Source organism: Lutra lutra, unplaced genomic scaffold (genome assembly GCF_902655055.1).
Source record: "Lutra lutra unplaced genomic scaffold, mLutLut1.2, whole genome shotgun sequence".
NCBI classification, from domain to species: domain Eukaryota; kingdom Metazoa; phylum Chordata; class Mammalia; order Carnivora; family Mustelidae; genus Lutra; species Lutra lutra.
Genome location: NW_025923851.1, coordinates 27,717 through 99,805, shown reverse-complemented (window position 1 = coordinate 99,805; position 72,089 = coordinate 27,717). Strand labels below are relative to the sequence as shown.

The following is a 72,089-nucleotide window of genomic DNA, read 5'->3' as shown; positions in this document are numbered from 1 at the left end:
AGAGTAGATACACAAAAGATTGGAAGCAAGTGAGGTATAGCACTAAAGGAAGTACACCCAAATCGAACACAACACACACACACACACACACACACACACACACACACACACACACAAAACACAAAAGAATCAAAATCTGAAACCAACAAAATGAAAGATTTAATTCCTTCTCTATCGATAATTAATTAAAGCATTCAGGACTAAATGTTCCTATCAGTAGAAACAGAGGGACTGGATGGATTAAAAATCATAATAAAAAAGGTTAAAAAAAAAAAAAAGAACAACGAAACTAGATCCAACAATATGTTGCCCATAAATGATTCACATCTAGTTTCCTGATACACATAGCTTGAAAGTGAATCAATGGCAAAAGATAGTTTATGCCAAGGGCAAGCAAAAGAGAGCAGAAGTGGTTGTGCCTATGTCTGATAGAGAGATTTTATTCTAAATCAATTACAAGATACATAGAATTGATAGAGTATCAATTCATCCAGAAGATACAAGAATTACAAACATAGGCACAACCAACTTGGAGTATCTAAATATTTGAAGCACATTAACAGAATTGAAGGGAAATATGGTCAACAAAAGAGAGGTATTGGTATTGGTATTGGTATTGGTATTGGTATTGGTATTGGTATTGGTAGGGGCTACTATATCCCACTTTCAACACAGGACAGATCATTCAAATGGAAAGGTGGTAAGAAATAGCAGAACACAAGGACAGTATAGACCGCCTGGGCTTAAGAGACACATGCATAAGATTGCATCTGTCAGCACCATAATAGAAGTTCTTCCCAAGTGCACACTTAAAATTCTCTATCATAGATCCTGTGCAGAACTACAAATCCACCTTAACTAATTTCAAAAGATTCAAATCCTATTTTGTATATTTATGACCACAATTTTATGAAAACAAACAAAAAATCATTTACAAAAGGAAAACCAAACAATATACTAATAGGTGGAAATCACAACACAGTACTGAACAAGCAATCAAGAAGCAATAAAGCTTAAGCAATAAACAAGAAATCAAAGCAAAATCAGGAAGAATCTTGAACAAAGGAAAATAAAGAAACTAATGGGATGCTACAAAAACATTTTTATGTGGGAAGAATATAGGGATAAGTGTGTATATTAAGAAAAATTAAAAAGACCTAAATAAAGCAACCTAATTTTGCACTGCAAGGAATTAGGAAAAAAATAAAACCACAATCTAAACCCAAATCTTGCTGATAAAATGAAATAATAAACATTATTGCAGAAATAAGTGAGATAAGAATAAAACAATAGAAAAATCAGTAAAACTCACTCCTAAGTTTTGAAAAGATAAACAAACTTGAGGAGCTTCTAGCTGCATAAATCAATGAGAAAAGCATACAGCTAAAATTATGAGAAAGGAGACATTACAACTGATAGAATGGATAAAAAGAGAACTAAAGACCCATTTAAACAATTATGCCAGCAAATCCGATAATGGAGAGAAAAGGATAAATTCCAAGAAACATACCACCTACCAAGTCTAGATCATGAAAAATACAAAACCCGAGCAATCTGGTAATGTCTAAAGAAGTTGAAGCTGTAAACAAACACCTCCCAACACACAAAAAGCCAGGACCAAATCATTAACCTGGTGAATATTCTAGACATTTAATGAAGGTAATGTCCATTCTTCTCATCTATTCAAGAAATGGAGGAGGAAGGAACACACTAATTTACAAGGCTGTAATGCCAAATTCAGATAAGAACATAATAGAAACACATTATAAACCATTGTAATAAACTGGTTAATAAAAATATAATTCTTTTCTATCTCTCTCTCTCCTTCTCTTCTTGTAAAAGGGCCTGTTTTCTTTTCTTTTATTTATTCTTTGTTATGTTCAGTCAGCCAGCATATCATCCATCATAAGTTGTTGGCATAGTATTCAATGATTCATTAGTTGCTTATAAGACTCAGTGCTCATCATGTCATATGCTGCACCTCCTCAATTACCAGTTACTCATCACCCCCATACCTCTCCCTTCTATAACCTTCAGCTTGTTTCCCAGAGTTGAGTCTCTCATGGTTTGTCTCCCTCTCTGACTTCTTCCCATTCATTTTTCCCTTCCTTCTACAAATGTCCATGTTATTTTTCATATTCCACATATGAGAGAAACCATATGATACTTGTCTTTTTCTGCTTGACTTATTTCACTTAGCATAATCCCCTCCAGTTCCGTCCATGTCAGTGCAAATGGAGGGGGTTCATACTTTCTGGTCGCTGAGGAATATTTCGTTTCACACATGGGCCACATCTTCTTTATCCATTAGTCTGTTGAAGGGCATCTCAGCTCTTTCCACAGTTTGGCTTGTGGACATTGCATCCCTTCAATATATGCAGTTTATTTTCCTCTGAATAAAGCTGATTAGTATACATGGCAAAATGAATTACCAAGGACATTTAGAATAAACTAATTGTGACAAAAAGTTCTGAACAGTGCCTTGCTTAAGGGTTAGTTATACTGCAGAATGTCACTGGCTTTTAAATCTGGACTTTACAACGGCATTTAAGGTAAAAAAAAAAAAGTAGAGTAAACCCCAATCCATTATGACTGGTATTTTCAAAGACTAGGAGATTAGGACACAAACAACACAATGCATCCACGTGCTAGCATCTTTCCCTTTGAAAGTAACTTTCCTTCCCTTATTCTCATACAGATCCCAAAAGGAAAAAAAGCTAGTAAAGGACTCTCACACACATATGATGAAAATCCTCACAGATAGCTAATTATGCCCAAGACCTCACTGTTTATTTAGATCTTTAAGAGTTGCAGTTGAGGAGGGCCTGGGTGGCTCAGTGTGTTAAAGCCTCTACCTTCAGCTCAGGTCATTTTCCCGGGGTCCTGGGATTGAGCCCCACATCAAGCTCTGTGCTCAGCAGGGAGTCTGCATCCCCCTCTCTGTCTGCCTGCCTCTCTGCCCACTCGTGATCTCTCTCTCTCTCTCTCTGTCAAATAAGTAAATAAAATCCTTTTTTTTTTAAGATACTGTTGAAATAGGAACAACTTCCTATTTCAGGGGAAAAGTTAACCTAAAGCACAATATACTGAACCTCATATTTCTTTTCTCTTTGTTTAGGAAGGGGTAGTGGAAAATAAACACAAAAGGACAACCTGAGTTCAAGATCAGGCTAACAGTGCTCTCTTTCTGTCATTACAAGGGTTTCTACCCAAAGCCCTAAGGAGGCAAATGTTAGCGAGAGAGGGACTGCTGCTTTGGTGAAGCTTGCTTCTGTGAAGTCACAAAGCTGTCATATCATGGCAACCACTCCTCCCACAACCAACCCTAATCTTGATTTTTGGGTGGAGTAGTCATGGGTTAGCCAATAGGATCACAAGCCCTCCAAAACTGCTTGAACTGCCTGGGTATTTCACCCAGACAATTTGCCAAGCATGTTGGTGTCACCGTCTCCATGGCCAAATTTGCAGTCTATGGTTGTGACTGTCATCACAAGCCCTCTGGATTCCTAAGAAGTACAAGAATACACAATTCCATCTTATGCACTAGAGGTCAGAAAAAAGTGAGGACTACATCTCGATCTAGACCAAAGATATCCACCCCATGGACCTGTATACGGTCCTCAATCCCAATCAGGTCACTTATAACCAGCAAAACTGCATTATTAGACTTTGGGGAAAACAACAACAACAACAACAACAACAACAACAACAACTGCAGGCTGAAGAAACTCACAGTTAACACTCACAACCATGCCAAAGACATGTCTGGAGCCTTAAACAGCAAAGACACGAGTTCCTCTACAATCTCCAGAAATTGTGCCGAAAAACCTCCCAATCTTCAAAACTGGCCAAGCACAAAAGGCAGACTCTACAGTGTAGAGCATTAGGCCATGACGGACCCATCTGTTTGGAGTCAAACAGTAGTAGTGTGGAGGACTTTGGAAGGGACGCACACCCAAAGTGAAGTCATACAAAAGGCTGTTGTACAGTTTCAAAAGACAACCTATATCTCCGAAAGGACCCATTGAAGTGGATTCAAATCTCTAAGAACCCTGAGCATTCCCACAAGGAGGCACAGGTTCCTCTGTGGAACTGAATCAAGAAGTTGCAGCACAAGCCTGTCTTAAGTCTTTAATTTCCATCCCCCAAATATTTTCATGCAAAGACTGATGGTGCAAAGTACGGAAAAAGGGCATGTTCTAATGGACCAGGAAGAGGACAATTGTGAGGACAAAGGACCATTGCAGTGGGAGGCACAGAGGATGCTACAGGTTGGTGATAAGTTTCAGGAAGAAGAGGAGAACGAACAGAGAGCTCAGAGCCAAGATCTGGCATTTCAGGATGGTGGGAGAGATCTTTACCTGAGTGCATTCCACGGGGACATAGGATGAAATTAAATAAACAATTCTCTAGCTCCATTAGGTCCTTGTAATCTTTTTAGATAGATGTGTATGTATATATTTGACAGAGAGAGAAAGAGAGAGTACAAGCAGTGGGAGAGCTGGGGAGGGAGAAGCAGACTTGCCAATGAGCAAGGACCCAATGCGGGACACAATCCCATGACCCTGGGATCATGCCCTGAGCTGAGGCAGCCATGTAACTGATGCAGCCACCCCAGTCCCCAATCTTTATAGTCTCAATGCCTCAGTGTTCTATACCACAACCTCTGCTCTGTCATTGCACAGAAATTCAGGTGAGACTGATTTTCAGTTTGGCAGGGGGAGGCTACTTGCTCTATAAGAACTTTTTTCACACTCAGCATAGCTTGTAGTCTTTTTTTCAGGGACTTAGCTATGTACAGATTATTTTCCCAAGCATTTTTTTTAAGATGATGAGAATATAAAACCACATAACCAGAGGGTCTTTTTTTTTTTTTTTTCCTTTTCTAGGAAACTTTCTAGTTGTATAAAGGGAAGAAAGAATAAACTCAGGGGTCTTATTTTGAATTACGAAAATCCTCTTCCTAAGTTTTTTCACCTGTACAAATTGGGCTGCATTACTTTCCTGACATTGAACTTCCTGCCTGGTCTACAGGTCTGACCTACCCAGATGCAATGGAGTATATCTAATGTCAGATACAATGCATATGTTTAGAGAAGGTAATATTCTGAGAGGGCTGGAAATACAGGAAGAATGTGGGAAACTGTGCATTGGAACTGGCTGATTGACCATGTAGGGTGGGGGACCTTTGTTGCAGGATCAGCAATTCCTATGGTAGTTCTGTTTGTCACAGGGAACAAGGATCATACAGACCCCACTTCATCTAGTTAGTTCTCAGTGAGCCTCTCCTCTTGTCACCTACACACATTGGGGAAGGCCTAGTCATGGTGAACTACTTGATCTGAAATCAGAGCCATTTTACTACCTTATTCCAGTGTCGCCATGAGATTGTTTTGCCTCTGTTGGCATACTGTCATTTCGTCCATTAATCATAGTAATCTATCCTCTAACTTATTGTATTATAACACCTGTCATAGGGGGGCCATTCTTTCACCTTCTGAGATCATATCCATTTTCCCCTAAGCAGTCAGCTATGTCTTATGAGTTCTTCGCATATGTTTTTAATATGTTTGTCTCAGGGAGACTACCATGACCATCTTTTGACCTGCTCTCAATCTCACTAAAGCAATAAAGAGGCATGCAAATACTTCACAAAAATCCCCAATAAATCCTTAAGAAAGGGACTGTAAGCCTCTAGATAACAGTTGGGCCAAACTCTAACAACTTGGGGGTGGGAATGTGGCTTGAAGGAAACTTCTCATGCTTGCAAGTAGGGAAGGAAGAGTGTACAGTCTTAAATCTGAACTCTCACTTATGGACGTGATATAGTTGTGGCAATATGTAATGACAGGAAGCAGAATAAGGAAAGCCTGTGGCTCTCCAGTTCAATGACAAGCCTGTCCAAGCCATGGTGTAGCCTGTTCCTGGAGAAGGAAGAGATACATTTGGGTCTTAAGATTTTATTTCAGTTTTTGCCAACGGCTGCTATTTCACTCACTTCCGTAGACAAGGAAAAAGCTCTATTGTCTCCAAATAGAGAGATCAAAGAAAATTGCAACATCCCAGAGACCCCAAAGAGAGACAGAGAGCTCCTTCTAGTGAACAAAAAAATGTGTTGTTCCAAAGGTAAATCGGCTCTCTACAGAAGAGTCTGGCTTTGCTTTGTTTCCTATACTCCACACATAAATGGAATCATAAAGTATCTATCTTCCTCTGACTGGCTTATTTTACTAAATAAATAGTGAAATTAAAATTAAGTGAATTAAATATGATGTGAATATTAAGTGAAATAAGTGAATAATAAGTGAAATAAGTATTTCATTTAATAAATAAATAGGCAACTAGGGGTTGTGCAAAATAGACAAGGGGGATTAAGAATTATAAACTTCCATTTGTAAGAGAAATAAGTCAAGGGATAAAAGGTATGGCACAGAGAATATAGTCAATATTATTGTAATTGCATTGTATGCTAACAAAGGGTGACTACATTTCTCAGGGTGAGCACTAAGTACAGTAAAGATTTGCCAAATCCCTATATTATATTTCTGGACCAATACAATCTTTTTATGTTAATCATGCTATAATAACAAAGAAAAAATAATTACAAAGCAGAAGATACCTTTCAACAATTGATTTAACCATCATTCCTTGCCAGTCATAGTTTAAGTGCTGGCAAACTCAGCACAGGTCTGGGTGGCCAGGTGCTCAGAACACAGGTGTGGTGATTAGGTATTTCTACTCATCTTTGTTCTACTCAAGTTCACGTATTCAGCCTATGGGAACCTTAAGACCAATGTTGAATCCCACCAAACTATCTGTGCCCCGGATGTATTTTGTTTCTCCTACAGAAATCTCTGATTTCTCCAATGAGTTCCAATAGCAAATTGGGATTTGCGTACCATTTCCATACCATTGGGATTGCAACAGGAAAGGTAACAGTGTGAAGGATGGAAAGATAAATTGAAATCCAAGTGACATTCCTCTCTAATTGTCTAATCTCAGGATCATTTTCTTTTTCCTTTTTTGCAAGGTTAAATTCGGGATTCTTCTCTTAGGAGGGATGGATACATTTCTCCATTTGAAAAATACAACTGTTAAGAGAATAAAAATTTCCAAAATATGAGGCTCTCTTTCCAACACGATTTTTGTTAATATCCTCCATTTACGTTAAAGGCAATCTTTGGCAATTATTATTATTATTTTTAATTTTTTATTATAAAATTTCTTCTCAGTGTTCCAGAATTTATTGTTTATGTACCACACCCAGTCTTCCATACAATACGTGTCCTCCATAATACCCACCACCAGGCTCACCCAACTTTCCACCCTGCAGCCCTCGAAAACCATCACATTGTTTTTCAGAGTCCATGGTCCCTCATGGTTCGTTTCCTCCTCCATTTTCCCCCAACTCCCATTTCCTCTCCACCTCTCCATGTCCTCCATGTTATTTCTTATGTTCTTATGTTCCACAAATAAGTGAAACCATATGATATTTGGCTCTCTCTACTTGACTTATATCACTCACCATAATATCTTCCAGTCCCATCCATGTTGATACAAAAGTTGAGTATTCATCCTTTCTGATGGAGGCATAATACCCCATAGTATATGGACCATATCCTCCTGATCCATTCATCTATTGAAGTGCTTCTTGGTTCATTCCACAGTTTGGGGGCTGCGGCCATTGCTGCTATGAACACTGGAGTACAGATGGCCCTTCTTTTCATTACATCTGTATCTTTGGGGTAAATACCCAGTAGCGCAATTGCAGGGTCACAGGGAAGCTCTATTTTTAATTTCTTAAGGAAATTGCCACACTGTTCTCCAAAGTGCCTGCACCAACTTGCATTCCCACCAACAGTGTAAGAGGGTTCCCCTTTCTCCACATCCTCTCCAACACATGTTGTTTCCTGTCTTGCTAATTTTGGTCATCCTAACTGGTGTAAGGTGGTATCTCAATGTGGTTTTAATTTGAATCTCCCTGATGGCTAATGATGACGTCTCCACATTTTCTGACATGATTATCTGTTTTGTGGGTGTTGAGATTGAGGAGATCGTTATAGATCCTGAATATCAGCCCTTTGTATTGGCATTCACGAATATTTCTCCCATTCCGTGGGTTGCCTCTTTGTTTTGTTGACTGCTTGCTTTGCTGCGTAGAAGCTTTTCATCATCATGAAGTCCTATAAATTCATCTTCGCTTTTGTTTCTTTTGCTTTTGGAGACATATCTTGAAAGAAGTTGCTGTGGCCGATGTCAAAGAGGTTACTGCCTATGTTCTCCTCTAGGATTCTAATGGATTTCTGCCTCACGTTGAGGTCTTTTATCCATTTTGAGTTTATCTTTGTCTATGGTGTAAGAGAATGGTCGAGTTTTATTCTTCTACATATAGCTGTTCAATTTTCCCAGCACTGTTAATTGAGGAGACAGTCTTTACACTGTATATTTTTATCCACTTTGTCAAAGATTATTTGACCATAGACTAGAGGGTCCATATCTGGGCCCTCTACTCTGTTCCACTGGTCTATGTGTCTGTTTTTATGGCAGTACCATGCTGTCTTGGTTATCACAGTTTTGTAGTAAAGCTTGAAATCAGGCACTGTGATGACCCCAGTTTTGTTTTTCTTTTTCTATATTTCCTTAGCAATTCAGGGTCCATATTCCATATAAATTCCATGCAAATTTTAGGATTGTTTGCTCCAACTCTTTGAAAAATGCAGGTGGAATATTGATCAGAATGGTATTGAAAGTATAGATTACTGTAGGCAGTACAACCATTTCAGCAATTTTCATACTTCTGATTCATGAGCATGGAATGGTCTTCTATCTTTTTTATTTTTTTAATTTTATTTTTTTTATTTCCAGCATAACAGTATTCATTGTTTTTGTACCACCCCCAGTGCTCCATGCAATCTGTGCCCTCTCTAATACCCACCACCTGGTTCCCCCAACCTCCCACCCGCTGCCCCTTCAAATCCCTCAGATTGTTTTTCAGAGTCCATAGTCTCTCATGGTTCACCTCCCCTTCCAATTCTCCTCAACTCCCTTCTCCTCTCCATGTCCCCTTGTCTTCCTTGCTATTTGTTATGCTCCACAAGTAAGTGAAACCATATGATAATTGACTCTCTCTGCTTGACTTATTCCACTCAGCATAATCTCTTCCAGTCCTGTCCATGTTGCTACAAAAGTTGGGTATTCATCCTTTCTGATGGAGGCATAATATTCCATAGTGTATATGGACCACATCTTCCTTATCCATTCATCTGTTGAAGGGTATCTTGGTTCTTTCTACGTTTGGCGACTGTGGCCTTTGCTGCTATAAACATTGGGGTACATTGGCCCTTCTTTTCACTACATCTGTATCTTTGGGGTAAATACTCAGTAGTGCAATGGCAGGGTCATAGGGAAGCTCTATTTTTATTTTCTTGAGGAATCTCCACACTGTTCTCCAAAGTGGCTGCAACAACTTGCATTCCCACCAACAGTGGAAGAGGGTTCCCCTTTCTCCACATCCCCTCCAACACATGTTGTTTCCTGTCTTGCTAATTTTGGCCATTCTAACTGGGGTAAGATGATATCTAAAAGTGGTTTTAATTTGAATCTCCCTGATGGCTAGTGATGATGAACATTTTTTCATGTGTCTGATAGCCATTTGTTTGTCTTCATTGGAGAAGTGTCTGTTCATATCTTCTGCCCAATTTTTGATATGATTATCTCTTTTGTGTGTGTTGAGTTTGAGGAGATCTTTATAGATCCTGGATATCAAACTTTTGTCTGTACCGTCATTTGCAAATATCTTCTCCCATTCCGTGGGTTGCCTCTTTGTTTTGTTGACTATTTCCTTTGCTGTGCAGAGGCTTTTGATCCTGATGAAGTTCCAAAAGTTCATCTTCACTTTTGTTTCCTTTGCCTTTGGAGACATATCTTGAAAGAAGCTGCTGTGGCTGAATTCGAAGAGGTTACTGCCTATGTTCTCCTCTAGGATTCTGATGGATTCCTGTCTCACGTCGAGGTCTTTTATCCATTTTGAATTTATCTTTGTGTACGGTGTAAGAGAATGTTTGAGTTTCATTCTTCTGCATATAGTTGTCCAGTTTTCCCAGCACCATTTATTGAAGAGACTGTCTTTTTTCCACTGTATATTTTTTCTTGTTTTGTCAAAGATTAATTGACCATAGAGTTGAGGGTCCATATCTGGGCTCTATACTCTGTTCCACTGGTCTATGTGTCTGTTTTTATGCCAGTACCATGCTGTCTTGGTGATCACAGCTTTGTAGTAAAGCTTGAAATCAGGTAACGTGATGCCCCCAGTTTTATTTTTGTTTCTCAACATTTCCTTAGCGATTCGGGGTTTCCTCTGATTCCATACATATTTTTGCATTATTTGCTCCAGCTCTTTGAAAAATACTGGTGGAATTTTGATCGGAATGGCATTAAAAGTATAGATTGCTCTAGACAGTATAGACATATTAGCAATGTTTATTCTTCTGATCCAAGAGCATGGGATGGTCTTCCATCTTTTTGTGTCTTCTTCAATTTCTTTCATGAGTGTTCTCTAGTTCCGTGAGTACATTTCTTTTACCTCTTGGTTAGTTTTATTCCAGCTATCTTATGGTCTTGGTGCTATAGTAAATGGAACTGTTTCTCTAATTTCCCTTTCTGTATTTTCATTGTTAGTGTATAAGAAAGCCACTTATTTCTGTATGTTGACTTTCTATCCTGCCTCATTGCTGAACTGCTGTATGAGTTCTAGTAGTTTTGGGGTGGAGTCTTGGGTTTTCCATATAAAGAATCATGTCATCTGCGAAGAGATAGGAGTTTGGGAGTTTGGCTTCTTCATTGCCAATTTGGATACCTTTTATTTCTCTTTGTTGTCTGATTGCTGTTGTTACGACTTCTAATAATATGTTGAGCAAGAATGGTGAGAGTGGGCATCCTTGTCATGTTTCTGATCTCAACGAGAAGGCTGCAAGCTTTTTCCCTTTGAGGATGATATTTGCTGTGGGTCTTTCATACATACATTTGATGAAGTTCAGGAATGTTCCCTCTATCCCTATACTTTGAAGCATTTTAATCAGAAATGGATGCTGGATTTTGTCAAATGCTTTTTCTGCATCAATTGAGAGGACCATGTGTTTCTTCTCTCTTCTCATGTTAATTTGTTCTATCACATTGATTGATTTGTGAATGTTGAACCATCCTTGTACCCAGGAATGAATCCCACCTGGTCATGGTGGATAATCTTTTTAATGTGCTGTTGGATCCTGTTTCCTAGGATCTTGTTGAGAATCTTAGCATCCATAGTCAACAGTGATATTGGTCTGAAATACTCCTTTTTGGTAGGGCCTTTGCCTGGTTTGGAGATCAGGGTAATTCTGGCTTCATAGAAAGAGTCTGGAAGTTTTCCTTCTACTTCAATTTTTTGAAACAGCTTCAGGAATTAGGTGCTATTTCTTCTTTGAAAGTTTGGTAGAATTCCCCAGGGAATCCATCAAGTCCTGGGCTCTTGTTTTTTGGGAGGTTTTTGATCACTGCTTCAATCTCGTTACTAGATATCGGTCTTTCAGGTTGTCAATTACTTCCTGGTTCAATTTTGGGAGTTTATAGTTTTCCAGGGATGCATCCATTTCATCTAGGTTGCTTAGCTTATTGGCATATACCTGTTGTTAATAATTTCTGATGATTGTTTCTACTTCCTTGGTGTTAGTTGTGATCTCTCCCTTTTCATTCATAATTTTATGAATTTGAGCTTTCTCTCTTTTCTTTTGGATTAGTGTGGCTAATGGTGTATTGATCTTATTGATTCTTTCAAAAAAACAGCTTCTAGTTTCATTGACACATTCTACTGTATCTCTGTTTTCCACCTCATTAACCTCGGCTCTAATCTTGATGATTTCCCTTCTTATGTGTGGAGTTGGTTTGATTTGCTGTTGATTCTCCAGTCCTTTAAGGTGTAGAGACTGCTGCTGTATTCGAGATTTTCCAATTTTTTTTGAGGGCGGCTTGGATGGTTATGTATTTCCCCCTTAGGAGCGCCTTTGCTGTATACATAGGTTTTGGAGAGAAGTGTCTTCATTCTCATTAGTTTCTGTGAATTGTTTCAGTTCTTTGATCTCCTGCTTGATCCAAGCATTCTTAAGCAAGGTGGCCTTTAGCTTCCAACTTTTCCTTGTGATTGAGCTCTAGTTTCAAAGCATTGTAATATAATTGTAATAATTGAGAATATGCAGGGAATAACTTCAATCTTTTGGTATCGGTTGAGTCCTGATTTGTGACCCAGTATGTGGTCTATTCTGGAGAAGGTTCCATGTGCACTTCAGAAGAATGAATATTCTGTTGTTTTAGGGTGGAAGGTTCCGTATATATGTATGAGGTCCATCTGGTCCACTGTGTCATTCAATGCTCTTGTTTCTTTATTGATTTTCTGCTTCGATTATCTGTCTATTTCTGAGAGAGGCGTGTTAAGATCTCCTACTATTAATGTATTCATATCAATATGACTCTTTATCTGGATTAACAGTTTTCTTATGTAATTGGCTGCTCCCATATTGGGGGCATAGATATTTACAATTGCTAGATCATCTTGGTGGATAGTCCCTTCAAAAATGATGTAGTGTCCTTCTGTATCTCTGACTACAGTCTTTAGTTTAAAATCTAATTTGTCTGATATGAGAATCGGTACCTCAGCCTTCTTTTGAGGCCCGTTGGCATGAAAGATGCTTCTCCATCCCTTCACTTTCAGTCTGGGTGTATCTTTAGGTTCAAAATGGGTCTCTTGTATATAACATATGGATGGGTCCTGTCGTTTTATCCAATCTGCAACCCTGTTCCGTTTTATGGGCACATTTAGGCCATTCACATTTAGAGTGATTATTGATAGATACATTTTTATTGACATCGTGTTACCTTTGAGGTCTTTCTTGCTGTAGATTGTCTCTATATTTCTGTTCAATGCTATTCTTAGGATTTTTCCTCTTTTATACAACCCCCTTAATATATCCTGCAGTGTCGGCTTGGTGGTTGCATAGTCTTTTAAGCCTTGCAGGTCTTGGAAACTCTTTATTTCTCCTTCCATTTTGAATGTCAGTCTTGCTGGATAAAGTATTCTTGGCTGCATGTTCTTCTCATTTCGTGCCCTGAATATATCTTGCCAGCCCTTTCTGGCTTGCCAGGTCTCTGTGGACAGGTCTGACATTATTCTGATGGGCTTTCCTCTGTAAGTAAGGAGCCTCTTTGTCCTAGCGGTTTTCAAGAGATTATACCTACAATTATGATTCCTCAATTTGACTATCAGGTGCCTTGATGTTTTTCTGGAATCTATAATCTTGGGGGGAGACCGTTCTGCCTCTAGTACATGAACGCTGGTTCCATTCGCAAGAATTGGATAATTTTCATGATGAACTTCTTCCACTATATCTTCTAGACTTCTTCCTTTCCCCTCCCCTTCAGGGATTCCAATAATTCTGACGTTGGAACATTTCATGGCATCATTTATTTCCTGATTCGGTTTTCGTGGCTTCTAACCTGTTTGTTCCAGGCTTCCTCCTGATCCTTTCTCTCTGTTTGTCCTCCAGATCACTAATTCTATCTTCTGTCTCAATTACCCTAGATTTGAGAGAATTTAGATTAGATTGGAACTAATTGAGAGCTTTGTGAACCTCTTCCCTGGTAGCTTTCAGCTCAGCCCTAAATTTGTGAACATCTTCCCTGGTCACTTTCAGTTTGGCCCTAATCAATTCTGATTGGTCATCCATGGCTTTCTCCACCCTAGCTATTGCCTGGATAATTGTTAGCCTGAATTCTCTTTCTGATATAAAGTCTATGTTGATAGGCATTAGCTCTGTTGCAGAAGGCCCATCCTCTGTACTTTTCTTCTGTTGGGCATTCCTTCTCCTAGTCATTTGGTAAGAGATGACTGAACGGATGTAGCTGGATGTATTAATTGTGGTGCAGTCAAGGTGAACCCTGGAATGCTTTTGAGCAATCCGGATTCCCCACCCAAACGAGAGAAAAAAGAAAACAAAGAGAGAGAGAGAGAGAGAGAGAGGAAAGAAAGGGAAGATAAAAGAGAAGGTTCAGCCCAAATGGGCCCCAAGGTAAGATTTAGGAAGTGTACAAAAACAGATAAACAAAAAGACTGATAAAAGTATATGACTAGAGAGAGAGAAAAAAAAATATATATATGCAATAAAGGAAGACCCTCGTTAGAAAGAACCCCAAGTATAAGAGTTATAAACTATCAGGACAAACACAAAAACACAGAAACACTGGCGGAAGAAAAAGATGGGAGAGTGGTAATAAATTCTCAGTGTGGGTGAGGAAGGTTGTTTTGATTCTTCCTGGATGTATCTTGATATCTTTATTAAAGGACTCAACATTCCTAAGATTAAGGGGGGGTAAAAATTGGTTTACCTATAGGGGTAGCATTGATTGGGGAAAGGGGAATACCTCGAAGTTTAACTCTATATGAATATTAGAAAATAAAAATAAAAAAGGAATAAACTAGACTAAATTAAACTAAAATTAAAAAGAAATAATAGAAATGCAAAAGAAAAACACAGGTGTATGAATCAAAAAGTTCAGGGTAGAAGGTTATTATGGAGTTTGATGTACTGGACATCTCACTGTGATGGTAAATAGGTTAAAAAAAAATATATATATATATATATATATATATATATATATATATATATATATATATATATCCAGAATAGTGGGAATGAGTTAAAAATAAAAGTTGTCCTATGAAGTAGTGGTGGTTGTTCTCTTGTCTTTTTTTTTTTTTTTTTCCTATTTACTGGTTGGTTTTCTGGGGGAGGGGCTTGCCACATGGGTTTTCAGTCAATGATGTTCTCTGAGATAAGTCCTCCCGCACCCCTCAAGGGGGTGGGCTCTGAGGAAACCGTTTTTTTCATGCTTTTGTTCTCTGGAGGTTTTTATGTTTGTTCACTTTTTTTTTTTTTTATCTTGCCTTGACCACTTTTTATGGTTTTTGTAGGTTTAGAGGAAAGCAAACTGCATCCTGAACTCCCTCTCAGAGAGAAGCCTCAGTCTGGCTGCAGAGCCCAAATATATTCCCCCTTGGCTGCTGGCAGAGCAGGTTCCGAATCTCAGTCCTGGGATGCAGGATCTTCTGTTTGTACCCAAAACCATGGCAGTGGTGGCTGTCTGTGCAGCTCCAGACTGCCAGTAGGTTCCAAGCAGCAATCGCATGCTGAGATTTTCCCACTGGCCTAGGCTGGGAGTGCCTGGTCTTTCTGGGTCTAAGAGCTCCAGGCTTGTGCCCACCTCTCTCAGAGGAGTGTGTGGGGTGGGCACACGCGCCAGCACACATCTCAGGCTCTGGTGGAATGGTGCAAGTCCGAGAGCACCAGGCTGGGCCTTTCTACACCTCTCTCAGTGGAGTGTGTGGGGCCCAAGTGCATGTTTCAGGCTCTGGTGTAATGGTGGCGGGGGTCTAAGAGCATGGGGGAGGGGGCGCATCTCAGGCTCTGTAGCACCTGCCCTCTGGCTCTGGAGGCTCTGCCTTCTGGCGAGGCTCCCAGACCCTCACAGGAGATGGACCCCATGCGATCTCTGGCGCTCTGGAAGCTCAGGACCAAGACCTGGTTTCTCGGCTGCACTCTCTCTGGCTCAGTGCCAGGGGAGGCTGTCCTGGGTCCAGAGACTTAAGCCCCTGTCCCTAGCTGCCCCAATTCCCACAATTTCCCCCAGCAATCCTTTGTTTTCTTTGAGTGCTTTCAACCAGAATCCAAGTTAAGGCTGGTCCCCAGATGCAGGGCACTCTCGAATTGGGGTATTACTTTCCAATCAGTTGCCTCTGGTGGCTCCCTCTCCCTTTTGTTTATCTTCGGATATCAGTCCGAATTTCCCACTCTGCTTTATCTGCCGACTGGCATCTTCTGCCCCTGTAGAGATCCAGACCTATATAATTCTGGTCTCAGGCTGTTTTCATGGGTGATCAGAATTCTTTGGTATGTAAATAGCTCAATTTTGGTTACATGTTGAAAAGGCGCCTCCTCCTACTTCCCCGCCATCTTGTCTCCCCTAGGTCTCTGCCTTCTCTGTATTCGAAAAGTCCATTCTCTTTTCTAGCCTGAGGGTAATTTCTTTAGGAAGAAGAGATCATGGAGTGCCCAAGGGCTGGCCCTTGAGGGAGTCTCAGGTGTGTGTGGCATGCATGCCCTCTGCTGTTGTGTTGTGGCTGTCCCCTCTCCTTGAGGGCTGTCATCTGCAGAGGCTCTCCTTGTCTGCCCTTTGGAGTGTCTGGTGTCTTGGCTGAATATGGTGAGGTTTAGCTTGGTGGGCTCTGGTGTGCCTGTGAAAGGAGACGTTCAACCAACTCAACAGAACAAAGGCCTGCAGAACGCTGTGGTCAGGAGAGAGCATGTGCACAGGGCTTTCTTCTAGTCCCCTATGGGAGAGTCTGTTCTCCTGGGACTAAGCAACTTGGACTGAGGAAGGCAGTCCCCCCCAGTGTTCCACGGCTGGGACTTCGTGTTTGCAGGTGAGGCAGCAAATGTCCTCACCGTCCTGTCTTTGGCCAGTAGCTCAGTCTTTATGCTGCTGGTGTGACAGCCCAAAATGTCATTTGCCCGCATCGAGTCATCTCCACAAACACTGCCTCTCACCGATGCACTGCCAGAACCCACCATCTTCCCACTGTGTCTCCCAGTATTGCCTCTGATCATGGTTTCCAGGCTGTCTGCACCTGGTTGCTTGTCGGTGTCCTCTCCAGGAGAAACACAGTGTTCTCTCGAGTCTATGTCTGCTAAGCCTGCTTATCTGAAATCTCCAGGCCTCAAGACCCTTTGATGGCAAGAACTCATGCCATTCAGACCCTCTGCTGGTCACAGCCAATGGCTTTGGGAAACATGCTCCTTGTCGGTTCCCAGTGTGCTCCTCTCTCCTGTGCCTTTGTCTTTTGCATTGGCTCACTGCCCTCTGAAGCACCAACCACCCACAACTCCCCTAAGCCATGTCTCCAATCTTCTTCTATAGTCTCTGCAACTTCTTTTCTCTTTTATTGTGGAGTTTGATTTCTAGGCTTTGGGTCAATTTCTGCCATGATGCACGTGAGGTGGTAATCTTCCAGTTGTGTTCATGACTGAAGACTAAGCCTGGAGTTCCCAGACACTACTACCATCTCACTGTCCTCCAAAGGCACCGCAGACTCTTACCCAGCCTTAAGCAAGAATGAATTCTTTCCACTTGCCTCATGTGGCAGAGTTGTGGAGAGCATTGGGCTACATCACATCTACCAGTCACAGATAGACAAATAACATACTATTTCACTCTCTCATGGTAGTCAAGAAACGTGAAAAAGCAAGGGAAAAAAGGACAAACAATATGACTCTAAACAGGCACACAAAATTTTGTGTTTGTTTGAAGCCAGGTTAGTGAGAATACATGTTTATAAAAGAGGACTGAATGGGACATTCCTTGCAAGAAATGTGGCTGAAAGTGATGGAATGTGAGTTTTCAAGGCATATCAAATTGAATTGCTATCCAAAAAAGACCACTTCTTATCTCTTGAAATGTCATTATAAGTGTTATGTGAAACACACACACACACACACACACACACACACACACACACACACACAGATAAGACACACAAAAGATGGGGAGGAAGTGAGGAATCACACTAAAGGAAGCAAACCCCAAAGAAAATAACATAAAGGGGAAAGGCACAGAGAATCCAAGTCAGAAACCAACCAAAACGAGAAAGTTAACTTCTTACCTATCAATGATTAGTCCAAGTATTCAGGACTAAATTGTCCTGACACTACAAACAGATTGTTGGACAGGAAGACAATTAAAAAAAAAAAAAAGAAAGAAAAAAGGGCAAAAAAATATCAACATGAAAAGTGCAAAAACAAAAGAAGCTCTACCTTATGTTGCCCATAGGAGATTTCCTTCGACTATAAAGATACACATAGCTTGAAAGTGAAAGAACTGGGAAGACATAGGTTATGCTACTGGCAAGGAGAAGAGAGCCAAAGTGATTGTGCCTATGGCAGACAGAGAGATTTTATGCCTTCGAGAGACAAAATATTACCGGAAGGCGTTCTGTCTCGATGGAGCATCAAAACATCAGAAACTTGGAAGAATTGCCAGCATATACACCACCAACATGGGTGTGTCTAAATGCTGGAAGCATATTAACAGAAAGGAAGGGAGATGGGGACCACAATCCAATATTGTTGGGGACGACAATATCCACTTTCAGCACAGGACAGATCATCCAGATGCAAAGGTGGTAAGGAATAACAGACGTCATCATGGGCTCTCTACACCACCTGAGCTTTGGGGAGACATGCATAAGATTGTGTCTCTGAAGACCATAAGAATAGTTCTTCCCAAGGGCAGACCTAGCATTGTCTATCACAGATCCTGTGCTGGAGTCCAAATCCAGTCGTAATTAATAGAAGAGAATTCAAATCCTATCTTTTATACTTACGACCACGAAGGGATGAAAACGGAAAGAAATCACTTACTAATGGGAAACACAGCCAGACTCTAATAGGTGGAAAACACAACACACTCCCAAACTAGCAATGAATCAAAGAACGAAAATCAAAAGGAAAATCAGAAAGTACCTTGAACAAAGGAAAGTAAAGAAACTTATAGGATGATGCCAAAACATTTTATGGGGGAACAATATAGGGTTAAATGCGTTTATTTCCAAAAATTAAAAACACCAAAAAAAAAAGCAACCTAATGTGACGCCATTAGGAACTAGAAAAAGAAGAAAGGAACTCCAAAGTTAACAGAAAAAATGAAATAATACATATGACCATCGAAATAAAAGAAACACAAACAAACCAATAGGAAAAAATCAGGAGAACTCACATGTCAGTTTTGAAAACTTTACAAAACTGGAGGAGCCATTAGCTGGATAGAACAGGAAGACAAGCATACAGCTCAAAGTATGAGACCACATGAGAACTGATAGAAAGGGGGAAAAAATAACCTAAAAGACACCTCTACACAATTATGCCAGCAAATCCGAAAACTGAGAGAAAAGGATAAATTCCAAGACACATATCAACTCCCGAGATTAGTTCAGGAACCCTACAAAATATGAGCTTCTAGTAGTGACTAAAGCACTTGAAGCAGTAATCAAACACCTCCCAACACAAAGAAGGCCAGGTCCAAATCATTTTCCTGGTCTACTCTTCTAGACCTTTAATGAATGCAATGTCGTTTCTTCTCATCAATTCCAGAAATGGAGGAGGTGAGTAGACTCTAATTTACAAGTGTAAAGACCCAATTCTGATAAGGACATTATAGGAAACAAATTCCATGCCATTTTAATAAGTAAAGATAATAAAAAATATAATTATTTCCTTTTCTGTGTCAGTCCTCACCTGCTTATGCAAGGGCCAGTTTGTTTTAATTTTATTTATTTTTTGTTATGTTGAGGAAGCCAGGCTATCATCCATCATACGTTTTTGACAGAGTATTCACTGATGCTTTAGCTCCATAGACAACCTAGTGCATAGACAACCAATATATGCCACAACTCCTCAACACCTATTAACCAGTTCCCTCATTCCCTGCATGTCTCTCTTTTCTGTAACCCTCAGCTTGGTTCTCAGAGTTCTGAGTCATTCCTGGTTTGTCTCCTCCTCTGACTTCTTCCCCTTCACTTTTCCCTTCCTTCTACTAAGGGCCATGGTATTCTTCCTGGGCCACATATGAGGGAAGCCATATGATATTTCCCTTTGCTTGCCTTTTTCATTTCGCATCACCCAGTCCTGTGCCATTCGTGTCAATGCAAGTACCAGGGGTTCATCCTCCCTGATGTCTGAGGAATACTCTGTTGGCAATATGGACCACACCTTTGTTATCCACTAGTCTTTGCAAAGGCAATGCGGATCAATCCACAGTTCTCCTTGAGGGGGCATTGCAGACCATCGATATAGACCATTCCTTTTCCTCTGATTGAAGAGACTTGGTCAACATGGCTATACAACATGGCTATTACCACAGCAGGTAGAGTTAACTAATGATGACAAGGAGTGCTGTCCAGGGCTCTTCCTTAAGGGTTAGCTCTCATGTAGAATGTCACTCTCCTTGAATTCTTTGCAAAGGTGTTTAAGGTAAAACCAGGTAGACAGAGCCCTAATCCCTTATGACTAGTGTTTCTGAACACTAGGAGATGAGGACACAGAGAGCACAATACATCCATGCCTAACATTTTTCCTTGAAAAGGGACTTTCCATTCCTTAGTCATCACTGACCCATAGGGAAAAGACGTTAAGAAAGGACTCTCTCACTGACAGGATGACAAGCCTCACAGAGAGCTGATGATATCCAAGACACCTCACTGTTTCTTGAGATCTCTAGAAATTGCAGTTGCAATAGGTAAACCTTGTCATCCTTGGAGAAATGTTGGCCTAAAGGATGGTATGCCGAATGTCATTTTCTTTTCTCTTTGCCTAGAAAGGGGGAGTGGGAAATCAACACACAAGACAACCTGAGTTCTTGGTCAGGCTCAGAGGGCTCTTTTTCTGTCCTTCACAGGGCTTCCTACCTAAAGCCATGGGACTCAAAGGTCATGAGAGGGGGACTGCTGCTTCAGTGAAGCCAGCTTCTGTGATGTCACAAAGCTTTGAGGTCATAGCAACCAGTCCTCCCCAAAACACACCTAATCCTGGGGTATTCCTAAATAAACTCATTGTGCTGTTGAAATAACTGGTGTTTTTATTTAACAATGGTATCTCCATTTCGTAGATTAGAAACTAACATCTACATGGGCTAAAAACAAGCCAAAAAACAAACAAAATAAGAACAGGTGCTCTTAACATTATTTCATTTGGGACATAGTCCTACTTTCAGATAGGTAAATTCATGTGTAATATCTACCATATTTTCACTCTGTTCTTTCCCATGAGGGAAACTTGATGCTATGCAGCCATTAAGAAGTTTATGAAAACCTATGTGATTTATGTGGAAAGACATCTCTAACATATCATTGATGGAGAAAACCAGATTGTAAATTTAATATTTAAAGTAATATGTATGTTCACACAAACATGAAAGTATCAGAAATGTTACACAGGAAAACTGTTAACAGTGTATATAAGTATGGAAGTGTCAATAGGAATTTCTAAAATATACCCAGGAATTTTTTTTTTTTTGGGGGGGAGGGAAGATGGTGGAGGAGTAGTGGACCTTATCACAACCAGTCTCTTGATTTCAACTGGTTATCTACCAAAGCATTATGAAATCCCAGGAAACCATCCTGAGAAGTAATAACATATATCTGGATCTCTACAAGCAAAAATCTTTGGTAGTCTTGCAGTATGAAGGGTAGAGACCTATTTCTGCACACAGAAACCGGAAGGTAAACAAAAAGTGGAAGGGACCCACCATATACTGGTGCTGGCAAGGTGATACAACACAGTAGCACAAAAGTCTCCTGTGCTGGGCCTGGGCACAGACTCACATACAGGTGTGGTGGGGGAAGTACTTCAGTCGAGTCCCCAGACAGGATCCAGGAGATGCAGGTGCATGTACATGGACCAGGGGTGGCTCGTGGTTTTAGAAGCACAAAGGGAAGAGATGGATCCATTCTTTGGCTCCACTTCTGGGACATTTGTTGTGGGACGCCCCACCAGGGAGACAGTGTTTTTTATCAGCACAAGTAGAAATGAAGACTCTGTGTCCTGGAGGGCTCAGTGAAGATCAGACTACAATTTCTCTGCTCTGGGACAGAGGTTTGAGGGCAGCTGCTTCTTCTCTGACACTCAGAACATATGTGGAAGCTCAAATAAAAAGGTTTTCACTGAGCCTACCATCCAGACAGGGGATAAGGCAATTCTGCTCAAACACGATTGACTGAGTAACAGCACAACAGAACTCTCCCCAGAAGCCAGGCTGGAAGAACAAGAGGATGACAACCCTAGAGTCCCTCTAAAACAGGTGCATTGTGCTTGGTTCATGGTTAAATTCCCTTAACCACCCCTCAAGAGAATGACTAAGAGAAGAAACCCCTATGAAGAAAAGAACCGGACAATGTGGTCTCTGCCCCAGAGCAAATGGATATGGATACAAGCAAGAAAACTAGAGAAATACTTCAGGGTTACAATTAAGAAGTCAATATCCAGGCTTGAGAAAAATATTGGTAACAACATAGACTCGTAAGGATGCAAATGAGATCAAATCAGTCCGGACTTATAAATACTATGAATGAAATGCAGTGTAAACTGGATACTCTGACTGCCAGGGTAAATGAGGCAGAAGAATGAATTAGTGAGCTATTATATAAGATGGTGGAATTGAGGGAAACGCAGGGAGCCTGGGAATAACAGCTTGAAACCCAAGAGATCAGACTGAGAGAGGTTAATGATGCCATGAAATGTTCCAGTGTCAGAATTATTGGGATCCCTGAGGGGTTGAAGAGAGAGAGAGGTCAAAAAGATATATTCAAGCAAATCCTAGCTGAGAATGTTCCTAGTCTGGGGAAGGAAACAAGCATTCATGTCTAAGAGGGAGAGAGGACCCCTTCCAAGATCAATGTCAACAGATCAATACCCCGACATAAAATAACACAACTTGCAAATCTTAGATCCAAGGAAACAATCCTGAAAGCAGATAGGGGAAAGAGATTTCTTATGAACAGAGGGAGAAATATCAGACTAATAGCACAGTTGTCCACAGAGACCTGGCAAGCCAGCAAGGGGCGGCAAGACATATTCAGGGTACTAACTTAGAAGAACATACAGCCATGGATACTTTATCGAGTGAGGCTGTCATTCAGAATGGATGGAGAGATAAGGAGCTTTCAAGACCCCCAAAAACTAAAAGAGTATGTGACCACCCAGCCAGTCCTGCAAGACATATTAAGGGTGTTGTATAAAAGAAGAAGAACCCCAAGGCTAATATAGACCATACATTTACAGAGACAAGTATAAAAACAGAGACTCCATAGGCAACATGACGGCACAAAATCAAATCTTTCAATTGTCACTCTCAACATGAACAGCCTAAACATTCCCATGAAAAGGCACAGCATTGCATTTTGGATAAAAAATTAAAAAAAAAAAAAAAACATGATCCATCCTTATGTTGTCTATAAGAGACTCATTTTAAACCTAAAGATACATCCAGACAACATGAGGGAATGGAGAACTATTTTCATCCCAACAGTCCTCAAAAGAGAGCTGGGGTAGCAATTCTCATATCAGACAACTTGGGTTTTAAGCTAAAGACTGTATTCAGAGATCAGAGTCATATGGTATCATTCTTAAAGGGTGTACCCAACACCCTTTAGGGTGATTTAACAATTGTAAGTATATTTCTGTCTCTTTCTCAATTTGTGGTCTCTTTTGCTCACTCACTTTATGTCTCAAATGATAAATAAATAAAATCTCTTTTAAAAAAGAAAGAAAGAAAAATACCCATCAAAATTGAAGAATACAATAACTGAAATAAGGGAGACAGGGTTATGGAAACCGTTTAAGTTGAGGAACAGGAAGAAAAAAGAATTTTAGAATGAGGACATTTGGGAGAGCATCAAGTATAATAACATTCACATTTTCAGGAGCCCAGAAGAAGAGGAAGAAAGGACCAGAAAAGTTACTTGATGAAATAAGAGCTGAAAATTTCCATAATCTGGGAATTGACACAGAAAACCAAGTTTAGGAAACACAGAGAACCTTAAACAAGATGATCTGAAAGAGTCCACATGAGGACATATAATAATTAAGAAGGTGAAGATCAAATATAAATTAAAAAATCAAAAGATAAAAATGACTAATTGTATACAAAAGAAATTGCTTAAGGCTATCAGCTGATGTTCCAGAATAGGAGAGAGCAGCATGATATATTCAAAGTGCTAACAGATAAAGCCTACACTCTACCCATAAAGGTGATCAGAATTGATGAAAAGGAGATAGAAGTTTGTCAGATGAATTAAAATTAAGAATTTGTCATCAATATGTTGGTATTACAAGCAAAGTTAAAAGGATTTCTTTAAGTGGGAAAAAAAAGATCATAACTAGAAATTTAAAAAAACTAAGAAAAAATCTCACACTAAAAAAATACAGTAAATGTATCAGCTATGTAGAACTGTGGTATAAAGGTTAAAACATAGAGTAAATTATACTCTACAAATGTTAATTAAACGTTACACAAAGTAGGGACACCTGGTTCAGTCAGTTAAGGGCTGCTGTTGGCTCAAGCCATGATCCCAGGGTTCTGGGATCAAGTCCTGCTTCAGGCTCCTTGCTCAGTAGGGAGTCTGCTTCTGTCTCTCTTTGCTGTCCTCCTGCTTATTCTCTCTCTCTCTCTCACACACACACACACACACAAATAAATAAATAAAATATTTTTAAGGGGCAGTTATACAAAATAAATGATGTAAAATATGACATCAAATATATAAAATATGGAAGAGGGAGTAAGAATATAATGCTTTTAATATGTGTTTTAACTTAGGTGACCATCAACCTCAATTAGATTTCTATATATGCAGGTGTACTACATGTTCCTCTTGCTAAACAGTAAAAAGAAAAAAAATTGAAAAATTGAAAAAAAATTGAAAAAAAAGGAGAAATGACACCAAACATAATTTTAAAAAGTCATCACATCATGATGGAAGAGAGCAAGAGAGCAAGTAAAAGTAAAAGAGAGCAGAATGAAAAAAAAAAAAAGGCAGAATGAAATGAACAAAGTGCCAATAAATATATAAAATATCAATTATTTTAAATAAATTTAAGTTCTGTTGTAAAAAGACATTTAGTGACTGAATGGACTGAAAGAAAATAAGGCCATCTATATGCTGTCTACAAGAGACTGACTTCAGACCTAAGACACATATAGTCTGAAAATAAAGGGATGAAAAATGTATTTCATGCAAATTGAGATAAAAAGGAAATTGGGTAGCAATATCTAATACGAGACAAAATAGACTATTTACTTATTCATTTAAAACTAGGCTCCATGTGGAGCCCAAGCAGGGCTTGAATTCATGACCCTGGTATCAAGCTCTAAGCTGAGCTCAAGAGCCTGATGCTTCACCCACTGAGCCACCCAGACACCTTGAGACAAAATAGCCTTAAAAGTCAGAAGTAAGTTAGTGATATTTTTGAAATAGCATTTTGAAATTATGTTTCACATATAAAAGTTAACTGTAGTAGGAGAAAAGGTGTGCTTTAATAATATGTGTTAGATAAAGCTCTATTGAAATCCAAGGATGATTATTTGATAAATGACTGTACAGATGAGGTCAAGCATGTTATGTTTAAAAATGGGAAGTCATGGAGTGCCTGGGAGGCTCAGTCAGGAAAGTGGCCAACTCTTGATTTTAGCTCAGGTCATGTTCTCAGGGTTGCACCATGTCAGGATCCAGGCTCATCGGGGAGTCTGCTTGAGATTCTCTCTCTCTCTCTCTTTCTCTCTCAAAAAAACAAATAAATAAATCTTAGAAAACAGAACAGTTATCATGATGAGAACTGCCTAATGTACAGAATTGTTGAATAATTATATGGTACACCTAAAACTGGCATAACACGGAATCTAAGTTACACTTGGATAAATAAAACCAAAACAAAATGAAATATCACTTTACATCAGTCAGAACAGCTAGTATTAGAACAAACAAAACACAACAAAGTTGTGGCATTGTCAAAGATGTGGAGAAAGTGAGATTTTGTACATTGTTTTTGAGAACAAGAAGTCATGCTTCCACTGTGTAAAACACTGTGGAGTTTCTTTGGAAAGTTGAAAATAGGAATAGAATTACAATATAATCAAATATTCCACTTTTGGGTGTATATTCTAAGAAAACAAAACCACCAATCCAAAAAGATGTATGCATATGCACCAGCCAGTTGATTGCAGCATTATTTAGAGTAGCCAAGATAGGTCTCAATATCCCCTGATAACTTAATGGATAAAATATATATATATGAAATAATACTCAATGAAATAATACCCAGCAATTAAAAAACCCTGCATCTTGCCATTTGTGACAGAGACAGACCGAGAGGATATTATGCTAAGCGAAATAAGTGAGAGACAGACAAATACCATACCATTCATTTACATGTGGAAACTTCAAAACAAAAGAAATAAGCAATCAAAACAAAACAGACTCATAAACGCAGAGAACAAACTTGTTTCCAAGAAGGGGGCAGGTAAAAGAATGGGCATCACAGGTGAAAGAGATAAGAGTTACAAACTTCTGGTTATAAAATAAATCACAGGGATGTTAAGCATTACACAGGAAGTATGGTCAGTCATATTGTAATAACTTTATATAGTGATTGATAGTAACTACTCCTATGGTGATTGTTTTGTGATATATATAAATAGTGAATCACCATAGTGTACACCCAAATCTAAGATAATGTGGCATGTGCTTCAATACAGAAAGTAAATAAAAAGCAGAGAAAGACAGAGAAAATAGGAAAGCCTAAGATGCTGGAACACATGTGTTCCCTTATTGGTCATCATGAAGTATCTCTAAGATACCTTCAAGCTTAAGTCAAATAAATGAAAAAAAAAAAGTACTCGTGTACCATTAGTGTGTGTGTATGCAAATAAATACCTTAGGATGAAATGATGACTAACACCACATACTCACAGAGCACACATTTACAATTTATCATTAGAACAATGTACTATAAGGACAATTATTAAGAGTCAAGTTTAATTGCATGGCTTTTCAACCTGAAGTGCTGAAAAGAATGTACACATTTTTTGTAGATTATGGGTGAAATGTATACAATGCAGAGTAGAAACTGAAAATAAACCTTAACTATTAGTAATACTCTCTTAAAATGCAAAATAATTTCATTTTTTGAATGAATATTCAAAATTCATTTTTGAATTGACTTACAGAAACCAAAATGGGTAATTTCCACAAAGAAAATAATATGCCAGAAACAGAAAGGCCTTTCAAGTTCTTTAATGTCATAATTATATTGACATTATATGCCTAATGACATAATTATAATGACAATTTTTATAGTTTAATTAAATAGAAACATTCTTTTGGATTCAATCAACAACACTGATCTTAATTGTGTAAACCATATTTATTAAGCATGTATAAGTCATGAACTATGGCAGACATGCAAATATGGTTCGTCACATATATTCCAGCGGGAGACAAGCAAATATTTCCCTTCTGATGTAATGTGGCCTTTCTAATATAATATAATCATCCAAAGAATCTTGATAATTACTGTATTACTAATGTGTAATGAAATATAACTACCTAAGAATAGAATATGTTTTCCTGGGAAAAACTAATGATTTTTCTGGTTTCAGGGCTAGTATTAACTGCTTTACTAAAATGTTAAATTATAATATACATTATATATGTGATATAATGTATATAATTGACCCATGGAAACGTGGCGGTTAAGGATGCTGAACTGCCTCAAGTTTAAAATCCCACATATAACTTTAGACTCCCCCAAAATGTAACTGCCAATAAGCCTTTTGATGATCAGAAGACTTGCCAAGAACATAGTCAATTAACACATGTTTACTATATATGTATCAGATACTAAGTTGTTAATAGAACAGGCTGGAGGGAAGTGTTATTAAGAAAATCAAAAGGAAGAGAAAATAGAGTTTACTGGATTGTGGAAAAACCTGCATATAAGTGAACCTGTACAATTCAAATATGTGTTGTGCAGGGGTCAATTGTGATTTGCTTAGGGCAAAAGTCTGGAGTAAACTCTAAAAGGATTATCTAAGATGTTCCTTTAGTGTGAAAAAACAACTAAGTGATCTAAAAAAGGATACCTCAATTAGAGAAGTTACTGCTTTGCATGCATGAAAGAACTATGTACTTTTTTTTTTTTGCAATCAAAAGAATCATCATGCTCAAACACTTCTAGGACTAATCTTCACACAGGCCTGTTGACTTGCTAAATTTCCAATTGCTGCCTGTCAGATCTATTTATTTATTTGTTTGTTTTTGGATTTAGACAACAAAAGAGAGAGGTAAGGGTGGGGGAGCGACAGAGGGACAGGCGGAGGTAGAGAGAGAGAATCTGAAGCACACTGCACACTCAAGGCAGGGCCTGATGCAGGGCTCAATCTCATGACGCTGAGATCATGACCTGAGCTGAAATCAGCAGGTGGAAGCTTAACTGACTATGCCACCCAGGCACAGTGGATCTGCATAGTGGATCTGCATTTCAGATCTAAAAGATCCTGAACCAGGCAGTGTTTTTTCTTGGGGAGGGTCCTAGGTTTTTCTGGCAAATTCACATGTGCGCTTATGTGTGACCATTCTTATAGTACTATAAAGTCTCTCATCAACTCACTGGAAGTAGTTTGGGGAAAGATGGAGGGTAAGAACTTAGCATTTACTCAACAAGCAGAGCAGACCATGGGAGCAGGGAACAAGAACAGAGCACAGCTCTGGACTTTCTTGAATCTGGAACCTGGCAGTTAGGCCACATGGGGCCCTAATACCACAACATAAAGTGTCCAAGCCAAAGGAGTTCCAGGCCCTATAGAGAATGGTTACAAGGATTGCTGGAGAGTTGCTTTTGTGCTTTCAAGAAGACCCAGTTTACTTCTTTTAATGTTCAACTCTTAAGTCCATTGTTTCACATGCTACAGATATGAGACACTGTGAAAATTATCCTGAATGTCAAAACCAATTCTCCTTTATGAGGGAATAAAGGCACATTATCAAAATGCAACTCTTTGGGGCAAAGCATGTCTCATGAAACCATAGGTATTATTTCCAAAATTTCCCCTTTCATATCTGTACATTATTTCATTTGATTTTATTAAATTAATTGTAAGCAGGCTTAAGTTTTCAGGGTAGAAAACAATACACCATCAGTTTAAAAATACTTTCCAAAAAAGTTAAAAGGCAAGAGACATTGGCCAAGAAAATGCTCACTCTCCCAGTTGCCCCAAATCTGGTTTCTTTAAAATTCTGATTTTTAATGGTGCTTTATAAAAATGTCTTTATCTGATTAGTTCTATCCAATTCTGTTCTCCTTTATACCACTTTAACACAATATTTGGTTATGTATGATGGTATAACATGTACTCGTACTTGTTTAGAAACTGTTCCAAGCATCTAAAGCGTGTTATGCTTTTAAAACCGAAATGCAATGACTGCAGTTTTTATTTACTTTGTTTATTCTCCAACCCACAGTTTGGATACCATGGGTATAAGAAGAGCTCAGAATTATAGGTTAAGATGTAATTTTAAGGAGATACATTACATTTCATACTGGCAAGGTGTTGATGGCTATAAATATTGTAACATAGCAATATACTGTAATTCAGAAATCCTCCCAGATGAGTGTGAATATTACTGTACTGTAGCCAGCCAGAGTCCCAGGGTCACATTGGCAGCCAAAATCACACTACCACCAAGTAAGATCAGAATCCTATCAGACCTTTCATTTCATTATCTATAATCACTGAGGAAAGGGTGCCATCTAGGAAAGAATTTAAAATCCACTGACTATCCAAAGCAAAGAAGGACACTGCATTCACAATAGCCAGAGCTCCTGAAAGAGAAATCAGGTACCTGGTTAAAATAAGTTAAGGAGAAAAATGTAAATGGAGTGGAAAGCATGTTTCAGTGAATCAAATAAGGTATTTTAGGATTACAGCTAATTTATTTTTTTTAAAAAATCTCCGCCTGAGCCACAGGTCATTTCTTCATATTTTTAAAATTAATAGATTTTATCTTTAGAGCAGTTTTAGGTTCATGGCCAAATAGAGTACAAAGAACAGAATTCCCAGACACTGCGTTAAATTCACACACACATATATCCTCCCCCACTTTTTCATCCGGTACCACCGTAGTACATTTGTTACAACAGAGGTACCTACACTGACATGCCGTTAATATTCCAAGGCCATAATTTTAATTTCAGTTCATTTTTGGTGCTATGTATTCTGTAAGTCTTGACAAATATATGACATGTACCCACCATTTTAGTATCATACAGTAAGAGTTACACTGCATCCCAAATCCTCTAGGCTCTTTCTATTCTTCCCTTCTTTGCATTACACACTTAATCTCTGGCAATTATTATTCTTCTTGGTCTTCATAGTTTTGTTTTTCCTAGAACTTTTTAGAATGGCTTTTTTCTTTGGTACCATGCATTTTAAGTTCTTTCATGTCTTCTTATGTCTTCACAGCTAATTTCTTCTTAACACTGAATTATATTCCATTGTCCAAATGTACCTACGTTTATCTATTTATTCAATTGCTAAAGGATACCTTAGTTGAAATCAAATTTTGACAATTATGAGTAAAACTATCTACACTAAGTTTTCAGAATATTTGCATAAAAACAAAGGAGCACTATTGCCAGATAATATTATAAGAAAATGTTTAGTTTTCAAAAAAACCTCCTAAACTATCTTGCAACGTGGGTGGACCATTTTATATTTCACATGCAATGAGTGAGAATTTGTATTCCACATTTTTGTCAGCTTTTGGTGTAGTCAGTGTTGTTCTTTTAAGGCATTCTAATAAGAGTGTAGTACTAGTACTTTGTTATTTTAATATGCATAGTTCTGATGATCTATAATGTGCAGCATCTTTTCATACACAAATTTTCCATCTCTATAACTTTTTAGGGTAGGTGTCTCTATAGATCTTTGGACATTTTTGAATTAGGTTGTTTATTTTTATAGTTTTTTTTTTTTTTTAATATTGGGTACTACTCCTTTTTCAAATATATTTTTACAAATTTTTTTCCAACATGTAGCTTCTCATTTTTTTTTATATTGTCTCTCAAGCAGTGCAAGTTTTACTACAATGAAGTTTAGCTTATTAATTACTTTTTTGTGGGTTATATCTTTGGTGGTGTTTCTAATCTATCCCTATACATAAGATTATTAATATTTTCCATATGTAATCTTCTAGGGATTTTATAGCTTCACATTTTATATCCACCTGTAGGATGTTCTGAGTTATTTTTTGTGTTGACCTCTCTTTCCTTCCACCCTTATTTCCTCCCTTCATTCTTTACCTCCCTCCTTCATGCCTTTTCTCCTTCCTTCCTTCCTTCCTTCCTTCCTTCCTTCCTTCCTTTCCTCCCCTTCCCTCCCCTTCCCTTCCCTTCCCTTCCCTTCTCTTTTTGAATGTGAATGTCCTGTGGCTCCCACAACATTTGTTGAAAAGATTATTTTGGTCTCTTATATTGCCTTTGCTCTTCTATCAAAGGCATGTTGAATATATTTAGTTGGGTCTATCTTGGACTTTCTATTCTGTTCCATTAATCCACCTATTCTTTCATCAATATCAAGCCATGCAAATTACTGAAATTTTATAATGTGCCTTAAACTTGGATAATGTCAGCTCTCCAACTTTGCTCTTCTTCAATATTGGTTTTAGCTTTTGGTGTCGTTTCCTTTCCCATATTAAGTTTGGAATGAATTTATTAGGATCCACACAATAATTTGGTGGGGCTTTGATTTGGATTACGATGAGTCTGTATATCCATTTGCAAAGAAATGACATTTTGACAATATGATGTCTCCCTATTCACGGATGTGGGATATTTATTTTTTCCTCCTTTTATTTTGGTTATCAGAATTTTATTATTTTATTTTTTTTAGTTTTGCTCCCAGACCTTCTACATATCTTGTTAGATTCATGTTCTTTTTTTTTAAATAGAGATTTTTATCTAACTCCTACATAGATGCTCATGTTAGGTGTGAACAAAGACAGTTTTTCTACCTCATGAGTGTATATATTATTACAATTTCTTTTTCAATATATTGAGAACCAATGGTGGGACATAAATGCATCATTTTTCATGATTTTAGTAGGAAAGATTCAATTTTTTCCATCATTAACCATCAATTTACCTGTATGTTTTTTGGTAATATTTCTTAAAAGTGTAAGAAGTTCATGTCTATTTTTATTTTACAGAGTGTTTTCATCATGAACAAGTATTGTATTTTGTCAAAAGCTCTTAAAAAATTTTATTATGACCATGTATTCTTTTTTTTCTATTTCAGCTAGTTGATTTGATGGGTTATACTAATTTGTATAATGTTAAATTAATGTATAACAACTGTATAATGATGGATTATACTAATTGTTCAAGATTTAAAATTTTGAGCAAGCCTGACGTACCTCTGGTATATCTGATTTAGTTGTGATGTAAAATTCTTTGCATACATCGTTACCAAAATTTTCTTGAAGATATTGCACTAACATTTATGTGATACTTTGTTACATAATTTCCTTGTAAGTTCTTGGCTATAGTATTAACGTAGTGCTGTCCACACTGCATAAGTTGGAAAGTATATCCTCTGCTTCCATGTTATAAATAAGATTGTAGATAATTTGTATAATTTCTTTCTTTAATGCTTGGGAGAATTCATTGGTGAGCTCATTATAAGCTTGGTCTTATCTGTTTTAGAAAATCATTTACTATTGATTCAATTACTTTAAAAGATTCAAGATATCTATTTCTTCTTATGCATTTTAGGTGTATGGTGACTTTCAAGGAATCAATCCATTTCATCCACTTTATCAGTTGTGGGCATAGGATTTCTTATTGTCATATACTTTTCCATGGGATTTTTAGTGATCACCTCTCCTTCATTTCTGATTTTAGTAATTTATGTCTTTATTTTCCTTAGTAAGTCCAGGCTTATACACTTATGTTGATCTTTTCAAAGAATCAGCTTTTAGTCTTGTTGGTACTCTCTACTCATTCTTTACTCTCAGTTATTATTAATTATAATTATTAATTTAATATTTTGAGATTGATCTAGTGAGTTTAATGTTAATGAATAAGTGAAAATTTTCTCGGGCAAAAACAAGTTTTTGTGATATTAAGCCATACAATGATAAATAAATATAATACCACACATAATTTCATGGAGAAGTGCCCCCAATTTGAGAAGTCAAGAATTCTCTGAAATCTAGACCACTGATAGCATTTATTTTCAAATTGTTTAATCGTAACTTGTCGATTTCAACATCAATATATAAAATATAATTTTAATATAAATGAATAATTTTAATTCCTAGTGTTGAAGTTTTTCCTGAGTCCAAGTACTTAGCATTCATGGAAGGAGTTGGAAGTTAGACAGTCGATATACCAATTGACAATGGCCAAATTATTCATGACAGTAAAATTCTGATCCAGAACTTCTGCAGCAACTAGTCAAGGAATCAAACTACAACCACAGCAATCAGCCTAGAAACAACTAGACTGGTCATTGACTGTCATGTCCCTAAACTCTGCCCTGATTTTCAAGACAGTGCGAATCAGAGAAAGTCAAATATGTTTCCTAAACCAATCACCTGAATGTCCTGCTCCCCACCTCCAGCTTCTCCATGCCAAGAACCTGCAATCAAAACACAGCTAAAGCCTTCCCTCTTTAACTATAAAGTTTTCTCACTCTTCTGCCTGCCTTCGAGCCTCTATCAAATACAAGTGATGGGTGACTTTATTTAAAAAATTCTAAACAAGTGGCTACTGGTTGTTTCATTTTGGATGGTCTTTATTTTCACAAAATCAATGAATAGAGACTTTTAAATCAAATAAATTAGATTCTAAAACACAACAGATTGGTGTAAAATATGGCCCAACTATTTTTGCTTTTTAAAATATTTTATTTATTCCTTTGAGAGATAGAGTGTGATCACAGGCAGAGAAAGCTGTGGTGAGAGAGTAGAAGGGAGAAGCAGACTCTCCCTGAGCAGGGAGTCCAATGAGGGGTCCCATCCCAGACCCCTGGGATCATGACCTAAGCTGAAGGCAGAAACTTCACTGACTGAGCCGCCTAGGCGCCCCAATTCAACTATTTTTTTATTGCAAGTTATGTGACTGTGTTTATTATATTTAAGAGAATCTAATTATTAATTATTATTTTCATCATCACTTTACTTACAGATTGCTCACCTTCTAATTTCCAAAGGTGGAAGTAAGAGGATTAATTTGATTTTTCTTTTCTAATATATGCATTGAAAATATTTACTTAAGCATTCCTTTTGCGGCATTCCACCCATGTTGCATTATTCTCACACTATCTGTTTCTCATGACATTTTCTCTTTGACAGAAATGTGATTTTGCGTTTGGGTTAACCTTTATGGTTTGGGTTTTTTTTTTTTTTCCAGCTTCCTTTCTGTTACCAATTTCCAGATTAATTCCTTTGGTTTGGGGGTAGATATGACGTTATTTCTATTCCTTTGGCTCCCTTTTTTGTCTTATGGCACAGAATTTAGTCCATTTGTTGATTGTTCCATCTGATCTTGTAAAGTATGTGTATTCTACTGTTGTTGAATGAAGTTGCCTATAGATTGCAACTATACCTAGTTTATTAATGGTGCTGTTGGGTTCAACTGTGGCCTTAGTGATTTTATGTCTGTTGGATCCATTCACCGATCTTTGACAAAGGAATGATGAAATCACCAACTATGGCAGTGGCTTCAACTATTTCTACGTTACTTCGATCAGTCTTATCCTTTGTGTTTTCAACTCTTGTTAGATGCACATACATTATCCCATAGTGTATATACATCACATATTCTTTATCCATTCATCAGACCCATGGACTCTTGGGTTGCTTCCAGAGTTTGAATATTGTGAGTAATGCTGCCATAAGCATAGAGGTGCTTGTATCCCTTTAAATTAGAATTTCTGTATTATTGGAGTAAATGCCGTGTGGTGCAATTATTCGACTTTGAGGCAGCCTATTTTTAACTTTTTTGAGGAACCTCCATACGGTTACCACAATGGCTGCACTAGTTTGCATTCCTACCACCACGAGTTTCCTTTTTCTCTACATACTCAACAACACCTGTTTCTTGGGTTCTTGATTTTGCCATTCTGGTGTGTGAGGTGATATCTCATTGCGGTTTTGATTTGCATTTCCCTGATGATTACTGAGGGTGACCATCTTTTCACATATCTGTTGCCAAGTATGCCTTCTTTGGGAAAATGTCTGTTCATGTGTTCTGTCCATTTTGTAATTGGATTATTTGCAGAGGGTGTTGAGCTCTATCAGTTTTTTTATGTACTTTTGTTACTAACTGTGTTCATATATGTCATCTTTGAATATCTTCTCTCATTCAGAGGGTTCCCATTAATTGAATTGTTTCCTTAGCTATGAAAAAGTTCTTTTTTTTTTAATGTAGTCCCAATAATTTGTCTTTGCTATTTCCCTAGACTTGGGATACAGATCTAGAAAAATGTTGCCACAGTCATTGTCACAGACATTACGGCCTGTGCTCTCTTCTCGGATTTTGATGGTTTCCTGTCTCACATTTAGGTCTTTTTTTTTTTATGTGTGTGTGTGTGTGTGTGTGTGTGTGTGTGTGTGTGTGTATGTGTATGGTGTAAGAAAGTCCAGATTCATTTCTTTAATGTTGCTGTCCAGTGTTGCTGTTCCAATGTTCCAACGGCAATCAATGAAAAGACTTTTTCCAATTGTGTATTCTTTCCTGCTTTATTAAAGATTAATTGACCATAAAATTCCAGGGTCATCTCTGGGTTTTCTATTCTGTTCCATTGATCTATTTGTCTTTTTGTGCTGGTATCATACTGTTTTGATTACTACAGTTTTGTAATAAAAATTTAAATCTGGAATTGTGATACCTCCAGATTTGCTTTTCTTTTTCAACTCCAGTTGTTTCTATTTCATACTCTAGCTGTTTGGGGTCTTCTGTGGTTTCCTCCAAATTTTAGGATTGTGTGTTCCAGTTCTGTGAAAAATGCAGTTGGTATTTGGTTAGCGATTGTGTAGATTGCTCTCAGTAGTATGGACATTTTAACAATATTTGTTCATGGAGTTCATGAACATAGAATATCTTTCCATTCCTTCACATTGTCTTCAATTTCTTTCATCAGTGTTTTCTGATTTTCAGAGTGCTGGTCTTTCACCAATTTGGTTAGATTTATTTCTATGTATCTCATTGTTTTGATGCAATTGCAAATGGTATTATTTCCTTAACGTCTCTTTCTACTACTTCATTATTAGTGTCTAGAAATGCAGCAGATTTCTGCACATTGGTATTATATCCTGTGATACTGAATTCATGTATCAGTTCTAGGAGTTTTGTGGTGGCATCTTCTCAGTTTTCTATACAGTGTATCCTGTCACCTGCAAACAGTGACAGTTTTATTTCTTCCTTACAAATTCCAATGCCTTTTTTGGTCTGACTGCTATAGGTATGACTTCCAGTACTACGTTGACTTTAAGGCATGAGAGTGAATATCCATGACCTTTTCCTGATCTTTGAAGAAATCAATATTCTCAGTTTTCATCATTAAGTATGTCAGCTGTGGGTTTGTCACATATGGCCCTTATTATGTGGAGGTATATTTCCTCTAAATCTACTTTGTTGAGGGTCTTTATCATGAGTGGATATTGTATTTTGTCAAATGCTTTTTCTGTACCGTTTGAAATGATCATAGAGATTTCATTCTTTCTCTTATTGGTGTGATGTATCATATTGATTGATTTGCAAGTATTGACCTACCCTTGCATCCTGGGAAAAAGTCCCACTTTACTGTATAAATGATTTTTTTAAATGTATTGTTGGAATCAGTTTGCTAATATTTTGTAGAGGTTTCTTGCATTAAGCATCATCAGAGATATTAGCCTGTAGTTCTCCATCATTTGTTTTTGTCTTATGGGGTTTTTGTGTCATTTAGGTGTCAAAGTAATGCTGGTCTCAGATAATGAATTTGGAGGTCCTTCTTCTTTCTCTGGGAATAGTTTGGTAATAGGTATTAACTCTTCCTTGAATGTTTGGTAGAATTCGCCTGGGAAGCCCTCTGGCCCTGGACTTTTTGTTTGTTGGGAGATTGTCATTTAAATCTCCTTGCAGAATATTGATCTTGTCAAATATTTTATTTCTTCCTGCTTCAGATTTGGCACGCTATATTTCTAGGAATTTATCTATTTATTTTAGGTTAATTTGTTTGCATAGTTTTTCATAATATTCTCTTACAGTTGTATTTCTGTGATATTGGTTATTTCTCCACTTTGGATTTTGAGTCCCTTCCTTCCTTTTTTTCCTTCCTTCCCTCCTTAATCTCTTCCTCCCTCCCTTGCCCCTTCCTTCCTTTTTCTTTTTTTGAAATGAGTCTTGCTGGAGATATATCAATACTGTTGATCTTTTCAAAGAAACAGTTCCTGATTTCAAGGATCTGTTCTATTTTGTTTAGTACCTCTATCATTTATTTTCGCCCTAATCCTTACTATTTCTTTCCTTCTGCTGGTTTGGGTTTTGTTTGTTGTTCATTTTCTGAGCTTCTTTAGGTAGAAGGCTAGGTTGTTTATTTGGGATTTGTCTTGCTTCTTAAGGTAGGTGTGTAATACTATGTAATTCCCTCTTAGGACCAATTTTCTTGCATTCCAAAAGTTTTGGATGGTTGTATTTTAACTTTTGCTTGTTTCCATGTACTTTTTGATTTCTTCTTTGATTTCTTGGTTCATTAGCATGATAAATAAACTCCATGTACTTGTGGTCCTTCCAGATTTCTTCTTGTGTTTGATTTCTGGTTTCATAGCATTATGGTGGGGAAAAAAAAAATTGCGGTATGACTTCTATCTTTCTGACTTTTCTGACATTGGTTTTGTGACCCAGTATGTGATAGATTCTGGAGAATGCTCCATGTGCATTTGAAAAGAATGTGTATTCGGCTGTTTCAGGATGGACTGTTCACAGTGTACCTCTTAAGTCCATTTGGTCCAATGTATCATTCACAGCCATTGTTCCCTTGTTGATTTTCTGTTCAGGTGATGTGTAAATCAGCTGTTGAAGTCCCCTACTACTGTTGTACTATAAAGGGTTAGTTCCTTTATGTTTGTTATTAACTACTTCTGTCTTGGGGTGTTCCCATATTGAGTGCCTAAATATTTACAATTGTTCTATATAATCTTGTTGAACTGTCCCTTTGTATTTTATTTTATAGTGTTTTTAAATTTTATTTTATTTTATTATTTTATTTTATTTTATTATTTTATAGTGTCCCTATTTATTTATAAGGTCCCTGGGTAGAGTTTTTTCCATTGCTTGGAATCTGCAGGTGCCCTGAAGGCTAAAATAAGTCTCTCGTAGGCAGAATATTTTTGGGTCTTACTTTTGTATCTCATCTGTCGCTATATGACTTTTGATTGGAGCAGTTTGTCCATTCACATTCAAAGTAACAATAGGTAGCTATGTATTTGTTGTCATTTAAAAAGATGAAGCTCTTCATGAATTTTCGGGTCATCCTTGTGTAGGGGTATGCTAATCTTCTCTGTCTTTTCTAATTGTAGTGTGTGTACTGCCAAAGCAACCACTGTTTTTTTCATACATGACTCATTTCTTCCCTTCCTTAGTATATTGCATCTTAATATATATTGTATTTCTCTATATATTACATATGGAATAAAACATAGTGGTTTTATATATATTTGCGTACATGTTATATATTGTATTATTTTGTATTTTCTTTTTGGGTTTGGATTAGAGTTTGCAATGTACATTTACAATTCATACAAATCTACTTTTAAATAATGAATTCACTTCACAGGCATTGCAAATTCTTTATAATTTTATATAATATACTTTATAATAAAATTTCCTAATTCCTCCCTCTCACCTCTAGTTCTAGTGTTCTTCTTCATTTAACTTATACACTAGTTTACATAATCAAATATATTATAGCTATTATTAATTTGGCCAAACTGTTATCTGTTACATCGTTTAGAAATTTGAGTTATTTTACCCTCACTTATACACTTCATATTATGTTCTAATATGCTTTCTTTGTGTGGCTCTGTTTCAGACAAATATCATTTTCCCTCTTTCTAAAAACAAAACAAAACAAAGCTTTTTTTTTTTTAATAAGTCCTCCAAGGTAGATCTACTGAGAACTGTTTTCAATTTTTGAGAAAAGATTTTCCCTTTACTTTGGAAGAATTTCACATAGCACGAAATTCTAGGCTGGTGGTTCTTCCTTCTTGCTTGTATGGTTTATGAGAAGATGAATATAATTCTTATCTTACTGCTCTATAGGTAATTCTGTGCTCTGACTTCTTTCAATAATTTTTATCTTTAAAATTTTGCAGTTGAATATAATGGGCCTAGAAGTAGGCTCAGAGCACTTTGAGATTTTGGTTTGTGTCTGGCATTAATGGGGGGAAGATGAACAAGGTACATCATAATTATTTCAAATATTGCTTGTATTCCTCCCCCCACCCTTTTTTTCTTGTATTCCATTTATACCTATGTTATACCTTTAGTATGTGTTCCAGCTTTTGGATAGGCTATTCTTTTTCTTTCTTTCCTCTTCTTTTCTATTTTCACCTTGGTTTTCAATTTGGGTCTTTCTAACGTCAAAAACTCGGTCTCAGATAATCTTTCTAGTCATGTACACTAATGAATCCACCATAGGCATTCTTTATTTTGTCTGTAATAATTTTGACTTCAGAATTTTTTTCTTAGAATTTTTATCTGTTACATTATCCGTCTGTTCTCACCTTTTCTTGGCTTTTACCATAAAGATCTTAGCATATTATTACAGGCTTTTAAATTCCCTGGCCTGATAATACCAACATTCCAGCCATATTGGTTGTGGTTATTGTCTTTTCAAACTGTGCTTTTGTCCTTTTGGCATGCCTTCTAAGTTTTCGTTGAAAGATGTATATGATATATTAGCTAAAGCTGCGGTGACTGGCATTTTATGTCATTTGGTGGTAAAGTCTGTGGGAGGACAACCATTTAATAGTTCTATGATGAAAACTCAATGCTTTGGTGAGCTTATTCCCCTACATTGTTCATTTTGGCAGTGCCTCTCATTCATCACCCTCCTCCCTGTTTCTTTTTAAGGATTGCATGGTTACAGGCGGTTGGGTTAGGCATTTGCCTTCTTGGTGTCGGTTAGGCTCTGATAAAATCCCAGCATGTTAAAATAGTTTCTTCTGAAGGCAGACCTTATTAAGAACAGAATATTTTTGTGTTTTCAAAATGGTTATTTTTTCTGTGATATTCACTGAGGACGTAATAGAATTCCTGAAGGTAATACAAAAATTTGGGCTTCCCTCATAAGTAGGTCCTCGCAAGTCTTTGTTTGTTTTTGTACTATTTGCTCACCTGTTTACTTACTTATTTTTTAACTCTGTGTCATCCACACTGATTCTCTGGCAATTTTTAAACTATAGTGCAGTTTTTCCTGCCCTAGGATTTGTTTCCAAAGTGGTCTGTTTTTGTGGGATGTACCCCAGTAAGTTTCATTTTCCACATTAGTAGCCTGGTCTGTGACCTTGTTTCCCTGATGGATCTGTGAAGAGGTGATGGTTTTTCAGTCTGTCCAGTTTTTTACTTGTTAGCATGATATGGTCAGTAGAAGTTGCTCTTTTTGGAGATTGAGTATGAATAAAATATTTAAATACAAATTCCTTGAGTAGGTTAAAATGAGAGTCAGCCATATACATATTAAGTTAATCCTTAATGAACTTCCAAGAACATAAGTCTAAATCAGAGGTCAACCAAATACAGCCACATCCAACGCACTACCTGATTTTTCTAAGTACAGTTTTAGAACAATAAGGTCGTGATGTTTTAACAACAAAAAACTACAGTGGTATTGTTTTCACAAAGAACAGCAGAGTTGAGAGATGTGACAGAGAGCATGAGTATTCCCTGTAAAAGATAACAGATATTTACAATCTGACCCTTTCGAGACAAAGGTCTGTTGAGTCCTGATCAAAACTTTTAGTGATATATCAGGAAATTATTTAAAAGGGGTATGAAATGAGAAAAAATGACTTTTTCCTCATTACACATTATTATCTTATATCAAGAAACATGATTTTGACCCTTTAGTGGCATTTCATTTTACTATAATGTATCAGGTGATAGCATAAAAATCTCTGAGACAAGGCTGTAGAAACTGATGGAATAACTCAATTTTATATACATGTGTATGTATGTATATATTTAAATACCATACCTTTTTGTTTTTGGCAAATTATTGAGAAAAGAAATTCATAAGGATTTTTAAACACTAAAACTAAAGCCTTCCAAAATGCTCAGTTTTCTCAAACTCTACATCGTAATCATTTTTAAAAATACTTTTTTGTACATAAAATATGCTAAATATTTTATCTATGTAATACACTTTTAAACATTTTTCACACTAAAAAGGATATTTGACAAATGTCTCCACATCACAGGTAGATCTATGCTTATAAAGCTGAAACCTGGGATAACACTGGATAAGCTCACTAAAAGAAAAACACAGTATTATCCTCACCACATAAACCATGGCATTATAAATTTTATCAATATTGACTGCCTAAATATCAAATATTGTGCTAGTCTACTAAATTAGCTAACCAAGACCCTTCCCAAACATACACAGCCCAGCAATATTTAAAACAAACACATTTAAATTTAAAAACAAATGAGTATTCTAGAGCCTGTACTCCACTGTGTACTATTTTGAAGTGGGAGTAAAGAAAACTGACTGTATATCAATTATGACTATCAAACACAGAGAATGACTTTGAAAATACACCAGAATTTGCATCAGATAATTTCTATTCTTTCAAAGCAGCATCACCTTCAAATTACATTTACTCTAATTACATGTCATGCAACTTCTCCTTGGCCCCAGTTATTTTCTTCATTTTTTAAATAGAATTAAGACGAAAGTATGATTAAAGTTTCTTCTACTCTGGACTCCATAGTCTGTGTTTGTCCAAACCTTTAAAACTATTCTCTTTAAATTATGTAGAATCCATAATACACGTGTCTTAATTATTCTAATTGCTGACCTTTTCAATAATGCAGTATTTAATACAGATAGTACTTAATAGAGTCACAGTGTCAAATTAACAAATATAAAGAATAACCTAGTTTGTATGCATAGAATAACTTTTAAAAAGTAACATAACAGTTCAATTGTTTATCAAAGGATGAATGGATAAAATACTGTGTATGTGTATAATGTAATGTTATTTAGCTGTAAAAAAAGAAAAAAATATTGTCTATGTTAAATATGAGTGAACCTTGAAAACATGCTGAGTGAAAGAAGCTGAACACAGAAGATTAAATATTATATAATTTCTTTCCTATGACTAACCCCAAATAGACAACTCTGAGAGAGAGAAAATTATTAGTAGTTGACCGGGACACAGGGGACACAGAAAAATGAAGAATGATTGGTTAATGACTATAAGCTTTCTTTTTGAATTGTACACGTTAATGGGTAAATTGTATGACACACACACACATATATACGTATATATGTGTGTGATACATATATGTGTGTATACGCACACATATATGTATATATGCATATACATATATATATGTGTGTGTTGTATTTCAATAAAGCTCTTATTAAAAAGCAACAGAAATGAAATAGATTATATGATCTTCATCCATATGGAGCAGTTAAATTGACAGCAATCATGCTGTCACTGTTATAGTTTTACGGACACAGTTTTGAAATTAGTTTACATAAAATTTATGTATCATGCATAAGTTATTTTGTGGCCCGTTTCTTTAATCCTGTTTTTTCTTGTTCTGTAACCCTCTCTGTCCTTGCCATTAATGTGTGCAATTCAGTTAAGTCTAATGAACAGCAATTATTTGACTTCAGTATAACTAACTTTCTCTTGGCAGGAACGGACTTCAACTGTATCTGTAAAAACTCAAGAGGGTTTCTTTTTTCCCTACTCTTCAAATTTTATATAATGCTTATTAAGAACAAATTATGATGGTGGTAACTGATCATATTTGTTATAAATAAAAGTAATGAAGGGTTTAACATTGAATTTCTACCATTCAAAATATATGTGATAATGATTTTCTGAGAGCCTCCCTCAATACCTATCTGTGTACTGAAGGTGCAGTGAATGTCCTATGTGTAATGTATCAACTTGAGATGGATATTTCACTTTTATTCAAGGAGTGTGAAATTCCAAAGAAGGTAGGATACAGAAACTTGAACGTTTGTTAAAATCTTTTTTGTTTCTACAGACTGGGTTGGCTTCAACTCCTTTCCAGACAGGTAGACAGGTATGGTATAAAGAAGATATTAGCTAATTAAAAGTGGTTTGCTTAGATGAATGGATACAGATGTGAAATGTTGTACAGATAGATTTACAATGAAACATCAGCCATTAAGAAAATGAGATCTTGCTATTTGCAACAATATGGATGGACATAGAGGCTATAATGTTACATGGATGGAGCCAGACAGAGAGCAACAAATACAAATAAATAACAGCAGGAAATACGACAAATACAAATAACAACAAAGGAGTGAAATATGATTTCACTTCTATATGGAATCTAAAAAAACAAATGAACAAGGAAACAAAAATAAGAGAAACAAATTCATTTACATAGAAAACAAATGAGTGGTTGTGAGAGAGGAGGTAGGTGGAGGGATGGGGAAAATTAGATGAAAGGGGTCAATTGGTATGAATTTCTATTTATAAAGGATATATAGTGGGGATAAAAAAGGCAATACTCTAATGTTGTAGAGGGACACATTATTAACACTTGTGCTTAGTGTACTCCAAGTTATTTTTCTTCAATATATTTCATGTCATTTAACATATTAGCAGTGTACCTCATACAAAAGACTTTTAGCTTCAAGTAATATCTGATCAAATGAGATATTACCACTATAAAAATTTAAGGAATATCAAAGAAATGCTTGAAATGTAAGAATTTTAATAAATAATATAAATCAAACAAAGTAAAAGTGAAAATTTATCGTATATTCCATTTTAATTCTATTTACTTATTAGTAGTAGTTGTTTGCAAACAAAAACTGCTCCATGGATAACTTACAAATCTGTTATTAAAAATATTTCTGTAGGAAAAGCACACGTTTCTGAGGCTGTGACTGGTACAACATTCAGTGGATCCATCTAGCCATTTGTAAGCTAAAGAGAAATAAAGCCAAATAAACAGTTGGTCTACTAGACTCTATTCCACAGAAGTACATTTTTAAGAACAATTTCTAGAATAAGTAAAACGGCATATGAATTCAGAAAGAACTATATAAATTAGAGTTCAGTTTGATGCTTTTTGTAGTCTGAAAAAAGATATATTCAATTTTTAATCAAGAATAATACTATCTTCGCATAAGCCAGACCATTTCAGTAGGATTCATAGTAATATCTCTTGTTGGCTGAATAGCAAGCTACTTTTATGTGCCAAAATATATATTTTATGTGTCATTATATATAGATTTATATACAGATTTTTATATATAATCTCTCTATATATATTTCCCATTGAGCCAACATTATTGCATGCATAAATTACATTTTATGCTTACCAGTAACTATTTTTAAAATATTAAATGTTAATACCAGTTAATTTGGGGCATTGGGATATTAAAACCTTTTAAATAATAAATCTGATAATACTGATAACACTTGGTACCTGTTTATACAACTGAGCAAGATCCACATGGAGTTATAGAAGTAATGCAGTCATAAAATAAATGAAGGAAATGTACAGGAAAAAAAAGTGGGAAATGATGGGGACTGCAATGAATCAAATAACACCACACCCTTCTCTAAGGGTTCAACTTGCTGCCCAGTATTGCTAGATTTTCCTGAAAAGAAGCAATCAATGTGGGCTTACATATAAACCATTAACTTCTATTATTGACAACCAAATGAAAACAAATACAAGCAAACCAAAAATATCTGTCAATACTGTATTTGCTATTTAGATTTCAATCTACTGGTTCTCTGGTTTAGGATTCTTTCTATGGTGATAATTACAATAAAATTCATAGTTGTGCTCTCCCTGGCTAGATTAAGTGTATACTTAATTTTCCACTAAGGTTTTCTGCTAAATATTTACTATTTAAAGCTTCCATGTGAGAACTACACCTGGTATTATTTTCTAATATATTATATTATATTCATATTATATTCTGATAATATTATCTGAAATATATATTTCTGATAATATACATAGTATTATATATATATATATATACACATGAATGTTATTTAGCTGTTATATTAAAAAGCTGTTATATAAAAAAAGAACACAGAAGATTAAATATTATATAATTTCCTTCATATGACTAACCACAGATGGGCAAATCTGAGAGAGATAAAGTGATTAGTAGTTGACAGGAACCCTAAATATAAATATATTTCTGATAATATACACAGATAATATATCTGAAAAATATATTATCTGATAATACATGTGATATATTTTCTAATATTTCTAATTTCTAATTAAAATTTTGTGGTTTTGAGGAACCCCTGGGGCTCAGTCAGTTAAACATCTGCCTTTGGCTCATGTAGTTATAATCCCTAGGCCCTAGGATTGAGCACTGCATTGGACCCTGCAGGCAGTCTGCTTCTCCCTTTTCCTCTGCCCCTCACCTCTGCTCATATTTTCGCTATCACTCTCTTTCTCAAATAAACAAATATGATGGTACGAAGGAGAGTATATACTGCGTGGAGCACTGGGTGTATATATAAATGAATCTTCAAAAACTAATGGCATATTTTATGGTGACTAATACAATTTATGACTTTCTGTCAATCACAAGAATGCCCTCCATTTCAAGACTGCAATGGGAGGCTCAGGAGGCATAATATAGGATCAGTTCTTAGGGTCTAAGAAATCAGAATTAACTCATAGATAATGCCTATCTAGAAGACAATTATAAAATTTTAAGTTGATACCATTTCCCCTACATGAAGTGATACTTATGATACGCCTGAATGTAACATTCAGAATCTGTACAGAATTCCACCTTAGTTGAACATGAATATCTTTAATCCGATTAGAGACCCCAAATTTGGGTGTATTATCCTTCTTTGGGTATATTATCATTCATAAGAAAGAAATACTAAAACCACCTAGATGTATACAAAATGCCACTAGACATACCTGTCTTAGTTAGCTGGGTTGCTAAAACAAAATGCCAAAGTTGGATGGCTTAGTCAGAAGAAATTTATTTTCTCAGAGGTCTGGGATCTGGAAATATGAGATTAGAGTGCCAGCATGTTTGAGTTCTGAAAAGCAATCTCTTCCTGGCTTTCTGATGGCAACATTCTTGCTGTGTTCTGACAACGAGAGGGTTCTTGTCTCTCTTCCTCTTCTTATAAAGGCACAATTTTAATAGAGTAGGCATCATCTTTATCTCTTCTTCTAACCTTTGTTACTTCCTTCAGACATTGTGTACAAATATAGTCATACTGAGGGTTAATCCATCAACATATGGACTGAAGGATATGAATCTAGTCTGTAACACTGCTTTTATTTTCTTTCTTTCTTTTTTTAAATTCCCACAGCTCCAGTGGCTCAGACCATCATTAAAATCAATCTGGTATCTATGAAAAATGATTTTATAGTCACTATGAATCCTCATATGTATTGATTAATGAGCTACTTTAGCTTTTGTCATTCAAGACAGGATGTATAAGAAATTGATAAAGGACTTGAAGTGGGGAATAATCCATTATTTTTCTTAAAGATTATATTTTGTGTTCCATACTGACCTTCCATCTTCTGAAAGGTTTTGGAAGCTTTTAAGCAGCTCTCAAAAGGGTGAATTTTCACTAACATTATCACTTCCGAGAATCGGGTTCACCTACTAAATAACTCAGCATCACTAAGAGCAACACAAGCATACTCACCTCCTGATAATGATGTGTTAGGAAGTACTTAGCACTACCTATGAAATGTATCAATTAAACAAAGATTCTTAGTCTGAGTCAGTCTATGGAGTTTAGTAAAATTTTACAGGAATTCTGCAGAAGGGATACAAATATTAATACATCATGATGAAGGATGTAACCAGAGAAATTCTAATTGCAGAAAATTCTATTTAAAAATGACTTAATTTCTTCAACAAATATAATGACATTTCAGAAAATAATGGGAATGTAAAATTTTAATTATAAGATTTAAGAGATGTAACAACCAAATGACACAAGTCAACTCTAAAATGACAGTTAGGGAAAACTGAATAAATCATGTAAATCAGGGATTATCCTACTTGTTTAGGTTTAATGAAGAGAGGTTATGGTTATGGTTATGGTTATTTTTTAAGAAGTCATTAATTATAAAGATATTATTACTGTTAAGTTATATATATTTATATATGTAATATATTATATTATTATTATTAAAATAATAAAGATAGGGACGCCTGGGTGGCTCAGTTGGTTGGACGACTGCTTTCGGTTCAGGTCATGATCCTGGAGTCCCGGGATCGAGTCCCGCATCGGGCTCCCAGCTCCACGGGGAGTCTGCTTCTCTCTCTGACCTTCTCCTAGCTCATGCTCTCTCTCACTGTCTCTCTCTCAAATAAATAAATAAAATCTTAAAAAAAAAGAAATAAAATAATAAAGATAAATAGATAAACAATTACATTAATGAATCAAAGAATAGGATACATACTTTAAAATACTGTGAAATTACTGAGGCAATTATATTAAAAGATTGGCAAAATGTTGATAATTTTTGAAGGTAGGAGGAAGATTGATGAGGTTAGTTATATTACCATCTATGTACCTATTACTGGCACCAGATTGCAATTTGGACCTTTTACTTGGTCCAACTTGTCTGTTTCTTTCAGAATTTCCATGAAAGTTTTGTATTAATAATTTATTATATAGAATATTTTTGTTTGGGATGTCTGAGTGGCTCAGTCTGTTAAGCACGTGCCTTGGCTCAGGTCATGACCCCAGGGTTGTGGGATTGAGTCCCAGTCCCTGCAGAGCAGGGAGTTATCTTCTCCATCGGCCCCTTGTTCTTCTCCATCTGCCCCTACTCACAATATTCTCTTAGTCTCGCTCTCTCTCAGATAGATAAATAAAATCTTAGAAAACATTTTTTTTAAAGAATGCTTGTTTTATATTACCTGTCAAGTATTCACCATTAATATTTTCTTTATTCTGAAATAAGCTTATGGAAAGCTTGTTATCACATATTTTTCTATTATAAATACATAAATATAATATGTTTGCAATGAACTTAATTACTGAAATTTAGCTATTGGTCATGATAAATTTGAATCTTTAGGTCTTTTGAAAGCAGGGAGAATTAGACTGGTGTACTGAAAGTGAAATAAGATATTATACAATCAGAAGCCTCAGTAACAATGTAAAGGAAATGCATGTACTTGTATCAACTTACTAAGAAGAATGTGTAGTAGCTTGGGCCTATTGCTACATTACTGATATATTTTATAAGGATAAGAAGAGGACAAATCCATAGACATTTTCCAAGTACTGGTGAATGGCAAGTGTCTAAAGCAGTATCACACTGAGAAAATATACGTACCTCCACCTGAAAGCTTAACTGCCGTAAAGTTGCAGCACTACACAGCAGCCGATTTGGGGCTCATAGACAATGCTATCTTGACATTCATTCCCATCTTGCACATTAGTAACAGGACAATCCTCTACAAAGATGACAAGGTCTCCCAAGAAAGGCCTCTGGGTCCAATGCTAGGTGAGTCCATGGGAAGAAGAAATGACCAAATTAGACAACGTGTGAACGCAAGTCTGATTAGTTAAGCTAACTGATTAATTATGATTCATTTAAGCAAACTATAGATGCTGAGTTAATTAAGTGGGATATTTGGAAATACAGAAAATACTCCGTTAAAATGCTTTGAATCTTAGAATATTCTAAGATTTTGAATTTTTGGTGACTGGAAAAGAAACATAATTGTTGACTGATAACATTAAAATGAAAACAAAGTGTGTCCCATACTGCTAATTTACGTTTTGTGTGTGTATGTGAAATTAGTCTTTTTGACATGTGTCCTTCACTTTCCTATGCTCTAAACAGGTAAAAGTGTAAGACAGTTCCTATATAAATACAGCACCAAATATGCAGACAAAACTGTTAGCAACATAAGTCATGTAGGCTAATTCCTACTCACAGCAATTTGCTGTCTGTCTGTCTGAAAAAAAAAAAAAAAAAAACCTCTTGTTTGTATCTACGAGTGTTAAACACAGAGTTAAAGATATTACTTTACCTCTTTATTCAATGTTCTGATTTGCAAGCCTAGGTTTCTTTTTCAATTTTCTTTTTTTAAAATTTCTTTTCAGCATAACAGAATTCATTGTTTATGCACCACACCCAGGGCTCCATGCAATACGTGCCCTCCATAATACCCCTTGCAATACGTGCTCCATGCAATATGTGCCCTCCATAATACCACCTTGCTCCCCCAACCTCCCAATCCCCGCCCCTTCAAATCCCTCAGATTGTTTTTCAGAGTCCATAGTCTCTCATGGTTCATCTCCCTTTCCAATTTCCCCCAAGTCCCTTCTCCTCTCCATCTCCCCATGTCCTCCATGTTATTTGTTGTGCTCCACAAATAAGTGAAACCATAAGATAATTGACTCTCTCTGCTTGACTTATTTCACTCAGCATAATATCTTCCAGTCCCATCCATGTTGCTACAAAAAGTTGGGTATTCATCCTTTCTGAGGGAGGCATAATAACCCATAGTGTATATGGACCAAATCTCCCTTATCTATTCATCTGTTGAAGGGCATCTTGGTTCTTTCCACAGGTTGGCGACTGTGGCCATTGCTGCTATAATTATTGGGGTACAGATGGCCCTTCTTTTCACGACATCTGTATCTTTGGGGTAGATACCCAGTAGTGCAATGGCAGAGTCATACGGAAGCTCTGTTTTTAATTTCTTAAGGAATCTCCACACAGTTTTCCAAAGTGGCTGCACCAACTTGCATTCCCATCAGAAGTGTAAGAGGGTTCCCCTTTCTCCACATCCTCTCCAACACACGTTGTTTCCTGTCTTGCTAAATTTGGCCATTCTACTGATGTAAGGTGGTATCTCGAGGTGGTTTTTATTTGAATCTCTCTGATGGCTAGTGATGATGAACATTTTTTTTTCATGTGTCTGATAGCAGCCTATTTGTATGTCTTCATTAGAGAAGTGTCTGTTCATGTCTTCTGCCCATTTTTTGACATGATTGTCTGTTTTGTGTGTGTTGAGATTGAGGAGATCTTTATAGATCCTGGATATCAATCTTTTGTCTGTACTGTCATTTGCAAATATCTTCTTCCATTCCATGGGTTGCCTCTTTGTTTTGTTGACTGTTTCCTTTGCTGTGCAGAAGCTTTTGATCATGCTGAAGTCCCAAAACTTCATATTCGCTTTTGTTTTTTGCCTTTAGAGACATATCTTGAAAGAAGTTGCTGTGGCTGATATTGAAGAGGTTAATGTCTCTGTTCTCCTCTAGGATTCTGATGGATTCCTGCCTCACACGGAGGTCTTTTATCCATTTCGAGTTTATCTTTGTGTACAGTGTAAGAGAATGATCGAGTTTCATTCTTCTACATTTAGTTGCCCAATTTTCCTAGCACCATTTATTGAAGAGTCTGTTTTTTTTTCCACTGTATATTTTTTCCTGCTCTGTCAATTTTCTTATTTCTAGGAGTAAATATATTAGCATAGAGTAGGACATATAGGTAAATAATGTATTTTATGTATAAACTACAGGTAGAGAATCTTGATACTGTCTTATAAACTCAGAACAAAATCAATTTTCATGCAGGGCACCTGGGTGGCCCAGGCAGTAAAACATCCAACTCTTGATTTTGGCTCAGGGTTATGGGGCTGAGCCCCACATGGGTATCTACACTCAGGATTCTACACTTTGGATTCTATCTCCCTCACCCACTACCCTTCCCCACCCTGATTGTTCTCTAAAATAAATAAATAAATCTTCAAACCCCCCCCCAAAAAATTTTTAAGGTATTTTTAAAAAGCCAATGTTCTTTAAATAACTTGCCCAATTTGAAATTTTTCAGAAACAAAAATGTAGTTACAAAGGAGTAATTACCTTAGAAATCATAGAAATATTTGTTTCTTTAAAAGACACTGGTATTTTGCCAATTAGGAAAATCTGAGTAAATTTTCCTGACATGTGTGCTAATATTATTCCACAAAGTTGGTGAAACAATGTCCCAAGTAAGTCTATTATTTACCTCGGAGACTTCAGTGATACATATACCAAATTCAGTGTAGTAAAATGGCAAGAGAATTGCAGGGAGGACAAAAGCTAAAACACCCAGCAGCGTAAGGATGAAATAATGCCAGATACCTTCAAAGAGAGAAAGAGGAATGAACACAACCAAGGACAGGGATGAGGTAGGTACTTGGACTTCAAAACACCTGGGAATTCTGATTATTTGGCAAAATGATTAGGAGTAACCAGACAGAAATGTCTACTTGTTACTACTACTAGTTACATGGGACAGATAAACAGTTAGAGGCCTTTTCAATTTTAGATATCAAATAAAACATGAGTATATTATTACCACATGAAAGACCAGACACTAACACAATGTAAAACTAGAAGAATCTGCACAATCAGTTTACTATGCCACAAAGCCCAAGCAATTTATATATTATTTTTTCCTTTCTTTTCAGTTTTCCAGAATTCATTGTTTATGCACCACACCCTGTGTAGAAGAATCTGCACAGTCAGTTTACTATGCCACAAGGTCCAAGAAATTTATATATCAGTTATTTTCTTTCTTTTCAGTGTTCCGGAATTCATTGTTTATGGGCCCTCCATAATACTCATCACCAGGCTCACCCAATCCCCCGCCCCTAACTCCTCCAAAACCCTCTGTTTCTCAGAGTCTACAGCTTCTTGTAGCTCATCTCCCCCCTCCAATTTCCCCCAACTCCCTTCTCCTCTCCATCTCCTCATGTCCTCCATATTATTCCCTTATGCTCCACAAGTAAGCAAAACCATATGATAATTGACTCTCTCTGCTTGACTTGTTTCACTTAGCACAATCTCTTGTGGTCCTGTTGATGTTGATAGAAATGTTGGGTATTCATCCTTTCTGATGGAGGCTTAATAATCCATAGTGTATATGGACCATATCTTCTTTATGCATCCGTTGAAGGGCATCTTGACTCTTTCCACAGTTTGGTGACTGTGACCATTGCTGATATCTTTGGAGAAAATACCCATTAGTACAATTGCAGGGTCATAGGGATGCTCTAACTTAATTTCTTGAGGAATATCCACACTATTCCAATTGGCTGCACCAACTTGCATTCCCATCAACGTATAATAGGGTTCCCTTTCTCCACATCCCCCCCAACACATGTTGCTTACTGTCTTGCTAATTTTGGCCATTTGAACTGGTGTAAAGTGGTATCTCAATGTGGTTTTGATATGAATATCCCTGAGGGCTATTGATGATGAACATTTTCGCATGTTTCTGTTAGCTATTTGTCTGTCTTCTTTGGACAAGTGCCTGTTCATGTCTTCTGCCCATTTTTTGACATGGTTATCTGTTTTTGTATGTTGATTTTGACAAATTCTTTATAGATCCTGGATATCAGCCTTTTGTCTGTACTGTCATTTGCGAATATCTTCTCCCATTCCATGGGTTGCCTCTTTGTTTTGTTGACTGTTTCCTTTGCTATGCAAAAGCTTTTGCTCTTGATGAAGTCGCAAAATTTCATTTTTGCTTTTGTTTCCTTTCTTTTTGGAGACATAACTTGAAAGAAGTTGCTGTGGCCAATTTCAAAGGCGTTAATGTCTCTGTTCTCCTATAGGATTTTGAGAGATTTCTGCCTCACACTGAGGTCTTTTATCCATTTTGATTTTATCACTGGTGTAAGAGAAATTTTGAATTTCATTCTTCTATGTTTAGATTTCCAATTTTCCAGCACCATTTATTGAAGGGACTGTCTTTTTCCCACTGGATTTTTTTTTTTTTTTTTTTTTTTGCTTTGTCGAAGATTATTACACCACAAAATTGTGGGCCCATATCTGTGCTTTCTACTCTGTTACACTAGTGTGCTTGCATGTTCTTTTGCCAGTACCATGCTATCTTTGTGATCACAGCTTTGTAGTAAAGCTTAAAACCAGGCAATGTGTAGTCCGCAGTTTTGTTTTATTTTTTTTTTTCTTTTTCCACATTTCCTTAGAAATTCTGTGTCTCTTATGATGCCATACTAATTTTAGGATTGTTCACTCCAGCTCTTTGAATGTTGCCAGTGGAATTATTTTTTTCAGCATAACAGTATTCATTATTATTCATTTTTTGCACCACAACCAGTGCTCCATGCAATCCTTGCCCTCTCTAATACCCACCACCTGGTTACCCCAACCTTCTACCCCATGCCCCTACAAACCCCTCAGATTGTTTTTCAGAGTCCATAGGCTCTCATGGTTCACCTCCCCTTCCAATTTCCCTCAACTCCCTTCTCCTCTCTATATCCCCTTGTCCTCCATGCTATTTGTTATGCTCCACAAAGTGAAGCATAAGTGAAACCATATGATAATTGACTCTCTCTGCTTGACTTATTCCACTCAGCATAATCTCTTCCAGTCCCGTCCATGTTGCTACAAAAATTGGGTATTCATCCTTTCTGGTGGAGGCATAATACTCCGTAGTGTATATGGACCACATCTTCCTTATCCATTCGTCCATTGAAGGGCATCTTGGGTGCTTTCCACAGTTTGTGGACCATGGTCATTGCTGCTGTAAACGTTGGGGTACAGATGGCCCTTCTTTTCATTACATCTGTATCTTTGTGGTAAATACCCAGGAGTGCAGTGGCAGGGTTGTAGGGAAGCTCTATTTTTAATTTCCTGAGGAATCTCCACACTGTTCTCCAAAGTGGCTGTAACAATTTGCATTCCCACCCGCAGTGTAAGAGGGTTCCCGTTTCTCCACATGCCCTCCAACACATGTTGTTTCCTGTCCTGCTAATTTTGGCCATTCTAACTGGTATAAGGTGGTAGCTCAATGTGGTTTTAATTTTAATCTCCCTGATGGCTAGTGCTGTTGAACGTTTTTTTCATGTGTCTGATAGCCATTTGTATGTCTTCATTGGAGAAGTGTTTGTTCATATCTTCTGCCCATTTTTTGATATGATTATCTGTTTTGTGTGTCTTGAGTTTGAGGAGTTCTTTATAGATCCTGGATATCAACCGTTTGTCTGTACTGTCATTTGCAAATATCTTCTCCCATTCCGTGGGTTGCCTCTTTGTTGACTCTTTCCTTTGCTGTGCAGAAAAGGAACTGTACTCGAGGAACTACATTACACTCATAAAAGTAATTGAAGAAGACACAAAAAGATGGAAGACCATTCCATGCTCTTGGATCGGAAGAATAAACATTGTTAAAATGTGTATGCTGCCTAGAGCAATCTATACTTTTAATGCCATTCCAATAAAATTCCACTGGTATTTTTCAAAGAGCTGGAGGAAATAATCCAGAAATTTGTACGGAATCAGAAGAGACCCCCGAATTGCTAAGGAAATGTTGAAAAACAAAAATAAAAATGGGGGCATCACGTTACCTGATTTCAAGCTTTACTCCAAACCTGTGATCACCAAGACAGCATGGTACTGGCATAAGAACAGACACATAGACCAGTGGAACAGATAGACAGTCCAGATATGGACCCTCAACTCTATGGTCAAATACTCTTCGACAAAGCAGGAAAAAATATACAGTAGAAAAAGACAGTCTCTTCAGTAAATGGTGCTGGGAATATGGACAGCTATATATAGAAGAATGAAACTCCACCATTCTCTTACTCCATAAACAAAGATAAACTCAAAAGGGATAATAGACCTCCATGTGCGACAGGAATCCATCGGAGTCCTAGAGGAGAATATAGGAAGTAATCTCTTTGATATGTGCCACAGCAACTTCTTTCAAGATATGTCTCCAAAGGCAAAGGAAACATAAGCGAAGATGAACTTTTGGGACTTCATCAAGATCAAAAGCTTCTGCACAGCAAAGGAAACAGTCAATGCTCTTGTTTATTGATTTTCTGCTTGGATGGTTGTCCATTACTGAGAATGGCAGGTTAAGATCTCCTATTATTAATTTATTCATATCAATATGACTCTTTATCTTGATTAGCAGTTGTCTTATGTAGTTGGCTGCTCCCATATTTGGGGCAAAAATATTTACAATTGTTAGATCTTCTTGGTGAATAGCCCCTTTAAGATGATGTAGTGTCCTTCTGTATCTCTGAATACAATCTTTCATTGAAAATCTCATTTATCTGATATGAGAATTGCTACCCCAGCCTTCTTTTGAGGCCCATTGGCATGAAAGATGCTTCTCCATCCCTTCAGTCTGGATGTATTCTTAGGGTCAACGGGTTCTCTTGTAGGCAACATATGGACAGCACCTGTTGTTTTTTATTCAATCTGAAGTCTTGTGCCATTTTATGGGAGCATTTAAGCCATTCACTTTGATAGTGATTATTGAAAGGTGTTTTTATTGACATCCAGTTGTCTGTGAAGTCCTTGTTTCTATAGATTATCTTCATAAATTTTTGTTCAATGACAGTCTTGGGTTCTTTTTTTTTTTTTTTCTTTTATAAAACCCCCTTCATATTTCTTATAGTGCCGGCTTGGTGGTCACTTATTCTTTCAAATCTTACCAATCTTGGAAGCTTTTGTCTCTCCATCCATTTTGAATGTCAGTCTTTCTGGTTAAAGTATTCTTGGCCTCATGTTCTTTTCATTTAGTGCCCTGAATATCTCTTGCTAGTCCTTTCTGCCTTTCCAGGTTTCTGTGGACATGTATGACCTCATTGTGAAGGGCTTCCCTCTGTTTGTAAGGAGTCTCTTCCCTCTAGCTGCTCTCAAGAGCTGCTGTCTAAAATGATGATTCATCAGTTTCACAATCATGCGTCGAGGTACTTCTAGATGCCATGATCTCGGGGGGGGGGGGGTGACCTTTCTGCCTTTAAGACATGATCCCCATTTCCATTCACCAGATTGGGAAAATTTTCATGGATAATTTATTAAACCATATCTTCTAGTGTTCTTTCTTTCTCCTCTCCCTTCGGGTTTCCAATAAATCTGACGATGGAACATTCCATGGTGTCATTCATTTCCCTAATTCTGTTTTCTTAGCTACTAAACTGTTTGTTCCAGGCCTACTCCTGATGCTTTTTCACTATCACTTTGTCCTGTATGTCATTAATTCTATCTTCTGCCTTAGTTACTCTAGCATTAGAGAATTTAGACTAGATTGGAACTCATTGAGAACATTGTGAACATAATCCCTGGTGGCTTTCACTTCTGCCCTAACCGATTCCATGTTGTCACTAATGGTTTTTCTCCAAATTAGCCTTGCCTGGATAATGGTTAGCCTGAATTCCTTTTCCAACATACTGTTTCTGTCCATATGCTATGGTTCTGATGGAGAGGGCCTAGTCTCTGAATTTTTCCTCTGGTGGGTATTCCTCCTCCTAGTCATTTCGGTGAAAGAAGGGTGAAGGGTTGTGTAGCTGAATGTATCAACTGTGGTGCAGGCAAGTTGCAGTCTGGAACACTTCTGAGCAATCGGGAGTCCCAACCAAAAAGAAAGAAAATAGAAAAAGAGAGAGAGAGAGAGAGATGATAGAGAGAGAGAGAGAGAGTGAGGAAGAGAGAGAGAGAGGAAAGAAGGAAAATAAATAAAAATCAAAGTGAAGACCCAGACAGAATGGGTCTCAAAGTTAAGATTTATATGGCATACAAACAAAAACGGACAAACAAAAAGATTGACAAAAGTGAATGCCAATCAAAAAAGAACCCAGCCTAGGGGAGGAGTCAAGATGGCAGAGAAGTAGCAGGCTGAGACTACATCAGGTAGTGGGAGATCAGCTAAATAGCTTATCTAAAGATTGCAAACACCTATAAATCCAACGGGAGATTGAAGAGAAGAAGAACAGCAATTCTAGAAACAGAAAATCACCACTTTCTGCAAGGTAGGACTGGCGGAGAAGTGAAACCAAAGCGACGGGAAGATAGACCGCGGGGTGAGGGGCCGGCTCCCGGCGAGCGGCGGAGCAACGGAGCACAAAATCAGGACTTTCAAAAGTCTGTTCCACTGAGGGACATGGCTCCAGAAGCTTAACTGGGGTGAACCCAGGCGGGGTCAGCACAGCCTCAGGTCCCACAGGGTCACAGAAGGATCAGGGGTGTTTGAGTGTTGCAGAACTTACCGGTATTAGAACAGGGAAGCCGGCTACAGAGACAGAACCGAGGAGTGAGCTCTAAACTCGGGGTTGCCTTGGGCCGGTCGCAGGCTCGGTCAGCTTGGAGCGCGGCCGGAGGCCATGGTGACGGGAGTCATTGGGCGCTGTTCTCTGAGGGCGCATTGAGGAGTGGGGCCCCGGGCTCTCGGATCCTCCGGGCCAGAGACTGGGAGGCCACCATCTTCACTCCCGTCCTCCGGAACTCTACGGAAAGCGCTCAGGGAACAAAAGCTCCCGAAAGCAAACCCAGCAAACCCGAGCGGATTACTCAGCCTGGCCCCAGGTAAGGGCGGTGCAACTCTGCCTGGAGCAAAGATGCTTGAGAATCACTACAACAGGCCCCTCCCACAGAAGATGAACGAGAAATCCAGCCAGGACCAAGTTCACCTACCAAGGAGAGCAATTTCAATACCAAGGAGAGCGGAGGAATTCCAGAGGAGAAGAAAGCAAAGCATGGAACTCATGGCTTTCTCCCCATGATTCTTTAGCCTTGCAGTTAATTTAATTTTTTTTTTCTCTTTTTCAATTTTTTTTCTCTTCTTCTGCTAAATTTTTTTAACTTTTACCGTTTTCTTTTTTTAACGTTTTTTAAATAGTTTATCTAATATATATATATATATATATATTTTTTTTTCCTTTTTACATTTTTATCGGCTTTCTTTTTTTAATAGTTTCTTTTCTTTTCTTTTCTTTTCTTTTTCTTTTTTCTTTCTTTCTTTCTATCTTTTTTTCTTCTGAACCCCTTTTTATCCCCTTTCTCCCCACTCACGATTTGGGATCTCTTCTGATTTAGCTAAAGCATATTTTCCTGGTGTTGTTGCCACCCTTTTAGTATTTTACTTGCTCCTTCATATACTCTTATCTGGACAAAATGACAAGGCAGAAAAATTCACTACAAAAAAAAAAAAAAAAAAAAGAACAAGAACAAGAAGCAGTACCAAAGGCTAGGGACCTAATCAATACAGACATTCGTAATATGTCAGATATAGAGTTCAGAATGATGATTCTCAAGGTTCTGGCCGGGCTTGAAAAAGGCATGGAAGATATTAAAGCAACCCTCTCGGGAGATATAAAAGCCCTTTCTGGAGAAATAAAAGAACTAAAATCTAACCAAGTTGAAATCAAAAAAGCTATTAATGAGGTGCAATAAAAAATGGAGGTTCTCACTGCTAGGATAAATGAGGCAGAAGAAAGAATTAGCGATATAGAAGACCAAATGATAGAGAATAAAGAACCTGAGCAAAAGAGGGACAAACAGCTACTGGACCACGAGGGGAGAATTCAAGAGATAAGTGACACCTTAAGACAAAACAACATTAGAATAATTGGGATTCCAGAAGAAGAGGAAACGGAGAGGGGAGCAGAAGGTATATTGGAGAGAATTATTGGAGAGAATTTCCCCAATATGGCAAAGGGAACAAGCATCAAAATCCGGGAGGTGCAGAGAACCCCCCTCAAAATCAATAAGAATAGGTCCACACCGCGTCACCTAATAGTAAAATTTACAAGTCTTAGTGACAAAGAAAAGATCCTGAAAGCAGCCCGGGAAAAGAAGTCTGTAACGTACAATGGTAAAAATATTAGATTGGCAGCAGACTTATCCACAGAGACCTGGCAGGCCAGAAAGAGCTGGCAGGATATATTCAGAGTACTAAATGAGAAAAACCTGCAGCCAAGAATACTATATGCAGCTAGGCTATCTTTGAAAATCGAAGGAGAGATTAAAAGCTTCCAGGACAAACAAAAAATGAAAAGAATTTGCAAACACCAAACCAGCTCTACAGGAAATATTGAAAGGGGTCCTCTAAGCAAAGAGAGACCCTAAAAGTAGTAGATCAGAAAGAAACAGAGACAATATACAATAACAGTCACCTTACAGGCAATACAATGGCACTAAAGTCATATCTCTCAATACTTACCCTGAATGTTAATGGGCTAAATGCCCCAATCAAAAGACACAGGGTATCAGAATGGATAAAAAAAACAAAACCCATCTATATGTTGCCTACAAGAAACTCATCTTAAACCCGAAGACACCTCCAGGTTTAAAGTGAGGAGGTGGAAAACAATTTACCATGCTAATGGACATCAGAAGAAAGCAGGAGTGGCAATCCTTATAGCAGGTCAATTAGATTTTAAGCCAAAGACTATAATAAGAGATGAGGAAGGACACTATATCATACTCAAAGGAACTGTACAACAAGAAGATCTAACAATTTTAAATATCTATGCCCCTAACGTGGGACCAGCCAACTATATAAACCAATTAATAACAAAATCAAAGAAACACATCGACAAGAATACAATAATAGTAGGGGATTTTAACACTCCCCTCACTGAAATGGACAGATCATCCAAGCAAAAGATCAACAAGGAAATCAAGGCCTTAAATGACACACTGGACCAGATGGACATCACAGATATATTCAGAACATTTCATCCCAAAGCAACAGAATACACATTCTTCTCTAGTGCACATGGAACATTCTCCAGAATAGATCACATTCTTGGTCCTAAATCAAGTCTCAACCGGTATCAAAAGATTGGGATCATTCCCTGCATATTTTCAGACCACAATGCTTTAAAGCTAGAACTCAATAACAAGAGGAAATTTGGAAAGAACCCAAATACATGAAGACTAAACAGCTTCCTTCTAAAGAATGAATGGGTCAACCAGGAAATTAAAGAAGAATTGAAAAAATTTATGGAAACAAATGATAATGAAAACACAACGGTTCAGAATCTGTGGGACACAACAAAGGCAGTCCTGAGAGGAAAATATATAGCGGTACAAGCCTTTCTCAAGAAACAAGAAAGGTCTCAGGTACACAACCTAACCCTACACCTAAAGGAGCTGGAGAAAGAACAAGAAAGAAACCCTAAACCCAGCAGGAGAAGAGAAATCATAAAGATTAGAGCAGAAATCAATGAAATAGAAACAACAACAACAACAAAAAAAAACCAATAGAACAAATCAACGAAACTAGGAGCTGGTTCTTTGAAAGAATTAATAAGATTGATAAACCCCTGGCCAGACTTATCAAAAAGAAAAGAGAAAGGACCCAAATAAATAAAATCATGAATGAAAGAGGAGAGATTTCTACGAACACCAAAGAAATACAGACAATTATAAGAACATACTATGAGCAACTCTACGCCAACAAATTTGACAATCTGGAAGAAATGGATGCTCCTAGAGACATATAAACTACCACAACTGAACCAGGAAGAAATGGAAAGCCTGAACAGACCCATAACAAGTAAGGAGATTGAAACAGTCATCAAAAATCTCCAAACAAACAAAAGCCCTGGGCCAGATGGCTTCCCAGGGGAATTCTACCAAACATTTAAAGAAGAACTAATTCCTATTCTCCTGAAGCTGTTCCAAAAAATAGCAATAGAAGGAAAACTTCCAAACTCATTTTATGAGGCCAGCATCACCTTGATCCCAAAACCAGACAAAGATCCCATCAAAAAAGAGAACTACAGACCAATATCCTTGATGAACACAGATGCAAAAATTCTCGCCAAAATTCTAGCCAATAGGATTCAACAGTACATTAAAAGGATTATTCACCACGACCAACTGGGATTTATTCCAGGGCTGCAAGGTTGGTTCAACATCCGCAAATCAATCAATGTGATACAACACATTAATAAACGAAAGAACAAGAACCATATGATACTCTCCATAGATGCTGAAAAATCCTTTGACAAAGTACAGCATCCCTTCCTGATCAAAACTCTTCAAAGTGCAGGGATAGATGGCACATACCTCAATATTATCAAAGCCATCTATGAAAAACCCACCACAAATATCATTCTCAATGGAGAAAAACTGAAAGCTTTTCTGCTAAGGTCAGGAACACGGCAGGGATGTCCGTTATCACCACTGCTATTCAACATAGTACTAGAAGTCCTAGCCTTAGCAATCAGACAACAAAAGGAAATTAAAGGCATCCAAATCGGCAAAGAAGAAGTCAAACTATGACTCTTCACAGATGATATGATACTATATGTGGAAAACCCAAAAGACTCCACCCCAAAACTGCTAGAACTTGTACAGGAATTCAGTAAAGTGTCAGGATATAAAAGCAATGCACAGAAATCAGTTGCATTTCTCCACAAAAACAACAAGACAGAAGAAAGAGAAATTAAGGAGTCAATCCCATTTACAATTGCACCCAAAACTGTAAGATACCTAGGAATAAACCTAACCAAAGAGACTAAGAATCTATACACAGAAAACTATAAAGTACTCATGAAAGAAATTGAGGAAGACACAAAGAAATGGAAAAATGTTCCATGCTCCTGGATGGGAAGAATAAATATTGTGAAAATGTCTATGCTACCTAAAGCAATCTACACATTTAATGCAATTCCTATCAAAGTACCATCCATTATTTTCAAAGAAATGGTACAAATAATCCTAAAATTCATATGGAACCAGAAAAGACCTCGAATAGCCAAAGCAATATTGAAAAAGAAAGCCAACATTGGTGGCATCTCAATTCCGGACTTCAAGCTCTATTACAAAGCTGTCATCATCAAGACAGCATGGTCCTGGCACAAAAACAGACACATAGATCAATGGAACAGAATAGAGAGCCCAGAAATAGACCCTCAACTCTATGGTCAACTAATCTTCGACAAAGCAGGAAAGAATGTCCAATGGAAAAAAGACAGCCTCTTCAATAAATGGTGTTGGGAAAATTGGACAGGCACATGCAGAAAAATGAAATTGGATCATTACCTTACACCACACACGAAAATAGACTCAAAATGGATGAAGGATCTCAATGTGAGAAAGGAATCCATCAAATCCTTGAGGAGAACACAGGCAGCAACCTCTTCGACGTCAGCCGCAGCAACATCTTCCTAGGAACATCACCAAAGGCAAGGGAAGCAAGGGCAAAAATGAACTTTTGGGATTTTATCAAGATCAAAAGCTTTTGCACAGCAAAGGAAACAGTGAACAAGACCAAAAGACAACTGATAGAATGGGAGAAGATATTTGCAAATGACATATCAGATAAAGGGCTAGTGTCCAAAATCTATAAAGATCTTAGCAAACTCAACACCCAAAGAACAAATAATCCAATCAAGAAATGGGCAGAGGACATGAACAGACATTTCTGCAAAGAAGACATCCAGATGGCCAACAGACACATGAAAAAGTACTCCATATCACTCGGCATCAGGGAAATACAAATCAAAACCACCATGAGATATCACCTCACACCATTCAGAATGGCTAAAATTAACAAGTCAGGAAATGACAGTTGCTGGCAAGGATGCGGAGAAAGGGGAACCCTCCTACACTTTTGGTGGGAATGCAAGCTGGTGCAACCACTCTGGAAAACAGCATGGAGGTTCCTCAAAATGTTGAAAATAGAACTACCCTATGGCCCAGCAATTGCACTGCTGGGTATTTACCTTAAAGATACAAACCTAGTGATCCGAAGGGGCACGTGCACCTGAATGTTTATAGCAGCAATCTCTACAATAGCCAAACTATGGAAAGAACCTAGATGTCCATCAACAGACGAATGGATAAAGAAGATGTGGTATATATACACAATGGAATACTATGCAGCCATCAAAAGAAATGAAATCTTGCCATTTGCGACGACGTGGATGGAACTAGATTGTATCATGCTCAGCGAAATCAGTCAATCGGAGAAAGACAACTATCATATGATCTCCCTGATATGAGGGAGAGGAGATGCAACTTGGGGGGGTTTAAGGGGGTAGGAGAAGAGTAAATGTAACAAGATGGGATTGGGAGGGAGACAAACCATAAGTGATTCTTAATCTCACAAAACAAACTGAGGGTTGATGGGAGAGGGGGGTTGGGAGAGGGGGGATGGGGTCATGGATATTGGGGAGGGTATGTGCTATGGTGAGTGCTGTGAAGTGTGTAAACCTGGCGATTCACAGACCTGTGCCCCTGGGGATAAACATATATGTTTATAAAAATTAAAATAAAAAAAAAATTCAAAAAAAAAAAAAAAGAACCCAGCCTAAATGAACTCCAAGTACAAGATTTATGTAATATCATAACCAAAACAAATACACAAAAACACTGACAGAAGAAAAAGAGGAGAGGGTGGTTATAATTCTTCAGTGTGGGTGAGGATGTTTATTTTGATTCTTCCTAGTCGTGTCTTGATATATTTGTTAAATGACTCAATTTCCTGAGATAAAGGAAGATTAAATCTAGTTTATATAGAGGGGTAGTATTGGTTGGTGAAATATATACTTATCTGTATATGTGTATATATAGATGTACATGTACATGTATATGTAGATGTAGATGTAGATGTAGATGTAGATGTGTGTATGTGTGTGTGTATATATATATAGAGAGAGAGAGCGAGCAAGAGAGAGAGCACAGTTAAAAGTGTCCAAAAAGTTCAACTTAGAATAGTTCAAGTTCTAAAGGTTAGAATGGAATTTATTGTATTGAACCTCTTGTTCTCATGGTAAATCAGTGAAAAAAATTTAAAAGAATAACAATAGTGGGAATGAATTAAAAGTAAAAGTTTTATCTATGAAATATACAGGCTTTAGGGAAATACTGTAGCTTATTATCTTCATTTCCCCCAATTTTGTGGTTTTACAGTTTTATGGGGGGACCCTGTGCTGGTGGTCCTCTTGGATTTTGTGTGTGTGTGTGTGTGTGTGTGTGTGTGTGTGTGTGTGTGTGTGTGTGACTCTGTGGAGGGGATTACTGTGTTGTTTTTCAGGCAGTCTTGTTTGGGTTGAGTCTTCCTGCTCACTATCAAGGTGTTGGGCTCTGAGGAAACCGGTTTTTCAGGCTTTTGATCTCTGGACTTTTTTGGTTGTTTGTTTGCTTGCTTGCTTGTTTTTTTGTCCCTCCCCCCCTTGACTGCTTTTGGCAGTTCTTCAGATTTAGAGGAAAGCAAATTGCACCCAGACACCCATCTCTGAGAGAAGCCTCGATCTGTTCCCCTCTGGGTGGTCCAGAGCATATAGACTCCTCCTGTGCCACCTCCCACCAGCAGTGCCTGTCACTGGCAACTGTCTCAGGGGTCACAGAAACTCCTGCTTGTCTCTGCACCCTGGGGCTATGAAAACCACAAGTGATATCAGTCCAGGGAGCCTGCTTCCAGTGGCTGCCTTTGGGCCACCGGAGAGATCTCAATCAGAGGTAGCGCACTGAGATTTTCATGCCTGCCCAGACTCTTGGCCAGTCCTACAGACCACTGGATAGTACCTGCAGGGACCTCTCTCAGGGGAGGGTGTGGAGCAGGACTCCGGCCCCAGTCGCATAGCATGCATGTAGACTGCAAAAGACTGTGGGTCTAGAGAGAGCTGGCTGGCTCCACCCAGACTCTCTCAAGAGCGCCAGCAGCTCAGGGGCCACAGCCTGGAGGCTTCACCACACTCTCTCTGGCGTTGGTGGTTGCTGGTGGTGACCATCATTGGACCGTGATCTTAAGCTCGTGCCAGTGACTGCCTGATTCCACCAGTTGCCCCTTAAGATCTTTTGCTCTTGTTGAGTGCTTTCAACCAAACTCCAAGTTAATGTTGGTTCCCAAACAAGGGCACTCTTGTATGAAGGTGTATTACTTTCCAATGGGTCACTTCTGTTGGCTCCCCCCTCCTTTGGTTTATCTTCCAATATAAGTCCAATCCTTCCCACTCCAGTTTACCTCACCACTGCAGTCTTCTGCCCCCATAGAGATCTAGAAGTGTATAATCCTACATCTCAGGCTGATTTCATGGGTGTTCAGATTGTTCTGGTAGATAATCAGCCCACTTTAGGGGACCGGTCTTAACAGAATCTCCTACTTCTCTGCCATCTTGCCCTCTCCTCTTATATATCATTAACTTAAATAAATGTGCCATCTTTGAAAGAAACTTCAGAGATATTCAAACAATGCAATATAAATTTTAATATTTCTACCGAACTGTGGTGAGAAAACTCAGATTGTACTTGGAAAAAGAGGTGCTTTACATTTTGTTATATTATGAAAAATTCATTCTCATGAATCAAATAATGAACATGCCTCACAATGTCATAAATATAAGACAACCCTGTGTTTCTCAATAAAAAACAAAAACTGTAAACATAAATGAGTAATAAGCTTATGCAGAAAAGATAAAAAATGGAAAAAAGGAAAAATGATAATGAATCTTTAAAAGGTAGATGATACACAATTTTATAACCTAAGATATTGTAAACAATTTTCGATATTATTAAATATTTTTGTTGCATATGAATGTAATAATATGTCACAGAACAATCCCTAGGAGTTGGGCAACTAAACTGCTCGCCTCTCCAAAACTTCTGGTTCATATTTATCATTGAGCATTTACTTCTTTCCTTCTGATAAATCCCACTAATTGGAAGTGGAACAAGAGAAGTCACACATTGAAGTTTTTGAGATATGCCCCTAAAATGTCCTCCAGAGAAGGGAACAATTTATGATCTTATTATTTGCATATGGAATTGTCTTTCCACTCTAATTCTGCTGACATTGTGTATTATTAAAACAGAAAGAGTAACAAAACATACATGTTCACCCATTTGATTGGACAATAATGTCATTTTATTCTCAGTCGTGATGGTAAGTTTGACATACATATTTGTGTTTGTAGTTCTTAAAAAAATATATGAAATTTGTATGAAAAAATTGTATGAAAATATATAGAATATAAAATTAACTTCTTTTTTTTTAAATTAACTTCTTAAAGTTTTTATTTATTTATTTGATAGAGATCACAAGTAGGTGGAGAGGCAGAGAGAGAGAGGAGGAAACGGGCTCCCTGCTGAGTGGAGAGCCTGATGCAGGTTTGATCCCATCATGACCCAAGCCAAAGGCAGAGGCTTTAACCCACTCAGCCACCCAGGTGCTCCTAAAATTAGTTCTTATACATTTAAAGCCATTTAAATGTATAAGTGACATTAAATATATATTTTTTGTTCAATGTTCAGTGTCATTAAATGTTGTTCAATGTTCGGCAACATTAAATATATTCAAAATGTTGTTCAACCATTCCCACTACCATGTTCAAAATTGTCTTCTCCAGCTGAAACTCTGCACACTTTAAACAACTTCTCAATTTCCCCTCCCTCTTCTACCACTGGCCTCTGTCACCATTCTACTTTAATACCTATGATTTTAACTACACTAAATACCTCATTTTAAGTGGAATCATATAGTACTTGTATTTTTGTGACTGGCTTATTTCACTTGACTTGATGTTCCCAAACTTCATCCATGTTGGAGCATATTGCAGAATTTCGCTATTTTTTATTTTTATTTTTATTTTTATTATTATCTATTTTATATTTATGGCACAGTTTATATATCCATTAATCCATTGATGCATGCCCAGGTGAACTGCACCATACAGTTTTTGTGAATAATGCTGATAGAAACCTGCATATGCACAGAGAGGTATCCTGTACTTTCCAAAATTTCACATTATCTCACTTTGCTTTCACAAAAACAAATAAACAAACACAAAAAACCCTACCCTCCATTTTTGCTAACTAAATAAATCTGAAGAGAATTTTTGCTTTCACCAGAGAATGCATTACTATACACATATAGATATTTCATAAAAATGAAATGAAATGGCATAACAAACGTTCAGAAAGTGGGGGAGAGTCTATTTTTTTTTTTTTTTGTCATTTTACTTATTAAAGGTTCCATATGAATGTTCTCTATTTGGTGGGGAAATCTGTACTTTGAGTGCCTGTTTTTCTCTTCCTTTTTTCTTTTAATTTTATTTTTTCAGTGTTCCAAGATTTGTTGTTTATGCATTCCACCTACTGCTCCATGCAATACATGCACTCTGTAATACCCACCACTAGGCTTACCTATCCCCCACTCCTTTCACCTCCAACCCTCTATTTCTTTCTTAGAGCCCACAGTCTCTCATGGTTGGTCTTCCACTCTGATTTACCCCAATTCATTTCCCTTCCCTTCTCCTAATGTCCTCCATGTTATTCCTTATGTTCCCCAACTGACTGAAACCATATGATAATTGAATTTCTCTGCTTGACTTATTTCACTCTGCATAATCTCCTCCAGTCCCATCCAGGTTGATACAAAAGACGGTTATTTGTTGGAGGCTACGCCATGGCTGGAGTCGAGGATCAAACCAGGCCCTGACTTGTGTCTCCTTCAAAGTCCGGACACCTTGACAAGGTTAAGGACGGGAAAGTTGAGAAACACTGAGAAAAGGGTCTGTGCTGTGTGTCCTGCGCTCACCTATGTGACTTCCCACACACTCTCCCGACAGAAGGGAACAATGTGGTCTGGGTCATGAGTTCTTAGTTGGTCCTTGTTGTTCTGTACCTCGCATAACCCACTCCCTGGTTGATTGTCTCGCAAATGGCTTTAGCCGAGACTACCTGCCATCATGAGCTTGTAGTTAATGTAAACTTGTTATAGAAACTTGCGGTCATCTGACTAGGTACTGAAGTATTACTCCTCCTATTCTGGTCTGCCTTATAAATGATCGTAATATGTGGAATAAAATCGGCACTGTTGGACATCCTCCTCAGTGTCCCTCCTGCCCCCATCTCTTTGTCTCTTAATTCCTTTTCACCATCCTCTTACCCTCACGTTTCCTGGTCGATTTGTCGCACCGGCCTCAACAAGTGGCACCCGACACAGGGACTGTGAGCACGTTTCAAGGGAGTGAGCGAGTACAGGTAAGTGGTTATCAAGATTCAGGTAAGAGGAGCCCGGGCCGGCGGGCGATGGCAGGCATAAAACAATATGGGGCAGTCTCATTCTGTGCAACAGGAGGACCTTTTCATTACAGCAATGCAGGCCCTTTCAAAGCAGAAGGGGTCTAAGTATTCAAAGAAGGCTTTACAACAATGTTTTGGTGTGGTGTCTGATCTTTGTCTGTGGTTCTCTAAAGGAGGAGTGGTAAATTTACAAATTTGGCAGAAAGTAGGGCAAGAGATTAAAAGTCAGTTGAGAATTAGAGGACCATGTGCTTGCCCTGAAGGAACCATGAAAGTTTGGGAAGATACTCGAGAGACTTTAGATCTGCAACATTCTATAGAATTAACCTCTATAGCTTCTCATGATTCTAACAAGAAGAGCACCCCCTGGACATAACACCCCCCACTCCAGATCTTCCCACCGTGTCTCAGGTAAACATTCGAAACGGAGTGGAACCAGATGGAACGTAAATCAGTATTTGACTAAGTTAAGTTTGTTGGGTTAATTAGGGTAAACATGTCTTTTGAGTTAACAGTAGTAAAGGTGAAACTTCAGAGTTTTTACTTAAAGTCAAATAAGCTCGTGTTATTTGTTAAAATCTGTTAAAATCTGTTGGGTTAAAATATGTTAGCAAAGAGATGACTAAACTGATGGTTCATTGTCTGTCTCAAAGTTTTAATGGGTAATTGTTAAAGTAGCTTTCAAAGTCTTTGCTAACCTGAAACTTTAAATCAAATGGGATAAATTACTTGAGCACTAGTCTCTAGTCGCTGGAACTAGGTTTGTGCTTTTGAGAAATCTGTTGGTAAACATCTTTTGTGCTTAACCGAATCCTGTTGTAACAGCCCCGGGGCCACTGTCTGAGCTAAACCCTTTCCTAAAGAATGGAAGGGGAGACTGAGCACCTCCCATTAGCCAGGGATACCCAAAGGGGAGGGTGTCCAACCTGTTTGAATCTGAAGAGGGCCTGACTGTGTGACTGTGTCTGTATGGCTCCACCGCTTCGGCTATGGAGTCTGAGTGGGCTGCACCCTGAGTCTTGTGGGGCATCACATGGCATAACGGTCATCTACTCCATGGAGTAGCCCGGTCCGGGGTTTATACAGACAGACCTTAGCTAAGACGCTCCTAAGTTCCCGCGAGGGATGCGAGCAGGACAGCATCTGAAAGATCCCCCTCCCTTTGTCTGTGACATCATTTACAATGGGAGGGAAACCCAGAAAACACACTGTCTTAGGAAGAAAAAAGGAGACACTGATATAGAAAGGCTGATGGAAATGAGAAAGCAACCCTGTATGTAGGAAAGTAGGAGATATGTAAGAAAGATTTAAGGAATGGAAATACATTTTGTTGAGGGTAAGAGAGAGTAATTTTGTCCTAAGTGAGATGGTTGTTTGGAAAGAAATGGCTTGGGACAAAACCTGAATGCAAAAGCAAGTGGTAGAAGGTTCATGAGGGGAAATCTTCAGAAAAGGAATTTTAGGTATGGTCAGGATGTACTAAGGTTAACTGTACACATAAACAGGAAGGTCTAAAAGAATGAGTAGAGTTGTCTTAAAGTGAAAGTGTCTGGTTACACCAGAACATGAAAGGAGATAAACTTGAAGGTATATAGTAAGTCGTAGGAGGCTTGGGGGAAGTGACTTTTATTTGCCTTGGTTTATAGGTTTAAAAGGAATCAATGAAATATGTTAAAAATTGACTGTATTAGATCAGTTTTGGAATATTTATTCACAAGAGGAGAAAAAAGACTAATGATTCTTTTCCTGTAAAATGTTTCTGTTCAAATGGGACATAATATTTAAGAAAGAAAGACTAAAGCTCTAGGTTATGGCAAATCTCTATTGATGATCCACTCAACTACAAAGCTTTCTTGGATTAATTAATCCACTGTTGAAAAGGAAATGTAAATGGTTTTCTCTTTGCCTGCCCAGAGTTGTAAATGAGACCTTTTTGACTCAGGGCTCCTCTTTGATATGCTTAAGTGACTCAGTACTGTAAACCTTGCCTTACCTTTGGGTAACCGCCTTAAGGAAAGTCAAATGGGAGATGTTCCAGACAAATACAGGTCTTTGATATGTTAAAGTCCTGGGAACTGAAATGGGTAAAAATTTCCAGATGTAAATGCTGCATTTGGAGCAAAGCAGAATTAGTAATATGGGACTAGATGAACTGAAGGAAGTCATAATGTTGTGTCTCTTAATGTTTTGTCTTATTTTAGACATTGTCGGTTCTCTAATGTTTGCTCTTCCAGACTAGGAATATTTTTTTTAAGATACCTGTGACTTAAAAAATGTAAAAATACGTATTTGCAAACAAATCAGAACATTCAATGGACATCCCCTATAATTCACAAGGACAAGCCATTGTCGAAAGGGCTAATGGTACCCTTAAATAATATCTCAAAATATTAAAAGAGGGGGAGATACTACAGGCAACAATGATACACTCTCCTCATATGCATTTAACTTTAACTCTTTATATTTTAAAATTTTTTGAAAGTCGACGATATAGGTCATACAGCAGCTGAACGCTTTTGGCATCCAGACTCTTCTTCTCTTCTTATGCTACGTGGAAAGACACCCTGGTGGGCACCTAGAAGGGTCCTGATCTTGTACTCTGCAGAGGAGGTTTTGTTTGCGTTTTTCCACAGGACGAGGACACCCCACGCTAGCTTCCAGAAAGGTGGTGCCGAATCCTCGCATCTCCAACAGAGGATGGCCTGCCTCACGTTGAACGACCAGAACAGATGGAGAAGAAGACGTCTCCTCCCTTACAGCTGGAGGGATGTTTCATGCAGAACTCTGGAAACTGGTTGCTGCCCTGGGACCAATCAGAGTGCAAATAGCCAGAAATGGTTATACTGCCACTAAAGAGTATAATCTGACTTTGCCGGCCTGTATTCCTAGACCTTTTTTACTGATCGTGGTCTCGGGATCAATAGTTCTCACCTCTTTCCAAGGGGGATATCTATTGTATAATATCCATTGTGACCATTGTTTGTTAACAAATTGTCTACCTGTGTCCCTGCCTTCATCAGGCACAGGTCTCTTGATAGTGTTTGTAACTATGCAACCTCCATATGTGCTCCTCCCAGTGGAAGTAAGGATCCCTGGTATGCTAGTTATGGGTATCAATTAGCATTAGAATTACAGGCACAGGTGAAAAGAGTTAAGCGCTTCATAGGGTTACTTATTGCTGGATTAACTCTATTGATTTCTCTAATTGCTACAGCCACTGTCTCTACCATGGCTCTTTTGCAATCTATACAAACTGCCGCACATGTGAATTCCCTAGCCCAAAATATCTCTCACGCCTTGGCTACTCAGGAGCATATAGATCAAAAAATTTTAAGCCAGTTGGAAGGATTGGAAGAAGCAATAGTGTTTTTTGGGGGACAGTTATCAGTGTTAAGAACTCAAATGTCTTTAGTATGTCATGGAGGATTTCAACATATTTGTGTCACTCCCTTGAAAGCATTGAACTATTCTTGAGATGCTGTTAAACATCATTTGCAAGGAATATGGCTTCCTAGTAATGTAAGTCTAGATCATGAAGAGTTGCAAAAAGGAATTGCTGATATAGGACATTCACAACTAGATGCACAAAATCCTGCTACTATAGTATCTCAGATTTTGGATGGGTTGCACGAGTTCAATCCTGGAAATATATTGAAATATTCCTTTTGGATTTTTATCATTATATCCGTTGTCTTGGCTATATTGATTGTAGGATGGGGAGTTTCCTTGTTTCGCACAGGACAACAACGACTGCAGGCTCAGGCACAAATTCATATGCTTGCTTTATTTAAAAAAGAAGGGGGAGATGTTGGAGGCTAGGGCATGGCTGGAGTCGAGGATCAAACCAGGCCCTGACTTGTGTCTCCTTCAAAGTCCGGACACCTTGACAAGGTTAAGGACGGGAAAGTTGAGAAACACTGAGAAAAGGGTCTGTGCTATGTGTCGTGTCCTCACCTACGTGACTTCCCACACACTCTCCCGACAGAAGGGAACAATGTGGTCTGGGTCATGAGTTCTTAGTTGGTCCTTGTTGTTCTGTACCTCCCATAACCCATTCCCTGGTTGATTGTCTCGCAAATGGCTTTAGCCGAGACTACCGGGCATCACGAGGTTTGCTTGTAGTTAATGTAAACTTGTTATAGAAACTTGCGGTCATCTGACTAGGTACTGAAGTATTACTCCTCCTATTCTGGTCTGCCTTATAAATGATCGTAATATGTGGAATAAAATCGGCACTGTTGGACATCCTCCTCAGTGTCCCTCCTGCCCATATCTCTTTGTCTCTTAATTTCTTTTCACCATCCTCTTACCCTCACGTTTCCTGGTCGATTTGTCGCACCTGCCGCAACAGCTATTC

The 72,089-nt window shown here is 37.7% G+C and overlaps 2 pseudogenes; both read right to left on the bottom strand.

The window, feature by feature from the left end:
• Positions 1 to 29,308: 29,308 nt before the first annotated feature.
• LOC125092728 (membrane-bound transcription factor site-2 protease-like) lies at positions 29,309 to 55,438 on the bottom strand (annotated as a pseudogene).
• LOC125092729 (uncharacterized) lies at positions 38,171 to 38,271 on the bottom strand (annotated as a pseudogene).
• Positions 55,439 to 72,089: the final 16,651 nt, after the last annotated feature.